The sequence below is a fragment of the Neoarius graeffei genome, chromosome 5, assembly GCF_027579695.1.
Source record: "Neoarius graeffei isolate fNeoGra1 chromosome 5, fNeoGra1.pri, whole genome shotgun sequence".
Taxonomy (NCBI): domain Eukaryota; kingdom Metazoa; phylum Chordata; class Actinopteri; order Siluriformes; family Ariidae; genus Neoarius; species Neoarius graeffei.
In genome coordinates, this window is record NC_083573.1 from 1754828 (window position 1) to 1826916 (window position 72089).

At 43.5% G+C, this 72089-nt stretch overlaps 1 protein-coding gene across 1 annotated transcript; it reads left to right on the plus strand.

Annotated features, from left to right (window-relative positions):
• Window positions 1–10097: 10097 nt before the first annotated feature.
• rbfox1l (RNA binding fox-1 homolog 1, like) lies at window positions 10098–32868 on the plus strand. The gene is made up of 12 exons (XM_060920964.1): window positions 10098–10408; window positions 22989–23225; window positions 25495–25674; window positions 28119–28172; window positions 28454–28546; window positions 29947–30004; window positions 30099–30158; window positions 30289–30430; window positions 30539–30578; window positions 30677–30747; window positions 30859–30934; window positions 31036–32868. Exons 1-12 carry the CDS (start codon window positions 10325–10327, stop codon window positions 31078–31080), a joined length of 1140 nt encoding a protein of 379 aa, XP_060776947.1. The 5' UTR covers window positions 10098–10324; the 3' UTR covers window positions 31081–32868.
• The last annotated feature ends 39221 nt before the right edge of the window (window positions 32869–72089 follow it).

Sequence of the window (72089 nt, forward strand, 5' to 3'; positions counted from 1 at the left end):
CAAGAGGACAAAATTTGCCAGCAAGGGAACTTTGGCTTGAGCACAGACAGAGCATGAAGAGATGTAGTGATTGATGTCTGAGATCATATTCTCCCACCAATACTTGTGTTGGAGGAGCTGGTAAGTGTGATGACCGCTGAGATGTCCACTGGCAGGAGAGGAGTGCACCCAGGTGATCAGTTTGCCTCCAAGTCTGGGTGGAACATACATACAATCATGTGAAAAAGAAAATACACCCTCTTCCAGTTACAGTACATGGTTTTACCAATCAAGACATAACAAAAAAATCATCTGATCCTTACCAGGTCCTAAAATCATGCAAATCTAACCTCCGGTGTAAAACAACACACAACAGATTCCACCATGTTTTATTTATTTAACAAAAACTAAGTGAAAATGCAGACTCCATGTGTGAAAAAGTAAGTACACCCCATGATTTAATAGCTTGTAGAACCAACCACCTTTTGCAGCAATAACTGGAAGCAGTTGTTTTCTGGGCGGCACGGTGGTGTAGTGGTTAGCGCTGTCGCCTCACAGCAAGAAGGTCCTGGGTTCGAGCCCCGGGGCCGGCGAGGGCCTTTCTGTGCGGAGTTTGCATGTTCTCCCCGTGTCCGCGTGGGTTTCCTCCGGGTGCTCCGGTTTCCCCCACAGTCCAAAGACATGCAGGTTAGGTTAACTGGTGACTCTAAATTGACCATAGGTGTGAATGTGAGTGTGAATGGTTGTCTGTGTCTATGTGTCAGCCCTGTGATGACCTGGCGACTTGTCCAGGGTGTACCCCGCCTTTCGCCCGTAGTCAGCTGGGATAGGCTCCAGCTTGCCTGCGACCCTGTAGAAGGATAAAGCGGCTAGAGATAATGAGATGAGATGAGATGAGTTGTTTTCTGTAAGATTTTTTTCAGTCTCTCACATCATGGTGGAGGAACTTTGGCCCACTTTTCTTTACAACATTGCTTCAGTTCATTCATATTTGAGGGCATTTGTTTATGCACAGCTCTCTTAAGGGCCCAGCACAGCATTTCAATTGGGTTGAGGTCTGGACTTTGACTCGGCCATTCCAACACCTTGATTCTTTTCTGTTTCAGCCATTCTGCTGTAGATTTGCTAGTGTGCTTGGGATCATTGGCCTGTTGCATGGCCCAATTGTGGCCAAGCTTTAGCTGTTGGACAGATGGCCTCTAGAATACTTTGGTACACAGAGGAGTTCATGGTTGACTCAATGACTGCAAGTTGCCCAGGCCCTATGGCTGCAAAACAAGCCCAAATCATCACCCCTTCACCACCATGCTTGGTGGTTGTTATGAGGTGTTTGTGCTGATATGCCGTGTTTGGTTTTTGCCAAACATGACACTGTGCATTATGGCCAAACATTTCCACTTTGGTCTCATCTGTCCAAAGGACATTGTTCCAGAAGGCTTGTGGCTTGTTTAGATGCATCTTTGCAAACCTAAGCCATGCTGCCATGTTCTTTTTAGAAAGAAGAGGCTTTCTTCTGGCAACCCGTCCAAACAAGCCATATTTGCGCAGTCTTTTTCTAATTGTATTGTCATGAACTTTAACATGCTAACTGTGGCCTGAAGAGTCCTAGATGTAGTTCTTGTTTTGTTTTGTTTTGTTTTTTGCAATTTCTCTGAGCATTGCACAGTCTGACCTTGGAATAAATTTGCTGGGACATCCACTCCTGGGAAGATTGGCAACTGTCTTGAATGTTTTCCACTTCGAAATAATCTTTCTAGCAGAAGAATGATGGATTTCAAATTGTTTGGAAATGGCCTTATAACCCTTCCCAGACTGATGTGCAGCAATAATTGCTTCTCGAAGATCATTGCTGATGTCTTTCCTCCTTGGCACCGCGTTAACATACACCTGAGTGCTCCAGACCAGCAAACTGGCAAAACTTCTGCTTTTTAAAGGTGCCCTTCCACCAAAAATGTTTAACACTGGCTCTTTCAAATACCATAGTTCACTCCGAGTTGCATATGCATGCTGCATGTGAAAATGTAATTCTACTCCCATTCCCTGTATTAGCTTATGAAAGAAAATAGTCTGAAAAACGAGCGAATCTGAAAAAGCCCTATGAACTTAAGTCACTTCAAAAATTAGTATTCATGGCCTCACCCACCTTGGCTTGCGAACACCCATGGGAAGAAAGTTCGGATTTAAGCACGAGGAGAGATAGCAGAGCCCATCTCATCAGTAGCTAATGAAGAAGACCTAACAGCAAGTTGAAAACATGGCTGAACAAGTTCGTGCCTGTGTTATTTGTGGCAGTAACACATCAACGTTGCATGTTTGGGGAGGCTGGGACCTCCCCTGCCCAAGTTATGAGCGTCCAAAGTTGGGCTGGAGCCGCCGATAGAAACAAAATCTAAGCAGAGCGTCGCGGCTCACCTCGGGGTGAATTACATCCCAAGGTGCAGGGCTAGCCTGCCCTGGCAGCACTGGTTCATTGGGGAGAGGGCAGAGGTCTCTGGCTGCCAAGTTTGGGGAGGCTGAGACCTCCCCTGCCCGAGTTACGAGCGTCCAAAGTCAGGCTGGAGCCGCTGACAGAAACGAAACCTAAGCAGAGCAATGTTGCAAGATAGAAGAGGTGAAGAAGAAATGGTTGGAATTTATCTTTGGAACACCACCAGTGAAGTATAATGTAACATTAGTACTGTGTTCTGATCATTTCAACCACAGTGACTTTTCAAACTTCGGTGCCTTCAGTAGTGGTTTTGCTTCAAGGTTGTTTTTAATACCTGAATCTGTCGACCACCAGCTCACTAGCTGTAAGTAAAACATGAACTTTTTGTTCGAAGGTTTTTGTTACAAAATAGCATGTTCATATTCTCCACGTTAGCATGCATGACATGGTCACAAGCTAGGCAGGGATGAGAGTTTTCCGCTTTTTGGTGGATTTCTGCTTTGTCTGAGGAAAAAATGACCTTTTTATATTATGCCAAATCCATTGAGAATTTTTTTTATTAATTTCGGGAGGTTGGGGTATGTTCCTTCATGCTGTTCAAACTTTATTAACTCCAACAATGTTTACACATTATTTGTAAGTCGCAATCTTTAGTCTCATTTAAATCTCGTTGAATGTGATGTAAAATTCGTGTTATCTACATTGTTATTGGTCAAAACATCGATGTCGAGACCATAATAGCCAATCAAAACACTTTTTACAAAGACACCCACATCCGCTTGTTCTGACCCACTGGAGGTAGCGTCACAGTGCTGTTAGCCAATCAGAGGTAACACGTTTACTGATTGCTGTTAGCCAATCAGAGATAACACATTTACATGTCATGAATATTAATGAGTAAGAGCTGAAATCCTGTCGTTCTCCCATCACCCACTCCTCCACCAAACTAGAACAGCCTGAAGCAGGAGAACCACAGCATTTTTTTCACCAAAACCAGCTCACAGGGCATTCATTCATACTAGAGACCACCGCACAATTAATGAAAAAATGATGCAATGAGACCTTTAAGAGGTGGTCGCACTTGCTGATGACAATTAATCATTCATTTGATCAGCAACACCTGGCTGCTAATTGCCTTCATAATTTCTATGGAAGCAGTAAGGGTGTACTTAATTTTTCACACACTGCTACTGCATTTTTTGCTTACTTTGTGTTCAATAAATAATAACAGGGTGAATACGGCATGTGTTATTGGTCATCTGAGGTTGTATTTGGCTAATTCTAAGATCTGGTAAGGACCAGATGATTTTTTATTATGTCCTGGCACTTAAAACCTAGACTTGAAAGAGGGTGTACTTTCTTTTCCACATGACGAAGTCTGGGAGGGCAGTTTTCCTGTGGGCTGAGCCTGTCTGATCTCTCTGTCGATGTCCCAGGTGATGGCTTGCAGAAAGCATTTGGGTGTAAGGATAGTGGTTGGCTCAGACTGGTGAGGTGAGGCTGTGTAGATTCTGGAGAGAGCGTCAGCCTTGGTATTTCTGGAACCTGGGCAATAGGAAATGGTGAATTGAAACCGGGTGAAAAACAGGGCCCATCTGACCTGACGGAGGTTTTAACTGCTTCACTGCCCTTCAGTACTCTAGTTTTTTGTGATCTGTCAGGATCGTGAATGGGTGTGCTGCGCCCTCCAACCAGTGCCTCCATTCCTCAAGGGCCAGCTTAACAGCCAGCAGCTCTCAGTTACCAATATCATAATTCCTCTCAGTGGGTGTGAGCTTCTTAGGATAGAATGTAGTGGGGTGCAGTTTGGGTCGTTCTCTAAGGTGCTGTGATCGAACCCCTCCTACTCCCATTTCTGGTCCATCCACCTCCACTACAAATGGTTTGGAGGGGTCTGGGTGTTGAAGTATAGGGGCTGTGGTGAATGCGGTTTTCTCACTGGTTAAAAGCCTGATTGGCTTCTGGATTCCAGTGGAGGTGACTAGGTCCATTCTTCAGGAGAAAAAAGTGAGAGGGGATGCGATGGTGCTGAAGCAGTGGTAGAAGTTGATGAACCCCAAAAAGTGTTGCAATTCTTTGACTGAAGTGGGAGTGGGCCATGATGTCACAGCTGTGACCTTGGTTGGGTCCATGCTCACCTCTGAGCTGATAATGTAGCCCAAGAATGAGATCTGGCTGACATGAAACTCACATTTTTCTGCCTTAACATATAAGTGATGCTTGAGCAAGCAAGAGAGCACTGACCTGATGTGTTCATGATGGGTGTTCTCATCTGGGGAGAAGATCAAGGTGTCATCAATCTAGGTGATAATGAACCTCCCCAACATGTCCCTGAGCACGTCATTGATGAGGCACTGGGAGCACAAGAAAGGCCATAAGGCATGACCAAATATTCAAAGTGGCCCACAGTAGTGCTAAAAGCGGTTTTCCACTCATCACCCTTATGGATCTTGAACAGGTTGTAAGCATTGCAAAGATCGAGTTTTGAGAATATCTTAGCAGATCGGCATTGTTCTAAAGCTGAAGGGATCAGTGGACATGGATACTTGACTGTGATCTGGTTTAGGCCTCAATAGTCAATACATGGCCAGAGGACCCTCTCCTTTCTTGTCAATGAAAAAGAACCCTACTGAGAATGGAGACATTGAATGTCTGATATACCCCTGCTGCAGAGCCTCTTTCACATACTCTTCCATTGCTGCTTGTTCCATCAGGGACAATGGGTAGATGCGGGTCTGAGGAGTTGTCATACCTGGAAAGAGGTCAATCGTGCCATCATAGGCACGGTGAGGAGGCAGACCACAGGCTTTCCCCTTGCTGAATATCTCCTTTAAGTCCAGGTAACAAGCTGGGACACTATTGAGGGAGTCAGGCTGAGGGCTCTCGACAGAAGTGGATGAGAGCATGAGCTGGGGAAGTTTCAAGCAGTTCTGAAAACAGGAAGGAGACCACTGAAGAATGTCCTGTTGTTGCCAGGAAATGAAAGGATCGTGGAGTTGGAGCCATGGATATTTTCATATCAGATCGTGATGTGAAGTTGGGGTGACAAGGAAAGTGATGCGTTCAGTGTGAATGGCTCCTACCTGAATCTCTAGGGGAGTTGTGTTGAGACCAATCCCTCAACTATGGGTCCCCCCGTCTCCCACATTCAGTTTGACAGGTCTCATGAGTGCGTGGGTGGTGAGCTGATACTTCTGTGCAGTAGCGCTGTTTATGAAGTTTCCCCCAGCCCCTGAGTCTATGAATGCAGAAAGTACATAGATGGAGTCCGGTAGCTTCAATAACACTGGCACTTGGAAGGATAGTGAATTGCAAGGTGTTTCTGAATTCACTGGGTAAATAGGGCTGGTAGCTTTGCTTGGCTGATGGACCCGTGGGGACCAAGTATGGCACTTTGAGATCTGATGACCAGCCTCCAGCAAAGGCCCTCACATCTTCTCTCCCTCTCTGGCCTTTGCAGTCGTGTATGTGAGACCTCCATAGGACTTACGGGGCTCGTGCTGGGAGAGGGGGCAGAAGGTAGCTGTAATGAGGGCTGCTTATGGATGAGGTGATCCAGACAGATGGCTAGGTCAATGAAAGAGTCCAGAAAGAGATGTTTGTCATGGCAGGCTAGCTCATTGAGAACCTCTGGACATAAGCCTTGGCAAAACGTGGCTTTCAAGGCTGGCTTGTTCCAGCTGCTGCCTGCAGCTAAGGTGCGGAAATCCAGTGCATACTCTGCAACACTCCTCTGCCCCTGTTGGATCATCAGTAGACTGTCTCCTACCTCTATGCCCTCAGGTGGATGGTCAATGACTCTCGTGAACAAGTCCAGAAAACGATCATAGGAAGTAGTGTGTTCTCCCCCATGCATCCAAACCGCACTTGCCCACTGAACAGCCTTACCAGTGAGAAGACTGATGAACTGGGTGATCTTGTGTTCATCAGTTACTCCAGTGAGTGATGAAAAGTACAAAGAACACTGGAGAAGAAATCCTTTGCAGTGGGAAACCTCACTAGAGAAATTTTCAGGCAGAAGAATGTGTCAAGGAACACCTGCGGGTGATGAGGGGCATGTGAGGATGGCCTGCGACATCACAGCAGTGAGCTGCGACATCCTGGTGTTGAGATTGCTGATTATCTACTGCTGCTCTCCTAACAGATGCCCCTGCACATTGATTGCAGTCTGCTTTGCCTCCTCTGCTGTATCCATGATGGCGAAGTATCCTGTCAGAGGGCAGGCACTTGTAGATGCAATTGCAGGGGAGAGCGGGTACAGTGCAAACTACAAATAAAGCCAAATCGAGAATCAGGAATTGTAGTCAGGAATCGAGCAGCGGTCGATCAATCGGCAAACAGATCAGTGCAGGGCAGACGAGACGACGAAGTTGGAAAAAAACAAGAGCAGCGGTCGTAAACAGAAAGTCAGTCAGTGAACAAATGGCTTGGTAAAGTCAGGTATGGGACACAGAACAATACTTCACGAGACGTGTTTGTGACTGCTGAGCTTATATGGAGTTGGTGATTGTGGGGTAATTGGCTGCAGGTGAAGTGATTAGAATTCTGGTGAGGTGGGGCACTGTTATTCTCGGGAAGTGTAGTCCGGAGTGGTCATGTTTGGAGGCTGCTCCGAACTCAGATTTTCAGCGCTGTTACTGACAATATTCTCACACAGTTGAAACACTTTAATCTCTTTTCAAGAACTCTTTAAATATTGTTAGAAATATAAATAATTTCCAATTCATGATCCTGATGTTTGTATGACATTTATTGATCTTAAATTCTTTTGATTTGTCAAAGTAAATGTCCTTATGATGAACTTGGGATGAATTCTGTTGAAAGAGTCCTGCAGTGTACATTGTTATAAGTTAATGTTTCTCTCTGTTTTAGGTGTTGAATTTGTAGATAAATACAGAGACACGCTCATACAGAGAGTTGCATCAGTACTGGAAATAGCAGACACTCTACTCACCAAGAAAATCATCACCAATTAAATGTACAGTGTTATCAACGAGGCAACAACACCACAGGAGAAAATGAGGAAATTGTACAGATTTCTCGACTCAGGAGGAAGAGCTGCCAAAGCAGAATTCTATAAAGTCCTGAAGGAGAAGGAGCTTCTTGTAGTGAATGACCTGGAGTCAGGATTCAAATAATCCAACACTGTCACGATAAAAAGGAGTATTTCATACGTCAAGGGGTTCTTTTTTTTACACTCAATGGGATCGGCCATTGTAATGATGTCATTTTCATGAATAATTTTATTCGCCAATGGCAAACTTCACTCATAAACCGTTAAAATAAATCAGGACCTTACTGTTCATCGACTACAATGCTTTGAAGGCTGCCTATCAGTGACACCTCAGAGTTGTTTGTCATCTCAAAATATCTCTAATGAAATGTGTGTGTGTGTGTGTGTGTGTGTGTGTGTGTGTGTGTAAGTAAATGTGCAGACACAATGTATTTAAAACTAGAGATGTAAAAACAATGCAGCCAGGTGCACCTTTTCAGAACCCACACAAACACAGATTACTTTATAAAATACATCAGAACAGCATCAACCTGAAACTGGACCTTTTGTAATTGCTGTTCAAGAACTGCTGCTTTACTGTGTATTTTAGTATTGTACATTTGTAAAACTTCTTGTAAAAATATTGATAAGCATTTGAGTTGTTTTATGTCCAAACGCGTGCCGCACACACACACACACACACACATACACACACACACACACACATAATCTTTGAGGAATGGATATATTTCACATTTTTAGGTCAAATGTCATGTTTTATTTCTTTTAAAATAGAGATGACATCAGAAAACATTCCACTGAATTTCAAAAAAACAAAAAACAAAATTAAAACCATCCATCCATAACCACTTATCCTGTGCAGGGTTGTGGGCTGGATCCTATCCCTGTTAGGACTGGGACTGTTTGGCCTCTAAAGGCCGCTGTTATGTTTATCTTGTCATGTTTGTTTTGGCCTCTAGAGGCCGCCACTGTGTTTTGTGTTTGTCTTGATTGCTTGTTTCCTGCCCCGCCCTGTTCCTTTATTAGTTTGTGTATAAATACCCCTCTGTTTGTTCCCTTGTCACGGAGTCTTTATGCTATGTTGCCTAGTGCTAGTTTCTTCTGTCCCACGTATCTTGCCTGTGCCCTTGTGTTTTTGATGTTTTTACTTTCTTTGGACTTTGTATTTTTGATTTTCTGAGCGTTTGGATTTTTGCATTTTCTTTTCTTATCTTTGGCTTTTTGTTTTGACTTTGAGCTTTTGGATTTTCTTTTTGTTTTTTCCAACAGATTGTATATATTGGAAATAAACTGTTTTTGATACTCTACCTACGCCTCACGCCTCTGCACTTGAGTCATCCCCCTGGTGGCCTAGTGTGGGTTTGCTGGATTATCACACCAGCGACCCGGGTTCGAATCCCAGCAAAAACTAAAAAAATCCCTAACAATCCCAGCTGACTACGGGCGAAAGGCGGGGTACACCCTGGACAAGTCACTAGATCATCACAGGGTGACACACAGAGACAAGCAACCATTCACACCTACGGTCAATTTAGAGCCACCAGTTAACCTAACCTGCATGTCTTTGGACTGTGGGGGAAACCGGAGGAAACCCACGCGGACACGGGGAGAACATGCAAACTCCACACAGAAAGGCCCTTGCCGGCCACGGGGCTCGAACCCCGACCTTCTTGCTGTGAGGTGACAGTGCTAACCACCATGCAGCCCAAATTAAAACCACAGAGCTGTAATTTCTTTAAAATCTGTGTATGGAATTCTAAACCCAGACAGTGTCATGATGTGAACACTTGTTTGTACTTGATGCGATTAAAATATATATATACTATGATGACTCCTACTACTTATAATAATAATAAATAGTAATAAGACGGGGCGGCACGGTGGTGTAGTGGTTAGCGCTGTCGCCTCACAGCAAGAAGGTCCGGGTTCGAGCCCCGTGGCCGGCGAGGGCCTTTCTGTGTGGAGTTTGCATGTTCTCCCCGTGTTCGCGTGGGTTTCCTCCGGGTGCTCCGGTTTCCCCCACAGTCCAAAGACATGCAGGTTAGGCTAACTGGTGACTCTAAATTGAGCGTAGGTGTGAATGTGAGTGTGAATGGTTGTCTGTGTCTATGTGTCAGCCCTGTGATGACCTGGCGACTTGTCCAGGGTGAACCCCGCCTTTCGCCCGTAGTCAGCTGGGATAGGATCCAGCTCGCCTGCGACCCTGTAGAACAGGATAAAGCGGCTACAGATAATGAGATGAGATGAGTAATAAGAAGAACACATTATGATCTACAAAATAGAACACCACCTCCTGCTGGTGTGTATTAAAGCTCATAGGCAACGGTTTTAATTTTATGCACATTTGAAACTTTATATGTTAAAAACCCTCTGTAATTTTCTTCTGGTCCCAAGAAGTATTGTTAATAAGTAATAGTTAAAATAAGTTAGTGCAGATCGTGGTGATCCGCACATAAACGCACACAAACTCAATATATATTTTTGGCTCTTATTTGCACTGAAACTTTATTTTGTGAAATTTTCACATACGATTAAAATCAGAAACTGTTCTGAGATCAGCTCAGTGTGCAGCAGGAACACAGCAGCTATTTATAACAACAGTGTAATGTGATGCTAGACATGTGTCTCTATCAGTCAGACACACACACACACACACACACACACACACAGAGTATTGAACACATGTTGTCCTCCTCAGAGCCCAGCAAAAGTTTGCTCTCAGCGCACACAGCTTTTCAGTTTCCTTCTTTCTTTCTTTTGAGACTTTTCCTCTGTTCTTTTTTGGGATTTTGTCTTGGTTTCTCTCCTCGAGTGTCTGGACTCAGTTCTCTCTCCAGGGTTCTTCAGAGAACTTCTCCACACTTTTCTATCTGTCTGTCTGTCTCTGCTTCTGGCTATGCACCATGTTGTCCTCTCCGGCGGTCATCCTGCAGCCATACGGTCTCCCTGTGTACCCACAAACTTCCTGCTACCCCAGCCTCATGCAGGTAACCCCAAAACACTCTCTCTCTCAACTTGTCTCTTACTTTACTGTTTACCATGTCTCTCTCCCTCTGTCTCACTCTCCTTTTCCCCCCTCTATGTCTTGTTATATTTCTTAATGTTTCTCTCTTACTCTTCTCTCTGGATCGGTCTTGCTCTTTCTATAGTCTCTCTGCCTTTCTGTCTCTCTCTATTTGGCTTTTTTTGTCTCTCCATATCTCCTGCTCTTTTACTCTATATTTGTCCCTCTCTCTCTCCCTCTCTCACTCTCTGATGTGCTTGAATTTTATTCTCTCGCTCCATGATGTTATTTTAAACCTGTGTGATATCTCGTGTCCACTAGAAGATGTTTCACCTGTGGATTGTGTAAGGAATAAAATGCACTGCGTCATACTGTTACAGAAAAATAATCAACTATTAGGTGGTGTCATGCAGCCAGACGCAAAGCTCGACCGCAGGTGGTTTATTCCTCTTACACCGCAGCAACCTGACAACGAGAACAATTTATTTCACGTTATACTTTTTATCCATTTATGGTTACATTTAATGCTAGTTCCTGTTCTCACTTACATTCTAGCAGCTTTAAACAGGCATGAAGTGAATAAGACAAACAGAATCACAGCTTGTCTTTCATTCTTACTGAGAAACTGCAAAGAAATGTAAATTCCTCTGTCCTGAACATATCTGTTACAAAGCACTGACACTGGAGACTCCTTCCAGAAATCTGTTCATCATCAGTGGGGCATCTGTTGTACACGTCCCTGTGAAAGAGCTGGTGCTATAGAAACCATCACATATAAGAATGACTGCATTAATTATAAATAAACCAGCACTATTGTCAGAGCTGCTGTGATGGAGAATTAATCAACACCTTTGGCGTAAATGTGGTGTGAATACGATCATCAGTATGATGTGGTGATGATGAGATGAGGAGAGGATGGAATGAACTGGAGTGATGGTGTGATGAAGGATTAATCAGACTGAGCTCCAGGAAACGAAAACTGATCGGCCTTTTGTGGTTCCTGCTGTTTCGTAGGATTTTAACTTAATCACTGAATGAATGGAGGACTCTTGACTTTTAAATTCAGTAATCTAACGTCATGCAACAGGTACGGTATTCCAGGTCAATCTGTTCAGCTTTCCTGCTGTACACACACACACGTGAACCTTCACTAACAAGTGTGCAATTGTGTGAAATATTGTATGGAACATTTTATAAAAATTTTCTGCAAAAACATTTTATCATATATATATATATATATATATATATATATATATATATATATATATATATATATATATATACACACACTACTGTTCAAAAGTTTGGGGTCACTTTGAAATGTCCTTATTTTTGAAAGAAAAGCACTGTTCTTTTCAATGAAGATCACTTTAAACTAATCAGAAATCCACTCTATACATTGCTAATGTGGTAAATGACTATTCTAGCTGCAAATGTGTGGTTTTTGGTGCAATATCTCCATAGGTGTATAGAGGCCCATTTCCAGCAACTCTCACTCCAGTGTTCTAATGGTACAATGTGTTTGCTCATTGCCTCAGAAGGCTAATGGATGATTAGAAAACCCTTGTACAATCATGTTAGCACAGCTGAAAACAGTTGAGCTCTTTAGAGAAGCTATAAAACTGACCTTCCTTTGAGCAGATTGAGTTTCTGGAGCATCACATTTGTGGGGTCGATTAAATGCTCAAAATGGCCAGAAAAATGTCTCGACTATATTTTCTATTCATTTTACAACTTATGGTGGTAAATAAAAGTGTGACTTTTCATGGAAAACACAAAATTGTCTGGGTGACCCCAAACTTTTGAACGGTAGTGTACACACATATATATATATATATATATATATATATATATATATATATATATATATATATATATATATATACTGTATACACACACACACACACACACACACACACAGGGTTAAGCAAAATCCTGTGAACACGAACGGATCATTTTTCTCCTGAATGTGTGGTGCGCCGTGACCATGAAATGTGTGTCCAGGCTTTAAATGGTGCTGTTGTTCGAACAGGTTGAGACCGTCCTGTAAATCATCTTGCACATATGATGTATGTTTTGTGACTAAATGGTTTCTACTATTTACCGGTAAGTGTGAACATAATTTTGACTCACCCTGTGTGTGTGTATACACACACACACACACACACACACACACACACACACACACACACACATACACACAGTTGTGGTCAGAAGTTTATATACAGTGATATGAATGTCATGGCAAAATTGGGCTTTCAGTAATTTCTTTGAACTGTTCTTTCTGTGGCAGAATGATTGTCCAGCATACAGCTTTCATTAAAAAAAACACTAGAATTTGGTGCACAAGTTTTAATTTTCTTTGGGTTTTCTGAAATAAACACAGGGTCAAAAATATCCATACAGCACACCTACTATTTGGGTAAAATGTCTCTTCGCAAGATTCACCTTGACCAATCATTTTTGTTGACCATGAACAAGCTTCTGGCAGAATTCTGGTTGAATATTTCACGACTCTTCATGGTTGAATTGGTCGAGTTCAATTACATTTTTTTTTCCTGGCATGGACTTGACTTAGAAGCACGGTCCATATATTTTCAATAGGGTTGAAGTCAGGACTTGTTTGAAGCTTAATGTTCGCCTGCTTTATCCTCCACAACCAGCTCTGATGCGTGTTTGGGTTCATTGTCCTGTTGTAACTCCCAAGTCGTGTTCAAGTTTCTGATGGTTTATGCTGAAGAATTCTGAGGTCGTCCTCCTTCTTCATTATTCCATTCACTTTGTGCAATGAACCAGTTCCACTGGCAGCAAAACAGCCCCAGAGCATGATGATCCTACCACCACCACCACCAGCTGGTACAGCGTCCCTCTGTACATGGTGGTCATTGTGGCCAAACAACTCAATTTTTGTCTCATCTGACCATACAGCTTTCCTCCAGAAGGTTTTTTTCTTTGTCCGTGTGGTCAGCTTCAAACTTTAGTTAAGTTTGAAGATGTCAATTTTGGAGCAGGGGGTTACTTTTTGGATAGCAGCCTCTTCATCCATGGTGATCTGAACTGTAGACAGTGATCCATCAGCTTCCAGTTCATGGCAGGGCTGTGCTATGGTGGTTCCCAGGTTGTTCCTGACCATCCAAACCAATTTCCTTTCAGCTGAGGGTGACAGTTTGGGTTTTCTTGAAGCAAAGTGACTTGGCAAAGTGACTACACGTCACAATAACTTGGATACAATTGTTTGAACTGATCTTGGGGTCTGCAGTTGTTTAAAAATGGCTCCAAGAGACATTCTGGAGTTGTGTACATCTGTGATCCTCTTTATCAGATCTGCACTGAGCTCCTTGGACGTTCCCATTTTACTGTGTGTTGGTCAAGCCAATGTATGCTGTAAACAAACCCTTTTTATGAAGGCACAGAGAAGCTACCAGCTGTAGTCAATCATGATCACTCACAGGAAGTTAAGAGACCTCGGCCTTGGCAAGATAAGAGACATTTTGAAAGTTTCAGCACCTCAGAATTAATAATCTAAGTGAGTTTATGTACATTTTTGATCCTGTAAGTATAATTTTGACTCTGTGTTGAGTTCAGAAAACCCAAAAAAATTAAAACATGTGCACCAAATTCTAGTGGTTTTTTTTTATGAAAGCTGTATGCTGGACAATCATTCTGCCACAGAAAGAACAGTTCAAAGAAATTACTGAAAGCCCAAATATTCCCATGACATTCATATCACTGTATGTAAACTTCTGACCACAACTGTGCGTGTGTGTGTGTGTGTGTGTGTGTGTGTGTATTGTGTATTTTATATAGATAGATAGATAGAGAGAGAGAGAGAGAGAGAGAGAGAGAGAGAGAGAGAGAGAGAAACAGAAATCTCATCACACCGCTGCACACAGCGAAAACCCATTCCTGAGCAGGAGGAAATCTCTCAAATAGGGACAAATTTATTCCATATTTCTGATTATCATGTTATTACAAAGAGAATATCTGATCACTCAGAGGGATTTTCGATGCTTTTAAACATTTCAAACTTTGTATTTTCTGATTCTGTTCACTGATTATTTTGAAATAAATCAAAATAATAAAATCAGTGAACCTTAACATGAGCTGACAGGAGAAGCTTGAAATTAGTCAATAAAATGTCTCTTGGAGATTCATCAATCAAATATGTGCTTCATTATAATTTCATACAAGAAAATAGGAGATAAATCTGACATGAAGACGTCAGTTTTAATTCAGACAGAAATAATAATAAGTTCAATTTCATAAGAAATAACAAAAATAATTAATGAAAGACAAACAGAAACAATGAAAAATGTCCAAGATATGTCGGTGTTTTACTCTGCACAGGAACACACACGGCAACTGGGCTGTTTCTAATTTACAACCCGTGTGTGTGTGTGTGTGTGTGTGTGTGTGTGTGTGTGTGTGTGTGATCCTTCAGCTGTTTTGGTTGCTGAACTTTCACCTCAACAGTAACAGCTGAAAGAGGGGGTGGGGTTTAAAGTGACACTTGTGAAGGTGTGTGTGTGTGTGTGTGTGTGTGTGTGTGTGTGTGTGTGTGTGTGTGTGTGTGTGTGTGTGTGTGAGACAGAGATGGGAGAGACACGATCCCATATCTAACACCTCACTCGTGCATGTCAAAGATTTCTGTGTGGAGTTTGCATGTTCTCCCCGTGTCCGCGTGGGTTTCCTCCGGGTGCTCCGGTTTCCCCCACAGTCCAAAGACATGCAGGTTAGGTTAACTGGTGACTCTAAATTGAGCGTAGGTGTGAATGTGAGTGTGAATGGTTGTCTGTGTCTATGGCCAAGTTTACATTAGACCGTATCAGTGGATCATCAGATTAATGTTTTTAAAACGATTAGTGTGCACACAGCAACACCAATACACGGATACGCTCGGCTCCGCAGGCATCCTGCGCTCCAAATCACTCCGCCCTGAACAGCGAGTGCCCTCTGGAGGGTGCGCACTCCGGCCCTGCGCAGCTCACAGAGCGCGCGAGTGAAGTGCACAAGCAGTGATTCGGGACTGAGCCGCTGTGTGTGTGATCCCAGCGCATATCACTTACCACTTGCAAGTGGAAGGATGGCAAGCCTAAAGACAATCATAACTACACAATGGGCAGTATTTGCATCAGTATTTGCAGTATTTTCATACTTTTATACTCTTTAATGAAAGGTGATACAAGGCGGAAGTCCGTGCCGTTTTTCAGCAGTCGCGTCACATGACCAACGCCAGCGAATCAGGAAGGTGGATGTCACAGTGACGTTGTCCAATGACGACGCCAGCTAGAGCTCAGCACAGCGTATCCGTGTATTCTCAATGTTTACACAGCACCGGACCAGACACGATTTAGATTGAATACGTGGACCCTGGCGGATTCCCGTTTCCCGGCGTTTCCAGGCGGTTTAATGTAAACGGACAGTGCATCCACGAAGAAAACGAGACAGATACGGTCTAATGTAAACTTGGCCTATGTGTCAGCCCTGTGATGACCTGGCGACTTGTCCAGGGTGTACCCCGCCTTTCGCCCGTAGTCAGCTGAGATAGGATCCAGCTCGCCTGCAACCCTGTAGAGCAGGATAAAGCGGCTACAGATAATGAGATGAGATGAGATGAGATAATAGACTGTAAGTGTGATTAGTGCAGTGATTTGACAACATGTGCTCAGTCCGTCTCCTTTTCTAAATAATTATAAGATGAGAGAGGAAATATTCTACAGAGTCTCTGCGACGCTTCATAAAAACACCACAATGTCATGATTTATACACTGAGGGAATGAGTTCACTTCAGACAGGTGTGTATGAGTAAAGCGTGATCGTTGTGCTGTTTCCCAAAACTGCAGTGTGTGTTTACAGGATTTTACAGTTAAAAAAAAAAAAAGCTGCAACTCGACATCTGTTTTAGTTCTGATGAAAAAAGAGGTGCGCTTTATTCTTCATTACTGTCCAGAACATCTTTTTGGTACAACAGAATGTTTCCTACCCATTCATCCAGTGTCTATGCCGCTTATCCAACCAAGGCCTGCCTCGACTTATCCTGCACCCACCGTGACCATTGAAGGGACACCCCTGAGAGTGGTTGATAAGTTTTGCTACTTAGGTGGCACACTGTCACAGAATGCTACGACTGATGAAGAGATTTCAGCTAGATTGGGAAGGGCGAGTGTTGCTTTTGGCAAGCTGATGCAATGTCTGTGGAGTGAACGTGGCATCAGATTCTCAACAAAGAACAACGTTTATCACGCTGTTGTGCTTTGCACCCTGCTCTATGGCAGTGAGTCCTGGACTCCCTACAGGCGTCACATCAAGAAATTGGACCAGTTCCACCTGAGGTGCCTCAGAAAGATATCAGGGATCAACTGGAAGGACAAAGTCCCTGACACAGAAGTGCTTGAACGGTGTAAAATACAAAGCATAGAATACTACCTTATCCAGTCACAGCTCAGGTGGGCAGGGCACACAGTCCGTATGGAAGACACAAGAATCCCAACAGCTCTCCTTTATGGTGAACTGAAGGAAGGCTATATAGAAATAGAGGTGGACAGAGGAAAAGGTACAAAGATGTCTTAAAAGCAAACCTCAAATCCTGCAGTATAAACCCCAATACATGGGAGGCCACAGCTGGTAATAGAACGGCATGGCAGGGACTCTGCTCCAAGGGTCTGAGCTCCTTTGAGGAAAATCGCATCCAACAGAGGAAGGACAAACGATGGCGCCAAAAGAATCGCATGCAGACTCAACCAACAGGAGATCAATGGAAGTGCAGCGACTGTGGTCGTATTTGCATGTCTCGCATCGGCTTGGTCAGTCACCAAAAGACACATCAAAAGTAGTCAAGCCAAGTCAAGTTTATTTGTATAGCGCTTTTAACAAGAAACATTGTCGCAAAGCAGCTTTACAGAATTTGAATGACTTAATATATGAACTAATTTTATCCCTAATCTATCTCCAATGAGAAGCCTGTGGCGACGGTGGCAAGGAAAAACTCTCTCAGATGACATGAGGAAGAAACCTCGAGAGGAACCAGACTCAAAAGGGAACCCATCCTCATTTGGGCAACAACAGACAACATGACTATAACATTAACAGTCCTAACATAAAGTCAGCTTCGTTGATGCTATAAGCCCCCAACCGACGGAAACCCGAGCGCAAAACCGTTCACAACAACCGCAGTCCCAAAGTCAGCAAGTCAGCTGCAGTCCCCAGCCACAAAAGCACCACTGCAAGAGTCCAGAGCATCCTCCAGGCGTGACCCCCAACTGTCCACATGGGGCCACCTTCCACAGGAGCGATATGATGAGACTCCAACCAGACACAGGGCACCAGGATGGATCAGGCAGGTCCGAGGAGCAGAAGAGGTTCAGCATCTCGATCCCAGGACCGACATGTAACTCAGAGGGACACATTAGGGGGGAAGAGAGAGAAAACACAGGTTGTTAGGTATGCCCAATGTCACCTGAATAAGTAGGAACAGTACACATATTGCACTGAGTACAAGCAGGGATTCCGGCAACTAACTATGACAGCATAACTAAAAGGAGAGAGCCAGAAGGTAACACAGGCATGAGGGGCCCCGGGACATAAAGCAGCAGCCACTACACCGTCAACAAACTCGAGTGAGCAAGCGAGTGGGGACTGACAGCATCCATACATCCCAGTTTACCAAAACACTCTGTCTGACGACCCTCCAGATCTACACCTTTACCTCATAAACACCATTAACACAAGGCTTGACTAAACAGATATGTTTTCAGCCGAGACTTAAACACTGAGACTGTGTCTGATTCCCGAACACTACTTGGAAGGCTGTTCCATAACTGTGGGGCTTTGTAAGAAAAGGCTCTGCCCCCTGTTGTAGCCTTCACTATATGAGGTACCAGCAGATAGCCTGCACCTTTTGATCTAAGTAGGCGTGGCGGGTCATAGAGGAGCAGAAGTTCACTCAGGTACTGTGGTGCGAGACCATTCAGTGCTTTAAAGGTCAATAGTAGTATTTTATAATCAATACGAAATTTGATTGGGAGCCAATGCAGTGTGGATAAGACAGGCGTGATGTGGTCATATTTTCTAGTCCTAGTAAGGACTCTTGCTGCTGCATTTTGAACTAACTGGAGCTTGTTTATGCACTTATTGGAACATCCAGACAGTAAGGCATTACAATAATCCAACCTGGAGGGAACAAAAGCATGAACTAGTTTTTCTGCCTCATGTAGTGACATTAAATTTCTTATCTTTGCAATATTTCTGAGATGAAAGAAAGCTATCCGGGTGATGTTATCAATGTGAGTTTCGAATGAAAGACTGGGGTCAATAATCACTCCGAGGTCTTTTACTGCTGCACGTGAAGAAACAGAAAGGCCATCAAGAGTTACTGTGGAATCAGAAAACTTACTTCTAGCTGCATGGGGTCCGAGTACAAGTACTTCTGTCTTGTCAGAGTTAAGCAGAAGGAAGTTAATAAGCATCCAGTGTCTAATGTCCTTCACACATTCCTCAATTCTATTAAGCTGGTGTCTCTCATCAGGTTTTGCAGAAACATACAACTGTGTGTCATCAGCATAACAGTGGAAACTAATACAACCCCGATTCCAAAAAAGTTGGGACAAAGTACAAATTGTAAATAAAAATGGAATGCAATAATTTACAAATCTCAAAAACTGATATTGTATTCACAGTAGAACATAGACAACATATCAAATGTCGAAAGTGAGACATTTTGAAATTTCATGCCAAATATTGGCTCATTTGAAATTTCATGACAGCAACACATCTCAAAAAAGTTGGGACAGGGGCAATAAGAGGCTGGAAAAGTTAAAGGTACAAAAAAGGAACAGCTGGAGGACCAAATTGCAACTCATTAGGTCAATTGGCAATAGGTCATTAACATGACTGGGTATAAAAAGAGCATCTTGGAGTGGCAGCGGCTCTCAGAAGTAAAGATGGGAAGAGGATCACCAATCCCCCTAATTCTGCGCCGACAAATAGTGGAGCAATATCAGAAAGGAGTTCGACAGTGTAAAATTGCAAAGAGTTTGAACATATCGTCATCTACAGTGCATAATATCATCAAAAGATTCAGAGAATCTGGAAGAATCTCTGTGCGTAAGGGTCAAGGCCGGAAAACCATACTGGGTGCCCGTGATCTTTGGGCCCTTAGACGGCACTGCATCACATACAGGCATGCTTCTGTATTGGAAATCACAAAATGGGCTCAGGAATATTTCCAGAGAACATTATCTGTGAACACAATTCACCGTGCCATCCGCCGTTGCCAGCTAAAACTCCATAGTTCAAAGAAGAAGCCGTATCTAAACATGATCCAGAAGCGCAGACGTCTTCTCTGGGCCAAGGCTCATTTAAAATGGACTGTGGCAAAGTGGAAAACTGTTCTGTGGTCAGACGAATCAAAATTTGAAGTTCTTTATGGAAATCAGGGACGCCGTGTCATTCGGACTAAAGAGGAGAAGGACGACCCGAGTTGTTATCGGCGCTCAGTTCAGAAGCCTGCATCTCTGATGGTATGGGGTTGCATTAGTGCGTGTGGCATGGGCAGCTTACACATCTGGAAAGACACGATCGATGCTGAAAGGTATATCCAGGTTCTAGAGCAACATATGCTCCCATCCAGACGACGTCTCTTTCAGGGAAGACCTTGCATTTTCCAACATGACAATGCCAAACCACATACTGCATCAATTACAGCATCATGGCTGCGTAGAAGAAGGGTCCGGGTACTGAACTGGCCAGCCTGCAGTCCAGATCTTTCACCCATAGAAAACATTTGGCGCATCATAAAACGGAAGATACGACAAAAAAAGACCTAAGACAGTTGAGCAACTAGAATCCTACATTAGACAAGAATGGGTTAACATTCCTATCCCTAAACTTGAGCAACTTGTCTCCTCAGTCCCCAGACGTTTACAGACTGTTGTAAAGAGAAAAGGGGATGTCTCACAGTGGGAAACATGGCCTTGTCCCAACTTTTTTGAGATGTGTTGTTGTCATGAAATTTTAAATCACCTAATTTTTCTCTTTAAATGATACATTTTCTCAGTTTAAACATTTGATATGTCATCTATGTTCTATTCTGAATAAAATATGGAATTTTGAAACTTCCACATCATTGCATTCCGTTTTTATTTACAATTTGTACTTTGTCCCAACTTTTTTGGAATCGGGGTTGTATGAGGAGAACACGCAAACTCCACACAGAAAGACCCGAGTCAGACATGAGGTTCGAACCTGGAACCTTCTTGCTGTGAGGTGACTGTGATACCCACTGCACCACCGTTAATGCACCACTGTTAAATCTTATATCAACATAACTCAGGAATATCACACAACACAGATACCCCACCCCGGGGTAATGTGATATGGGATGGCATGAAGTGGACCACACCTTCTGACCAATCAGATTGGAGTATTCCACTGCTTTGTGGTGTATCGTACAAAATAATGAGCATCTCAGTCGTATCAGTAATAATAATAATGAGATTATAATGAAGTGTTTGAAGTGTTGATGGTCACATTGAGTCTTTAATGTCTTACTGAAATTTTTTATCAGCTTCAAAACTAAACACTTTTTAAATTTAATTGTTGTATCATTTTCAGAACTGCTACAGTGAACTGATTTTATGTTGAAGTTCAGCAGAGTCGAGCTCTCACCACACACACACACACACACACACGAACGAGATCCAGGGGGCGTGTCCCTCTGTTTAATCATCTGAATCTTTAGCCTGAGTGAGGAGTCAAGACAGCGGAAATCATTCAGCCAAATGGCAGGGGGTGTGTGTGTGTGTGTGTGTGTGTGTGTGAGAGAGAGAGTGATCACTAACATCACTTCCCTGCTTTACATTTACACCAGATCACTCAAACACTTTTACAACCCTCTGACTTCCTGTTCTACAATTTATTATAAAGTTACTGAAGAGTATAAAAACATCATTATGAGACAGCGCTGGACTCTGACTGGTCAGAAGGTGTTGATTAATTCTCTATGGCAGCAGTGCAGGTTTATATTCATGTTTCTATAGTAACGGCTCATTCACAGGGACCTGTAGAGCAGACAGAAACATGTGTGATCTTTGGCATGTTGAAGTTTTGTGGAAGGAGTCTCCAGTGTCAGTGCTCTAACAGTCAGAGGTGAAGCTGGAACTTTCACACGATGAGCTGCCAGTTATTTTTTGTCTCATTAACTGGAAGAGAGAGAATAAAGAGGCTGGTGAGGGAACGACTGTTTATAGCTGCGATAACATAAGTGAGAACATTACGTGTAACTATAAACGGATAAAAAGCACAAAGTGTCATTCTTTCTTCAATAAGAAAACTAATTGTTGGGAAATTGCTGAGGTGGAAGAGGAACAAAACACCTGGGAGCATGATGGGGAAATAATCACCAGGGAGCAGGGAGACTCTGTATATCCCCCTACACACACACACACACACACACACACACACACACACACACACACACACACACACACACACACACACACACAATCCATTTGTGACACAGTGAGATTGTAGTTGTATTTTGGGTTTTATTATCTTATCAACACACACACACACACACACACACACACGCACACACACACACATACACACACACACACTTCTGTTCAGTGTCAGGACAGGACAGGTGGGAGGGGCAGGAGGATGACTGACAGGGGCAGATGAGGTGCGCTGTGCTGTGATTGGTGAGTGTGTTTGAATGATGTAACAGTGGGCGGGGTTAATGCAGGATCATTAAAGCGTGCCAGTGTGTCCAGAGAGAAGAGAAGATGCACTGAGATGGTAAGGGGTCACTTTCTTCATTCATTTATTGACATTTTTGGGACTTTTTGTAGTCTGAAGTCACGTTTATCATCATTTAAGCTCAGCTTTATTTGGAGATCTGACTATTTGGTAATAAATTATTTTTAAATGTGACAATTCACTTTTCTTTTTCTTTTTGTTTTTTTAAAATGAGAGCCATGTCTCACTTTTTATGATTTTTGTTGAGTCACAATTCATATTTTTTGGAAAACAGAGAGAGAGAGAGAGAGAGAGAGAGAGAGATCTGGGGTTTTGTATTGGTCATTTCTGTTTATTTAAAACACTAGAAAGCATCATTTTGTTTATTTTGACTTTTAATACACTTTTGGGATGATGTCACATTTTGGGGGGATTAATGGTTTTGAAGATTACGTGACGTTTTCATTGTTTTGGTGAACAGGGTCTGGTTCCTCATTGCTTGTATTCCATCACTGAGCTTCGTTCACACTTCAGTTTTCTGTGTTTTTGTGGAATTTGGGATTCGGAGTAAATTTGAACAGAATAAATATCATCTGATGGGAAAGTGAAATCTGAGCGTGTGTGAAGATGCAGAGGTCTGTTTAAAGAACACTCATGATTCATTACTGTTCATGGAATATTTATAATCTAAATAAAATAATTCCTACGATCAACAACATGTCATGATTATGAAAAAGAGCTTCATTAATATGTAATAAAGTATCATTTTTGATGATTCTTTAATTACACACATTCTCTCTCTCTCTCTCTCTCTCTCTTTCTCATAGGGTGCTCCTGCTCAGGAGGCAGGCCCAGGCAGCAGTGACCCCACCCTTCCACAGGTATACGCCGCACCCCCTGCGTATCCTCCACCGGGTCAAGCCCCGCCCACACCCACAGCCAGACTCCCATCTCTTGACTTTAGCTCCGCCCACTCCAGCTCTGATTACCCAGACCATCATCAGCTCCGAGTGTATCAGAGCGCTCAGCATGAAGGGGCGGAGCCTATACCTGCCAATAGCACGGTAAGAGAAAGATGATTGGCTGGTGGACTGGAGGTAAATATTCATGAATATGACATGATGTTTATTGTGTGAGAAATGTGATGGTGAAGTAATGAACAAAATGAACTTCCTGTTTTTACAGATGTTCCAGATGTTCAGGGTGTTTCAGTGTGAAACAGTTTCTCTTTCCGACAGTAGAACAGTAACGCGTTAAACCTGAGCCTTTTAGGCAGGACGATATGTTTTATAAATAATAACTGTGACCCAGAGATTATTCGCCGCCTGCTCGCTGTTCTAACACACACACACACACACACACACACACACACGGTCAAGAAAGAATAAAAGTTCATGATGAAACATGATGCTAGTTTCATATGTTAGCATGTTTACTGTTACGCTAATTCACTGTTTGTTTTTAATCCGTTACTTAACCCAAACACGATCATGTTCTGTCTGTATATTGTATATTATTACACATTTATTAAATATGTAGAATTTCATATCTTTAATCTGATGGAGAGAAACTGCAGTGACAGTGAGGAGTGGATGAGTGGAGTGAGATATTCGTGGTGTTTCACTATTAATTATTTTAATTTACGCAGGTGCAATAAGTCATCAGTTCACTTTAGATACGTGTGTGTGTGTGTGTGTGTGTGTGTAGGTGGGTGGGGTGTGAGTGTGTGAGGGTCAGCTGCATTACCATACATGGTCAGAGTTGAGAGCTGGATGGGTGATATGTATAGACACACACACACACACACACACACACACCTGTCTCTCTGTCAGTGTCTCAGTTTAATGTGGTTCATATTGTCATGACTGTAAAGTTGAGGAGTTTCCTCAGATTTCCTCACTCCAGGGGAAGTGGACGAGGGTGCACTGATCAGGAGGGTGGATAGGGACGCGACCCCTCTCTAATCTACAGTGTATATATCCACTAGGGAGCGCCAGGGTCACACACCGGACGTTTCCGAGCGGATGAGTTCCTCCTCCCTCCTCTTTCAGCCAGGTTCACACCTCTGCATCGTGACATCATAGCACCTAAACCCCGCCCCCCTGCACACACACACTTATTACACCCCCACACACACACCCTGCTCTGTCTGTGTGCTATGACTGAGGATGAGGATGATGATGATGATACACTTCTTTATCCCCTCCTAATTAATATTTGCCCTTTTACATGGAATGGTGGGTCATGACCTTTAACCTCATTCGCCATGTTGCAGCACCGTGACGTCTTACACTTCCTGCATCTCTCTATCCTTCTCTCCAGCTTTCTTTCTTTCTTTCTCCACAGCTGCAGCTAATCTGTTATTCCCTGCTTTTCTGGGTCCCTGTGCTTTTTTCAGTCTTTATCCCTTCATTTTTTTCCTTTTTTTTGTCTTTAATCTGCTGTCTGTAACACAAACTTCTTGATGATGATGATGATGATGATGATGATGATGATGATAACAGCGTAACAGTGTAATGGCATTTTGATGAGTCGGGCTCACACACACGCACACACACGCATCGTGGTGCATTGTGGGTAATGGATGTGGGTGTGATGCACTGTTCAGCTGTAGTGCTGAACTGCATGGGGTCTTTTCTCCACACTGATGATGTCATCAGCTTTGTGATGATGCAATACAATGTGATGATGTAATATGATGTAAGTGCATCAGAAATGTCTGATTATTGATTATTTTTTTAATGTACAGTCACTTTCTCAATCTTTCGCTCTGTCTCACTCTGTCTATCTGTGTGTGTCTCTCTCTCAGTCTGTCTATCTGTGTGTGTCTCTCTCTCAGTCTGTCTGTCTCTCTCTCTCTCTCTCTCCCCCCCTCTCTGGTGAATAGTTCAGTCCTGAAGCTGTGTCTAACAGGCATGTGTGATCATGTGATCATAGAGCTGTGACTAGGTGGCGCTCATGTGCTTCTGTGCTCACTTTATTTCTTCTTTATGTTGACGTTCATGTTGCTTTGTTTTGATCCCCCATGAAAAAGACACCATGCTGTAAAAGATTTATGAAATGAAATGAAATTGTAAAAGTGCTATACTGCATATGAATGGCTTATTACTGGTCACATGACTTGTTATATTTAGGCTCCACCTCAAATGCTCGCATTTAGTGTAACAATGATCATTTTGGCTCTGGCATTAATGACTAGTTAGTATTGCACTTGCTTAGTGACTGTTTGGGACTTGGCTTTTTTCAAAGAAGGTTCTGCCTCATGTCCCTTCACACCGCTCCTCAGTCCGAACTTTAATCTTCTCTTTCTCTGTTGCGTTGGCGGTCACTCAGGACGAAGGTCTGGCCCCTGTGACTTCTGACCCCCAGCCTCTGAACATCCCTGTGGCGACAGGGGGAGGAGCAGGAAGCAGCAATGAGGAGGAGGGGTCTGGGAAAGCCCAACCCAAACGCCTTCATGTCTCCAATATTCCCTTCAGATTCCGGGATCCTGACTTGAGACAGATGTTTGGGGTAAAATAAATAAATCAATCAATAAAAACAAGGATAAAACTACACACACACACACATTATTATTATTATTATTATTATGAAAATCATAATTATGTGCTATATGTGGCCAAAGACCCCATAGAACAAGTGGAAAAGGTGAAATTGCTGGGCATGGTCATTGACAGCCATCTGTCATGGTCAGAACATATAGATAGAATCATTCAAAAAATGGGCAGTGGTATTCACTTTATAAGACAATGTGCACCATATGTGCAATTTAAAATCCTGGAGCAAGTCTGCAAATCTTTAATTTTATCTCATCTGGATTACTGCTCAGTGGTCTGGGCCTCGGCCTCAAAAAAAGATCTGGCAAAACTACAAGTTGTTCAGAACAGAGCTGCTAGGCTTGTCCTGGGATGTTCATCTAGAACTAGCATCCATAAGATGTAGACTACGCTGTCATGGCTCAGCGTTGAGAAGAGGCTGGCCCTAAGCACAGTGACATTTCTTAGTGAAACAATGAAAACGGCGGCACGGTGGTGTAGTGGTTAGCGCTGTCGCCTCACAGCAAGAAGGTCCTGGGTTCGAGCCCCGGGACCGGTGAGGGCCTTTCTGTGTGGAGTTTGCATGTTCTCCTCGTGTCCGCGTGGGTTTCCTCCGGGTGCTCCGGTTTCCCCCACAGTCCAAAGACATGCAGGTTAGGTTAACTGGTGACTCTAAATTGAGCGTAGGTGTGAATGTGAGTGTGAATGGTTGTCTGTGTCTATGTGTCAGCCCTGTGATGACCTGGCGACTTGTCCAGGGTGAACCCCGCCTTTCACCCGTAGTCAGCTGGGATAGGATCCAGCTTGCCTGCGACCCTGTAGAAGGATAAAGCGGCTACAGATAATGAGATGAGATGAGACAATGAAAACGCATAGACCTGAGTGTATGATACATCAAGTAGTGTTTTGTAATACAGTTCACAAACAAGACACCAGGAAAGCGGGCAAGGGTGACATTGTACAACCAAATGCAATAACTAATTCACTGAAAAGAACTGTGCTTTATAGAGGAATTAAGACATGGAATGATTTGCCACTTGATATTCGTCAAGACAAATGCAAAAGATCCTTTAAAAAGAGACTAAAAGTGTATCTCTTGAATGGTTAATATAGGTGTCGGCAGGGCCGTGCAAAGACCTTTGGAGGGGCAGGGGCTCAACATTCAAAAAAGGGCACTTGGAACAAATTTTTCACACAAGTTAACTTTATTCAAAACTAAATTTCAACTGCAACTGAACATTCTGTGTGTCTTGATAGAATATGTTGTGGACGTCGTCATTCAGCCTTAAGTTTTCGAAGCTGCTAGAATATGTTATTAACGCCGTTGTTCAAACTAAAGTTTCCGAATCTGCCACGTTAATGAAATGGATGGAGCAAACGGTTTAAATATAGCCTAGGCGGCTTCATTAAATGATAAACAACCCTACGCATTTACTGTTGTGTTCTAAGCTGCACAATATTGCATGTTCAGATAAGAAATGAAAGGAGACTTTCAGTGTGACCTCACCATGCCGTTCCTCGCACTGTCTCCCACTGTCAACCGCCTGCATGCGCTTTCTGCACGGAGGCGCACTGAATGCGTGACGTCACGGATTGATGCCCGCATTTACATAGAAAAACGTTATTTTATAAATCTATAATTTCATATATTATTGTCAAATTGTAGAGAATATTGATGTTGGAGCTAACTTATCTTTTACAAATATTAAAAAAAAAACCAAAACAACAAAACAGTCCCTATGAAAAGGGCACTTTGAACAGCAAACAGAAAAGGGGCAGGGGCGAGAGCACCTGTGGCACCGGTTCATTGCACGTGGGTGGGTGTCGGCTTAAGCTGTATAGTTTGTATTTTTTATTGTTTTATTAGGTGTTCAAAGGAGTACTTTAGCAATGTACAGGTGGTAGCACCGCATTTTACTTTTTGAAAAATTGAGGTGGCAGCACTGCATTTTATAACTGTTTGCTACAATTGTTCCTGAACTTTTTAGTATAAGTATTTTTGTCATGCATTTTGCTATATTAGAACTTTTGAACTTTTAAATTGCATTTAGCATTTTGTAATGCATGTATATCTGTATGTTTCTTAACCGTTGAAATGATGTGATATGTTTTGAATTGGGGACCCCAGGAAGACTAGCGAACTGCTATGGCACAAGCTAATGGGGATCCTTTAATAAAATAAATAAATAAATAAATAAATATCAAGTGTTAATAAAATTTATAGTTTCATTTGTCTGAATCTGAATCATAACCTCATGAGTTGAATTCAAGCTTTAGCTCATTTCCTCCTCGATAATCTTTCTTTAAAATGCACACAGAGCAACACTGTTAGCTTATTGCTCGCTTTATTAGCATATGCTCGTAAACAAATCATGCTTGATCCGAGTGTCAATAATAAACAAGCAGTCTTTTGTCTTTCAGCAATTTGGCAAAATCCTGGATGTAGAAATTATCTTCAACGAGCGAGGGTCAAAGGTCAGTCATTAGCTGTAACTCACAGTATCTTACATCACTTCCTGTCATCCAAATTAAGCTGTTTATCCATGACACACCTTAAGTAGCCTTTCCTGAGTTTGAGCGAGCTCACAATGAAACTGGGTGAAACTAACTTCCCTGTTCACTCTGCTAGCTAGCTAACTAGCAAGCTAAGACATTAGCATGGCTGATACACACGCTCCATGTGCACTTAAAGGATGGAACTAACTATCTTCACTGTCAGTTAGAGGGTGTGACTCTCTGCTCTTCTGGTTCTTCAGGGTTTTGGGTTTGTGACATTTGAGAATGCGTCAGAAGCCGATCAAGCCCGAGAGAAGCTCAATGGGACGATCGTGGAGGGGAGAAAGATCGAGGTAGGAATGCTAACGTGTTTATCCTCACCTGTTTTTAAACGAGTGTTGTGTTTGTGTGTGAGGAACACGGTGTGTGTGTGTGTATATGTTTATATGTTATGTATGGTTTATATTGTAACCATAATTAGTGATGCCATATTAGCAGCAGGCGGCACGGTGGTGTAGTGGTTAGCGCTGTCGCCTCACAGCAAGAAGGTCCGGGTTCGAGCCCCGTGGCCGGCGAGGGCCTTTCTGTGTGGAGTTTGCATGTTCTCCCCGTGTCCGCGTGGGTTTCCTCCGGGTGCTCCGGTTTCCCCCACAGTCCAAAGACATGCAGGTTAGGTTAACTGGTGACTCTAAATTGAGCGTAGGTGTGAATGTGAGTGTGAATGGTTGTCTGTGTCTATGTGTCAGCCCTGTGATGACCTGGCGACTTGTCCAGGGTGAACCCCGCCTTTCACCCGTAGTCAGCTGGGATAGGCTCCAGCTCGCCTGCGACCCTGTAGAACAGGATAAAGCGGCTACAGATAATTACATGAGATGAGATATTAGCAGCACTGTCTTCTCCCAAGGCCACCACGAGTTGGCCTCATGGTTAGCATGTCCACCTCTCAACCAGGAGAGCACGAGTTCTACTTGCGGTCAGGTCGTACCAAAGACTATCATAAAAATGGTACCGACTACCGTCGCGCAAGGCACACTGCAATACAGATGAGAGTGGGGAGTCAATGCTTGCGGTTACCAGAGGACCCCCCCCACACACACACACACTGTAACCCTAGCTGTATAGGCGAGAGGCCCAAGGTTATCGAAGCGGAGATCGGCGCTGCACCCATACGCCTTAAAGAGCTGGTTAGTACTGGGATAGGGGACTGCCTGGGAAGAACCAGATCCTGGCGTGAGAGGGACTTTGACTTGACTTCTCCCATGATCCTCTTTTTCAGAAGACCTACAGTACATTCTGGCAAATTAGCGCTGTGTGTGTGTGTGTGTGTGTGTGTGTGTGTGTGTGTGTGTGTGTGTGTAATCTTGCAAACTTGCTTTACTTACTCATAAATTACTAAATTAGTGTTCCAGCTTTACCTACAACATAAACATCTCACTATGACACTAAAATCATGTTTTAGTTCCAAGTTTGCATTGCATTATGTCTGGAGTCGACTGGCATTAGTTTTCCACAGCGCACGAGTCCAGTGGCCTGGCGATGACCTCACATGACATCACTGCATACACGATGACATCATTGGCGATCTCGGACTGTCATATCCGTGTGTAACTGATCTGGTTTTGGATGTAGTTCTGAGCAGTGAATCAAATGAATCTGTTTGATTCAGATCCATGGTGAATGAATTGAATCAGTTGAGTCAGGAAGAGTTTAATGTAAAGAGTCAAATGGTGAGTGATGTGTATTTATTATGAAGGTGAACAACGCCACGGCCAGAGTGGTGACCAAGAAACCACAGACTCCACTCGTTAACGGTGAGCTCGTTATCTCAGTCACTCTCTCTCTCTCTCTCACACACACACACACCACTGTAATCTGACAGGAGGAATGATTTGTGTTTGTGTGCAGCTACAGGATGGAAGATTAACCCCGTGATGGGCGCGATGTACGCTCCGGAACTCTACACCGGTACTCCATCTCACTCTCACACACCGTACATACGTCACCACCAAGACATGTGGTAGTGTTTGGGGGTGGAGCCGAAATGAATCCTGAGTGAGTCCTCTCTGAGATTGACTCTTTCCTTGCTCTTATATAGTGGCCAGCTTTCCTTATCCCGTTCCCACGGCAACGCTGGCTTACAGAGGCTCGGCTCTGAGGGGGCGTGGCCGCGCTGTGTATAATACCATTCGCTCAGCAGCTGCAGCAGCCACGCCCACTGCTGTTCCAGCCTATCCAGGGTCAGTCTCACGCTCTCAGACAGACAGACAGACAGACAGACAGACGAGCCAGGATCTGTCTCACTGATAGTGTGTCGTGAAAATGAATAGTGTGTGTGTGTGTTACAGGGTGGTGTATCAGGATGGACTATATGGAACTGAAGTCTATGTGAGTTTGAAAAGTTATATTGAATAAAAAAGTGAAATAAACTTTATGCTAAAATATTCCACATGCATTATTAATGTGTGTGTGTGTGTGTGTGTCAGGGAGGATATCCTGCTGCATACAGAGTGGCTCAGTCTCCTTCAGCTACAGCTACTGCTGCGTACAGCGATGGGTAAAAATAATCTAAATTCATCATTTCATCAGCTTTTATGCAAATGTACACATTTCACCTTTTATACAATTCACCTGTCAACTGTATTGACTTACACAAGTGTGTGTGTAGGTACGGGAGGGTGTACGCCACAGACCCCTATCATCACTCTGTTGGTCCGACCACCACATACGGAGTTGGCACGATGGTGAGATTCTCACACACACACACACTTCAAACCACACTGAGGTTAGCACTGTGGTGTGTGTGTGGGCGTAAAATGCTAAACAGGTTTGTGTTTTCCCCCAGGCGAGTCTGTATCGAGGAGGCTACAACCGCTTCACCCCATACTGACCCCACACTGATCTTTTGCCCCTCCCCCACCTCCCCCTGGATCACAAACTGGGCGGAGCTTCAATCAAATAATGAACTGAGGAGCCTGGGAGAAGCCACACCCACACTGACCTCATACATGGTGCTCACAGTGCCGTAGTTAGCATTATGCTAAGAATAAACTACTGAAGGAGAGAAGTTCAACACTGCTAGCTGTTTCCTCTCACCATTTATTATTATTATTATTTTTTTTCCTTACGATTAGCAACACCAGCGGTAAAGCGAACACACTAGTTATCCCGCTCACCTCTGTCAAGCCGAGCGGCTGTAGCCTGAGCGTGATGATGAAGTGTGTGTGATGACGATGTGCTGTGAGCAGGTTCGTGCTGATACGCTTCGAAACTAAGCGATGATGTTATTACGATAAAATTACACACAACATGGAACGCTTTTAGCTCGTGGAGCAGAATTACAATGTTGCCTTTTACACGCTGCTTGGTTTCTTACCTAGCATCAAGCAAATTCAGGAATCGATATTTTTCAGCAGTGACAGACAAACCTCCTTAGATCAGTGGGCGGAGCTTCAGCAAAATTTGAGTCAATCAAACTTGTCAGAATGACATCAGCACAACAGTGTGCAATGCGAGCTCTCTTTACTAGCGAAAATGTCAACACTATACCTCACGTGAACATGCGCCATGATTGAGTAATGTGATTGGCTGTTTAAGTCACATTTAAGTTAAGCTCCGCCCTCAGCAATATCGTGTGTTAAATTATCAGCACGTCCTTGTACCGAGTGAAAATGAATTATTTTTGTAGATGATTGTCATATTGATGTGCAGTGCAGTGTGTGTGAGATGTATGATGGACTGTGAGCTGCATGGTCAGGTGTACAGGTGACTCAGGATTTCACCCTCCTCCTCCTCCTCCTCCCTGTGCCATCTACCTCTGTGCTGATGTTCCTCAGGGGTGTGGCGATATAAATCAGTCTCACCACACCGATATGTTACACACATCATTCACATGATGACGCACTGAACACACCAGGCTGAGCGGGATGTGATTTTGTGAGACTGATATCGCACGTTGGATGTTTATTGTGATGTGAAAGTATCGTATCGTATCGCCACGCCCCTCAACTCGAAGAATCACAGTTCATGTTTTCAAGAAACTTTATTTTCTGGCTCAATCTCCTGAGCACAAACTGAGACCCTTCATTTCAGCTTTTACACACACACACACACACACACACACACACACACACACTGAATAACTGGACGTTGAACTGGGGCTCCGTCTCAAATCATTCATTATATTCTTACACGATACAGCCATCAATCCCATGATGCACTGCAGCGTTGTCTTTTAAACTATGTATTATTATATTGTTGTTATTATTTACAGTGTAGATTAGTTTAAAAATCCTGAGCCCCAAAACAGCATCGAGAGAGAAGTGTGTGACCTTTGACCTCTATGATTCATCCTCCTGTTCTTTCATTCCTATTGTCTTTCTTTTGACCTTTGACCCCACGCTCTTGTATCTGTTTAAGCCACGGTCTAATTTAATTATTTACTTTTCACGCTTCCTGCTTTCTTGTCGTTTGTGCTGAATCTCTCTCTCTCTCTCTCTCTCTCTCTGTTCTTCCCATCATTTATTTGCTCTTTAATTCTCTCTTGCTGAATAAACTGATCACCACTTCACTACTGACCACTATCTATCATTCTATACTACTTTTGCAATCACTCCATTCGTTTTTCTTTGCATGATCTGATCTGTACATCTCTTTGCTCTCTGTCTTCCTTTACTTTGTCGTTCTTTTCCTTCTTTCAATCTTTTTTCTTCTTCTTTGTCTGCAGAATTGTTTTAGAAATCACTTTCTTTTTTGCATGATTTGTTCTGTACATCTCTCTCGTCTTTTTTTCTAATCCTTTTCCTTTATTCCCTTCTTTCCTCTCGGGTGCATTAGTAAGTGTTCTGTGTTTTTTTTCCCCCAGTATGCACTGCTTCCTGTATTCTCTTCTCCTTTATGATCTGATGCATCTTTTCTTTTTCTCGTCTGTTCTTTATTTGTTTCTTCTGATTCAGTTTTCGCATCTTTTTTCTTCCACTTTCAAATCTGACAAATAATCTCTTCCTTTTTTCCTTCTAAAAATGTCTTCTTTTTTCCACCTCTCTTCCTCTTTCCATCCAACTGCTTGACGTTCAGAGCTTTTACTCTCTGATCATCGACAGTTTTTTATTCTTCTTTCGTTCTGTAGTTGCTGTATGTTTTCTCTCTGTACCACGCCATCCCTCTCTTTCTGCTCTTCTTCCGATTCTGTTTTATTCCCCTCTGTCTGTTCTTTTGATTTTCCCTCTCCTCTCCAGCCCATCCTCTCTCTGCATCTCTCCCTTCTTTCTTTCGACTGCTTTTGGTTTTTTTTTTTAATTCTCTCTCTCTCTCTTCTCAGGCTGCTCTGTTTCTCACATTCTTATTTTTCTTCTGTAAAAACTGAAATTCTTTCCTCTTTTATTGTTTCATTTTGTTCTTTCACAGGTTTTCTTTTTCTTTCAAATCCGTCTATCTCTCCATCTCTTCTCCTCCTCCTTCTGTGTAATCTTTTCTCTCTGTCGAGAATCTGTTTTTCTTTCTTTTTACTCTTCTGTGTGCTGTTGTTGTACCTGAGTCACCTGTGTCCCGTGCGCTGTGTGTGTGTGTGTGTGTGTGTGTGTGTGTGTGTGTGTGTGTGTGATTTGAATAAAGAGATGTATTCCTGTCCATGTGCAGTCAGTGTGATGAATGAAGCTGATGTTGTTCCTGTTTAATGATGACACCGGGGTGGTGATGATGATGATCTCAGAAATGAAACGTGGTGTTTGATGGAAAGCAGCAGAAGCAGAAACCCTGCTGAAGGTTCCCAGGGAGATGGTTGTTAAGAGACAGGTTGTGAGGATCAGGAGAAGGAGGACAAGAAATAAGTCTCTCTCTCTCTCACACACACATGCGCAAAGGCAGAGAAACCCTAAAGAAACCCCGCAGTGATCAGTATGGACTCATCGCGGCTGTAGTGGTTCCATGCCCAAATCCGAACAAAGCCCCTTTCATCATCATTCACAGGAACAGTGACACGAAGCATTACACAGGGCACATGAACTTGTTCATTGTTTTTGTTTTGAAGTCGTGTGACCGTGAATCTTCTCGCTCTCTGTGCAGCAGAACCTCCACCGATTCACCGTTAGTGAGCCTTTCAAAATCCATCTCAAACTTTTTCTTCATGTATGCGTCACGTGTGGAAGTTTTGAACAGAATATTCCTGATGTTTTCTTTCCTTCATCGCTGCTGGTGGCACGGCCGTCCATTAAACCCATATAACCATCCTAAAACGCTGGGATAGATGGGTGAAAGAATTTCAAATATAACTACTTTTACAAATATCTTCCATTTCACGTGGCAGTTTATGATCTCAGGCTCGGGATGTTGCCACATTGTTGTGGATCATTTTTTGGATGTGAAAATGGCGACTCGTGACCTGGCGCACAGGATTCTGGGAAGAGCGAGTCGGGCGCTTTAACAGGGATGTGGTTTTACATCGGGATTTCACAGAGAGACAGAGGAGGGAGGAAACGGACCTAGAACCCAGTTCAGTGGAGTCGACCGTGGGCTTTTTCAGGAGGAGAACAGCAGCGGCGGTTTTTACACTGCCAAGATGATGAATGGTTTAAAATGATGATGCTGTAAGATGAGGATTCCTGAAGGCTGACAGGATTTGTTCTGAAGCAGCTGCAACAAACACCTTTGCTGTTAGAAAGCTTTCTGGGATGATTGTGGGATGAGTAACCAGACAGAGTGAGATTAAATAAACCGGAGACGGACGTGGGTGTGAGTTTATTTTGAAAAGTGAAAAGGGTGCGATGGTTCAGCTTATCTGCTGTGAGATAAAATGAAAACAGCATTCTTTTAAGGATCATTTTTAAAAGCTGCTTGCACTTTGTTTGCACATGTGCATGAGCTTTGTGTGTGTGTGTGTGTGTGTGTGTGTGTGTGTGTGTGTGTGTGTGTGATGAGGCCATAACGTTAACCTTCTTACAGGGATGAAATAATCAGTTGACTTCATGGTAACCTTGATGCACTGCGTCTTTTATTCCAGTGATTTTACTCAAGTCAGAGATGGAAAACAATAAAGCGTCTGTCTCCTGTCTGTCACACACATCACCTGCACACCTTTCACGAAATACTGAGACGGTGTTAGATCTATGGATATCACTCTTCCAAGCATATTCGATACAAGTCACGATGACACCACTAGTGGAACCAACATCCCTAAAACACGCTGACGTTAGACACTGATAAAGAGTCCATCCCGAGAACACATGAAGGAAATCCCAGAGATGATGCAAGCAAAGGACGGAATAAAGGTTCGGGCTTCCAACATGACCACGATACACTCATGAGAAAGTCGTCTGGCCTTGAGACACACATTACTCTGTGAATGGACACAAAACAGCCCAGTATTGATCCGTTTTCTGGGACACACAACCCGTTAGCTCTCGAGCTCCAGACACTTCCTGTTTATTGGGTAGAACCCAGGCAGTTGTGGGGAAATGCACACCGAACTTCTCTCACAGTAAAGTTTATTAATAAACAGGTGTTGCCAGGCAAAATAAACCTCGCTCAGCAGCACGCATTTTATACCTATATGTTGATAACAGTAATATTTCTCAATCATCAGCTGTCAGGTTTTTGTCCTATGAAAATCCATGGCCTCGCATTTGACATTTCAAAGGTCACTCAAAGTCAAAGATCATGGTGCCAAATGGAAGCCCATATGTCACTTCCTACAAGTTGATAATGGTAAATATCTGTCTACCATCAACCGTTTTCAAGTTACAGCCCTCTGAAAGTCCATGACCTTGAGTTTGACCTTTCAAAGGCCACTCAAGGTCAAAGATCATGGTGCCAAATGAAAGGCCATATGGGAGTTCCTATATGCTCATAACAGTAAACATCTGTCTATCGGCAACCGTTTTTGAGTTACAATGGAAAATGTTATTTTGACCAAAAGCTTGGTGACCTTGACCTTCACCTTGACCTGATTACCCCCAAAATTTACTCAGGTAATCTATGGACCATTGCCCACCTACGCTGAAAATTTGAAGTCAATCGGTGCAACCGTCTACTCTAGACGCTAGATTGCTAACAGACAGACACACAAACAAACTGCACTGATTTCAACACCTCGCCCTGTTTACTCCGCTGTGGGCGGGGCAACCAGTCTGAGCTTCATCGGGTCAGTACAGTAAAAATTCTCCATGAAGGACGACAGTGTTCTTGTGTGTCCAGAGTTACAGCTGATTGATCCCGTTCCAAAAGCAGAGACAGACTCGGGAAATGGCTGGTGAGTGTGTGAGAGTGAGAGAGAGTGTGAGAGTGAGCGAGTGTGTGAGAGTGAGAGAGAGTGAGTGTGTGAGAGAGCGAGTGTGTGAGAGTGAGAGAGAGCGAGTGTGTGAGAGTGAGAGAGAGCGAGTGTGTGAGAGTGAGAGAGAGCGAGTGTGTGAGAGTGAGAGAGAGCGAGTGAGAGTGAGAGAGAGCGAGTGTGTGAGAGTGAGAGAGAGCGAGTGTGTGAGAGTGACAGAGAGCGAGTGTGTGAGAGTGAGAGAGTGTGTGAGTGTGTGAGAGTGAGAGAGAGCGAGTGTGTGAGAGTGAGAGAGAGCGAGTGTGTGAGAGTGAGAGAGAGCATGTGAGAGTGAGAGAGCGAGTGTGTGAGAGTGAGAGAGAGCGAGTGTGTGAGAGTGAGTGTGTGAGTGTGTGAGAGTGAGAGAGAGCGAGTGTGTGAGAGTGAGAGAGAGCGAGTGTGTGAGAGTGAGAGAGAGAGCGTGTGAGAGTGAGAGAGAGAGCGAGTGTGAGAGAGAGCGAGTGTGAGAGAGAGCGAGTGTGTGAGAGAGCGAGTGTGTGAGAGTGAGCGAGTGTGTGAGAGTGAGTGAGTGTGTGAGAGTGAGAGAGAGCGAGTGTGTGAGAGTGAGAGAGAGCGAGTGTGTGAGAGTGAGAGAGAGTGTGTGTGAGTGGGAGTGTGTGAGAGTGAGAGAGAGCGAGTGTGTGAGAGTGAGAGAGAGCGAGTGTGTGAGAGTGAGAGAGAGCGAGTGTGAAAGAGAGAGTGGATCATCATCATCTCATCAAATATGTCGAGCCAAGGTCATGAGCACAGTTCCACCAAATCACGACCTTTGTGTACAATAAATGTGAATTAATTCAAGAATGGTGAAATTCATTCCGACTCCCGACCTTTATTTAATCACACTCATCAACCAGTGACCGCTTTCATTTCTAATTTTTCTGCTGAAAAAAAAGGACAATCTACACTCAGCTGTTCAGAGAAGCTCCGCCCCCGAATATCACATGAATAACAGTGTGGCTGATCAGAAAACGTTAGCCGTCTTTCTTAATGAGATCTGATACGATATGACTTCTGTACCAGCGTAATTTTATTCAGTTCAACTCACTATAGGGTTTAAAAAGATGGCGAGGACGAAATAGACCAAGACAGAAAGTGTGGGACATGTCCCCAGTGTCCCCAGTGTCCATGACGACCCTGTAGAGTGATGTTTGGTTGTTGGTAAGTTTCTCAAAGAAATAAAAAAATTGACGTTTTTCTTTGTAAATAGTTTAATTTCATAATGCAGCTTTCTTTATAAGCGATCGACAGTGGAGAGAAAAAACCCACAATGTTCACTGGATCACTTTGTTTGAGTTTGTTTTTGGTATTGAGTCTCTCTCTCTCTCTCTCTCTCTCTCGGGGCCTGATGTTGGATTATTCCTTCATCAGACCGGACTGAAGCGACAGATCCACACTCATGAGCTTTCCTCATGTTTACAGTGAGAGCGCTCGTGGATACGGCGAGGTTGAGGAGCTCGTCCCAGAGCCGTCCCACCTCAGAGGGGCTCTGGGAGGACGGGTGAAGACACGATGTGGAATGGACAAGACTGAGCAGGTCCAAACAGGGACAACACAGTAGTGAAGCACAAACTTTGTTGAAACATCCTGCCTTCAGTGTTTGGACACCCAGCCAAGTGAAACACACCGTGTCAATAAGCTGAACATGCTGCTGAAAAAACTCTCACACTGAACGTTTCCTCACCGTCTGCCAGCATGGAAGCGCGTGGAAGAGCTAAACGAGGGCTCATGTCTGACTGATGTGGTCACAGCATCCAGAGACGAATCTGAAGGAGGAAAGGTTCGCGTAATCCACAGTTTAGTGGTTGTTTAATTTGTCATAGAAGAAAAACCCTGAAATATCAACAGACGGATGAAAGTTGATCAGCAGCGAGTAGGGAGACAGACAGACAGACAGACAGACAGACAGACAGACAGACACCTGTAGCATGCCTGGAACCAGGATGCGCAAATCATTTCAATCACAACAGCATTTTTATCTTAGAAAAAAAAGAGAGAGAGAGACCAGAGCTTAAGAACAATTTAAGAAGAAAAATCAAACCAGAAAAATCACAAAGAAAAGAAAAATCAAACCAAGAGAAAGTCGAGTGAGGGGCGGCGGATGGGGAGAGAATTCAAGGGGTTTTTTTTGTTTGTTTTTGAGAGAGTTAGTCAAAAGGCTTTCGGATAGGACAGGGAAACGGAAAACTCCTTTTCACCGTCTCTTCCAGCACTGTTTGTCTCAATCGGCTTCTCAGAAAGAGTTGGTATTCCATTACTCCAGAAATAATGCTGTCAGTGTCCATGAGTTTCTCGATTCCTCTCAGGGTAATCCTTCAGGGAGGCCACGGCAGAAATGAACAAAACTACACTGCACTTGTTTCGTGAGTTGTTCCGACACTCCCACAGACTCTTCCACCATCAGCCTGATCCTCTGTGCTCATTCATTTAAAAAAACACACAAAAAAACAAAAACCCTAGCCCACCTCTTGACAAAACGCCATCACACCAATCGACGTCAAGCACTGAAATGCCAAAAAACACCCCAACAGCAAAAAGCAGGGAGTGAATGAGGACAGAAATGAATGCGATGGTATTATGATAATTAATGTTTTTTTTTATGAATAAAAATAGGTTCTTGCTCCACACCCCAACATTCACTCAACCCTGAAACGTACAGATAATTATTAAAAACAAACTCAACACAAACAGCGTGTCAACTGCAGCGAGGTGCCATGGGACAGTGCACTCTGGGAAAGTGTTGCATACCTGCAAACTAGTCACCTTTCGGCGAAATTCGCCGTTTTGATCCCAGAATAGGTCACTTGTGTGAATCGTGTAGATCCGAAGAGTTTTTTTTGGGGGGGGGGGGGTGCGCGAGGCTACGCTGCCTAACATTTGGTTTGAATGTACTACTACTTCAAAGTACTACTACTACTTTTCTCCTCACACCCACATTCAGACCATTTCCGCCTTCTTCATACTTCAAACGTCTCTCTGATTGGATGACATTCCAACGAGCCAATAGTCTTACAGAACGCTGGACAGTATCCGCGAATTGTAAATGAATAGAGGCGGGGTTTTCTTGAATACGGGTGTGTATAGGAGGATGGCAGAGATCATCCAAACGCAATGCAGAACGGGACACTGAGTCTTGAAAACACTATATATTACATCTGGAGACGGAAAAACATTTTTAGTATGCGGAGAAAGCTGTGTTACGATGAGTGCGATTTAAAGAGGCTTTAGGGTGGTTTTTTTGGTACCTGTGATTTGGTGGTCTGTGAGTCGCGTTTTTATGACGTAAGACGCAAGGGGCGGGGCTGTTACGTTTGAACCGAACGCGCGACACGGAAGATGTTTCTGTGGGCTGAAACAAAACAGAAAAAAATGTCAAATCAGTTTGAATAAAGTCATTTTTTGTTGAACATAAGGATCTATAAACGCGTGTTTTGGGTAAGAGAAATCATTTTTATGTGAAACTATTGGTGGGATTGTCAAAATTATAACGTGATGTGTTGATCTCGGTTGTATTCAGAGAACCAGTTAGTTGTGCGTGTGAGTGAGAGAGAGAGAGTGAGAGAGAGAGAGAGAGAGAGAGAAAAAGAGTGAGTGAGAGAGAGTGTGAGAGAGAGATTCTCTCTCTCACTCACACACTCTTACTCTCACACCGTGAATTAGGCAGCAGTGAAGGAAAGGAGGGCTGGATTTGGTGTGCTGCTGGTAACGGGGCAGAGGTGGTGAAGAAGGATAGCATGGCGTGAAAGAGGCACATGGCAGAGCAGCATAAACGTGCCCTTGAACGGCTTGTTCGGGCCAAAAGGTCTAAAAAATGATAAACTGGTCTGCTGAAGAAAGTTTCCAGTGTCACACTTCAAAAATTACTTTTTTAAATTCAGATTTTACTTTTTATACTTTTCCTTCCTTAATGGTAATGTAATGAGGTGTCAGATGCAAAACTGAAAATTGCAAAGCTAAAAATGAATAAATCTTGTTTTTGTTTTAAATGTTGTCTTTTCCCTTTATTTTCCTTGATCGCGCGCTGTTTAAGGGGGCCGGGGGGTTACCGGTAGTTTGTCACCTTTTTCAACCCTCATGAGTTTGCAGGTATGGTGTTGAATGAAGAAACTAAAGTCTCGACACAGAACCTTATTCCTTTTTCTGGAAGCTAAAAAAATACAAGCTGTGATCTTTTTGTCTTATTAATTTCAAGAGGGATAAAATGAGAGACTGGTGAGAGAACGTCTGTTTATAGCTGCTATAACCACAAGAGTAAATGTAACTAGAAACAGATAAAAAGTACGACATTCTGTTCTTATCGCAATAAATAGGAAAGTGGAGCTGTTGGTAAACTGTCAACTTCATCAAACTTCATCATTCAGGATTTTACTGTAACACACACACACACACACCCCAGCATGGAGAAGCACTGAGGAAATAAAGAACCGTTCCTTGAGCAGACAGTGTGACTATGATATGCTGAGTGAATAAACTGTACAGATGTGGGCAAAACGTCTGCATTCCATCAGAGTGTAACGAGTCCTAGACAAGTGACACGATTAAACCTGCCCAGCTCCAAGGCTTCATTCCCTCCAGGTCTCAACGTTTACTGCATAAGCTATTTTCTTTCTTTCTTTCTTTCTTTCTTTCTTTCTTTCTTTCTTTCTTTCTTTTTATTTGCTGAAGCAGCACATGTCATGTGACACAAGTTTAATGAGTAGAGAAACGCATGCTCACTTTCACTTACAAACAGGAAGCGTAATCTGGTCAGGCGTCATTTACAGTATCTGTGATTATTCTTCAACTTCACCATTTTATCGGGAACCATATCTAAATTCTTCTGCTTTGTCATCATTTATTTGCGATGAATTTCATCATGCATGTGACTCGAACTCTTCTTGTACTTGGTAAGTCATTATTTCCTGTAAAATTTGCCACCGCCATGTTGTAGGTGGTCAAGAGCAGCCATTTTAGCAGCTCGAATTTTATTTATTTATTCTCCTGCCATTTGAACCACTTCAGCAGGAACAATGTGCTTTTAATGCCTGATGGTTGATTCCAGGGTGAAAGTTTAATTGTTGAAGCTCAAGTTTATCATGATGTGACCCTGAACATACCGTATACAGAGACACAGTTATGGTCAGAAGTTTACAGACAGTGATAAGAATCTCATGGCAATATGTGGGCTTTCAGTGGTTTCTCTGAACTGTTCTTTCTGTGTCAGAATGATTATACAGCACACATCTTTAACAAAACAAAAGTCAAGTCAACTTTATTGTCAAATATGCTCTACATGCTCGACAGACAGCACAGATGAAATATCAGTCCTCTCTGACCCACGGTGCAAACAGGCGATGCAATAAATAAAAATAGAATAATTGAAAAAAAAACAATATAAACAGTATAAACACTCTAGATAGGAACTAGACAGACTAAACACTCAAACAATATAAACAGAGTAAACACTAGATAAGAACTACACAGACTACACACTCAAACAGACAATATAAACAGTATAAACACTCTAGATATGAACTAGACATAGACTAAACACTCATAAATATACACACACACACACACACACACTAGAAAACTAGAATTCGGTGCACAATTTTCTTTGGGTTTTCTGAAATCAACACAGGGTCAAAAAATATCCATGCAGCACACCTAATAGTTGGGTAAAATGTCTCTTCGCAAGATTTACCTTGACCAAACATTTTTGTTGACCATGAACAAGCTTCTGGCAAAATTCTGGTTGGATATTTCACGTCTCTTCATGGTAGAATTGGTAGAGTTCAATTAATTTTTTTTTTTCTTGGTATGGACTTCAGGCACAGCCCGAAGCGGTGACGTGGGCCCGACCTCCTGTGGGTTCACCACCCACAGAGGTAGCAGTAGGGGATTGGTGCAGTGTGGATTGGGCGGCAGTCGAAGGCAGGGGCCTCGACGACCTGATCCCCAAACACAGCGGCTAGCTGTTGGGACATGGAATGTCACTTCACTGGGGGGGGGGAAGAGCCTGAGCTTGTGCGGGAGGTTGAGAGGTACCGGCTAGAGATAGTCGAGCTCACCTCCACGCACAGCTTGGGCTCTGGAACCCAGCTCCTCGAAAGGGGCTGGACTCTCCACTTCTCTGGAGTCGCCCATGGTGAGCGGCAGCGGGCTGGTGTGGGCTTGCTTATAGCTCCCCAGCTCAGCCACCATGTGTTGGAGTTTACCCCAGTGAACGAGAGGGTTGCCTCTCTGCAACTTCAGATTGGGGAGAGGGCTCTTGCTGTTGTTTGTGCATACGGGCCGAATAGCAGTGTAGAGTATCCGGCCTTCTTGGAGTCCCTGGGAGAGGTACTGAGAGGTGCTCAGACTGGGGACTCCATTGTTCTACTGGGGGACTTCAATGCTCATGTGGGCGACAACAGTGACACCTGGAGGGGCGTGGTTGGGAGGAACGGCCTCCCCGATCTGAACCCGAGTGGTGTTTTGTTATTGGACTTCTGTGCTAGTCACAGTTTGTCCATAACGAACACCATGTTTGAGCATAGGGGTGTCCATAAGTGCACGTGGCACCAGGACACCTTACAGTAGCAGTCATTGAATTTTTCCTGTTCCAGCCGCACGCCATGCGACTGCCATGCGACTGCCGTGCAGTTCCCAGCTGAACGCCAGGGGGCTGCCATGCAGGGCTCAGACCCCCTCCCTCTCCTATTTTAATTCTAAACACTCCAACACTTATTTGGACAAGTAATGCATTTGTCATAATTTCTGGGAATTTTTAATGGGAATATTAATCAATAACTTCACTATGATACAGTGTAGTGTCACCAAACTCACTACACACTTCATTGGTCTCCTACAGATTACACTACAACACTTGTATCATAGTGAAGTTATTGATTTAATATTCCTAATAAAAATTCCCAGAAATTATGAAAAATGCCTTTCTTTCAAACCAAGTGTTGTAGTGTAATCTGTAGGAGACCAATGAAGTGTGTAGTGAGTTTGGTGACACTACACTGTATCATAGTGAAGTTATTGATTAATATTCCCATTAAAAAATCCCAGAAATTATGACAAATGCATTACTTGTCCAAATAAGTGTTGGAGTGTAATCTGTAGGAGACCAATGAAGTGTGTAGTGAGTTTGGTGACACTACACTGTATCATAGTGAAGTTATTGAATATGTTTTGTAATGTCTCTTTTCGGTGTTGCACTTTGTAGACGGTCCCTGCGCGCTGCTCGTAAACACTAATGTTGTTGCTGTGGCTCCGAGGATGGCTCGTTTTGATGGAAGTTAGGTTGTAGCTCGTTGTCTATCTTACTACGGTTGAAAATATGCGTGTTTTGTGTTTTAACAACGTTTCACTTAAGAGTTATTGATCCCAGAAGTTTGAATCTGCCAATGTCTTTCCAACTTTACTGAACTCTGTATACTATAATATTATGTACATGTGAATAAAACCTCAGACTTCATTCAACCTGTAATTTGTGATGATATAACAGGATTACTGCAGATAATAATTTGGGAGTATCTTTCATTATATTTTCGTGACCAAAGGCTCGGTATACTACATGTAAATAAAACCTCATACTTCATTCAATCTGGTCATGTTCATGAAATTCCTACTTTACGCTAATATCGTCAGTGATTGGAAATTTTAGACGATAGACTGATTTTATACACAAAGCTATCCTGACATCATTTCCTCCCAAGGTACGGTCTGTTTTCAAATGAAAATATCATTTTGTTGTTATAAATATTGATACTTACACAAACAGTTCCGGTGTCCGGCGCACTTGTTTTGCCCACTCTTCGCGTCTGATGGGATCCTTGGGAAAGGTGTACAGTCTGTACCCGGCTTCCCTGGGGTTGGAGCAAAACCCAGCCACACAACGAGCAGGCATATTCACCAAAATAAACGACTCAGACGCAAAAATATTCACTTGCAAAGCACTGGTGAACAACGAGAAGTTGAGAAAATGTCTGTCAGCAGTTCTGCATGTGACATCATATCCGCCTTCTTCCTCGGCCGTGGGTTGGCTCGCCGTGATCTCGATTTATCTGCGTGGCGGGCCATTCAAAACCATGTTTCTTACTATTCTGTCGTGTGATGTGTGAAGTAAATCTGTCATTTTATTCAACTCAATATGGCGGAAATTAACAAAGTAGCATGTTTTTTCATTCATTTTTGATGGTTTATGCTGAAGAATTCTGAGGTCGTCCTCCTTCTTCATTATTCCATCCACTTTGTGCAATGAACCAGTTCCACTGGCAGCAAAACAGCCCCAGAGCATGATGATCCTACCACCACCACCACCAGCTGGTACAGTGTCCCTCTGTACATGGTGGTCATTGTGGCCAAACAACTCAATCTTTGTCTCATCTGACCATACAGCTTTCCTCCAGAAGGCTTTTTCTTTGTCCGTGTGGTCAGCTTCAAACTTTAGTTAAGCTTGAAGGTGTCAATTTTGGAGCAGGGGGTTATTTCTTGGATAGCAGCCTCTTAGTCCATGGTGATCTGAACTGTAGACAGTGATCCATCAGCTTCCAGTTCATGGCAGGGCTGTGCCATGGTGGTTCCCAGGTTGTTCCTGACCATCCAAACCAATTTCCTTTCAGCTGAGGGTGACAGTTTGGATTTTCTTGAAGCAAAGTGGCTTGGCAAAGTGACTACACGTCACAATAACGTGGATATAATTGTTTGAACTGATCTTGGAATTTGCAGTTGTTTAGAAATGGCTCCAAGAGACATTCCAGAGTCGTGTACATCTGCAATCCTCTTTCTCAGATCTGCACTGAGCTCCTTGGACTTTCCCTTTTTACTGTGTGTTGGTCAAGCCAATGTATGCTGTAAACAAACCCTTTTTATGAAGGCACAGAGAAGCTACCAGCTGTAGTCAATCATGATCACTAACAGGAAGTTAAGAGACCTTGGCCTTGGCAACATAAGAGACATTTTGAAAGTTTCAGCACCTCGGAATTCATAATCTAAGTGAGTGTATGTAAATTTTTGAAGCTGTATGTATAATTTTGACACTGTGTCAATTTCAGAAAACCCACAGAAAATTAAAACTTGTGCATCAAATTTGTGGGTTTTTTTTTATTAAAGCTGTACACTGTACAATCATTCTGCCACTGAAAAAGAATAGTTCAAAGAAATTACTGAAAGCCCAAATATTGCCATGACATTCATATCACTGTATGCAAACTTCTGACCACAACTGTAATACACACACACACACACACACACACCTGAGCAAAATGTGTTTATTTTTGCTTCGCTGATGGAAATACTTCGCCACAGCTGGATACAGTGCTGCATTGTGTGTTGCCATAGTAACAGTGAGGCGTGAGTGGGCGTGTTGGTGAGTGCTGTGAGCGTCGTGCCCTTCTGTGGCTTTCTAACTTTCTTTCTTGCTGATCTTTTTCTTTTTGTTCGGTATTTTTTTATGTACATTTCACTGTTGTATAAGAAAGACCACAAGCGGATTGCATGCACCACAGTAAGGAGGACATTCGCACGCGCATTGGAAGATAAAACTGCGCGAACAATGACATTCAACAGGAAAGTGTGTATTTTTCTCTTCATGTGGCTTTCATTCCAAAGCATCAGTAGACCAAGTCTAAAGTCTCCAGCAATATTGTTTTCTACGGAAAACGTAATTAAGATTCAGGCTCAAGTACCTTCATTCGGTCGGCATTTTAAGCACACCCGTTCTTCGTGTCTGTCATCAAACATCCTTGCGCGCGCAGGGTTGGTTCTCCTGAGACGATCATTTATGACACTTCTGACGAACACACAGACTGACTGACAGCTGGCACGAGTGGCACGCCCCAGTACCGTTATATTTAATATCAGTGCTCTCAGAACAACACTTGTCCAATCAGATTACTGGACTGGAACCCAATGCTGTACAAAACGGTTTCGTATTACTGTAATAATCTGGTTCTGGAAACATGATATACATAATGTGTGTGTAATTACACACCATAACCGCATCCCATCCCACAGAGGCCACCAGTACAGTCAGACAGTAAAATCGAGTGTGTGTGTGTGTGTGTGTGTGTGTGTGTGTTATGGTTTGTCTGCATCTGAAATCCTGAGCTGATGTGTGAAGAAAATGGTTATTTTGCAGTGTGGCATTTATTTCTTTATTTCAGGGGTTTCTGATGATCTTTGTGAATGATTTAGCTGAGAGATAAGAGCCAACACAAGTGAGAATCAAGCCAACTGCTGTTTGTTTACACTACAGTGAAGCGCTGCGTGTTGAAAAGCCATGAATGAAAAGCTTTAAAAAAAAATACTTTCACGGGCAAAAACAATCCAGGATTCATTGGTCAGCGACTTGATCCCGAGGTCCTTTACCCAGCCACATTCAAAACAGTTGTAAGCCTCCGTACTCTTCCACGCTTTCATCTGTTCTGCGGTGTAGAAGGACGTCTGCAACACCAGATAGTTGGAGATGTCGGGGAACTCGACTGAAGGGTAGTTTTCGAGATCGTATGACAAATCCTTCTTTCCCAGACTGTTGGGGTCGATTCCATTGCACGCAGCAATCTTCTGAATAGATCTAAAGCCAGCAGTGGCTTCTAGATTACGAGCGTACTCTGATAAGTTATCGGTAGTTGTTTGCACTACGGCAGCCGTTTAGACCACCAGCTATTTCACTTCCGGTAAAACTTTCCGCGAAGAAAAGTCACGTGACTGAATCCCAAGATTCAGTGGTCAAGAGCTTCAGTTAACATTCACATCAAACATCAGAACGGAGAAACTTCTCCGCGATCTGTGTGACTTTGGTTGTTGGGACCAGACAGGCTGGTTCACTGAGGGCGTGGTGCTCTCTCAGCTCACTTTATCGGGCACGATTCCTGAATATATTTAATACGCAGGAGTAAGTTTTCTCTAAACATGACGGTTGGTTGAATGAAACCGTTGCGTGCTCTTTATCCAGAAGAGCTTCATATTTGAGTGACTCCGCCTCAGGCCTCGAAATTAACGGTGTCCCGATGGCCACTGGCCACTAAAATTTACGCCGGGACAACGAAAAAATCACTTTGGGACATTTTTGGGACAGTAGAAAAATAATCAACATCAGAATGTCAGCCCTTCATACGTTTGTCAGGCGCGCGACCCAGCTTTCGGCTCCCAAAAAGCCCCCTGAATTTGATCTGTGCTCTGCAATTACAGCGCGCGTGGGAGCCAGAGATGCGCTGATTCGTGACCCCGCCCATCGCCTTTGATCTGTATTCAGCACTATTACAGCGTGCGTGCGAATCACTTTCCCGCCAGTTCGCCGACATTCTATCCATGTAAACAACATTCAGTCAAACACAGCTTCCAGCCAATCAAGGCATCCACCAAATATGGCAAACTGCAACTGTTTAATGTTCGGATATTTCTGGAATACATTCAGTAAAACTCCCTACCACGAATCATCCCGAATCATGCTTTCTGGACGATCTTCGTAAAGAATCGTGAGCTTGGTGATGTTCGGGAGATCAGCTGACAATGCCAAATATGGTAAACCGGCAAAGCTCGGGAATGTGCGGTGTAGTTCGAGCTACCTCGTGAGTTTCGGTAAACTTCGCCAAGTTTCCCGCGAAATGACGAGTGGAATTGCTGAAAACAGAAATATCAGTATGTTGTGATGTTGGGTCATGGCACAGAGGACAATTCTCACGTTTTTTTACAGGGACCGCTTGCTGTATCCTGTGTAACAAGTGGAAAGTCTAGGCCAGAGTTTCTAGACTAGCGTTTCTTTACAAATGTTTACCAAAGACAAGTTGAAGTATATTGTATGAATAGTACTGCAGAGTCCACATAGATTACAGGGACCACTTGCTGTATCCTGTGTAACAAGTGGAAGGTGGGAAGAAAGAAAATGTATTTTTTTTTATTTAAACAATTTGTCTTTGGTAAACATTTGTATATTGTATTAATAGTACTGCAGAGTCCACATATGCCCCTTTTCCACCAAATCAGTTCCAGGGCTGGTTCGGGCCCAGTGTTTAGATTGGAACTGGGTTTTCTGTTTCCACTGACAAAGAACTGGCTCTGGGGCCAGAAAAACCGGTACCAGGCTAGCACCAACTCTCTGCTGGGCCAGAGGAAAGAACCGCTTATGTCAGGGGGGGAGTTGTTAAGACCAACAACAATAACAAGACCGTGAAAGGTCGCCATTTTTAAGTGACAAGAAGCAGCAGCTGTACAAACGCGAAGTCATCCACTATTATTATTGTTGTTGTTGCTGCTTCTTAGATTACAGGGACCACTTGCTGTATCCTGTGTAACAAGTGGAAAGTCTGGGCCAGAGTTTCTAGACTAGTGTAATGTATGTTTCTTTACCTAAGACAAGTAGTAGACTCAGCATATATCCTATGTAACAAGTGGGAAGAAAGTTTGAAAAGAAAGTATGTTTTGGTTTGTCTTTGGTAAATTTGTAGACACAAGTCTAATAATAAACCGGACAAGACAAGTTTGAATTTGAGTTGATTTTGAGTTTATTTCAATTGGCAATTAGCTTACACAGCAATACTGTACTCTGACTCAGCTTTATTGTAATACATACTTTGATATGGCAGTGTCAAAGGCAGACGAGGAATCATGGTTACAGTTAATAAATGAACCAGAGGGTAACAAACTTCGTACTTACCGTCTTTTTAAGGATACATTTGAGACAGAGCCCTATGTACAAAATATATTATCAAGACCGCGTCGAAGTGCCTTTGCTAAATTCAGATGTGGAGTTGCTCCTTTAGCAATAGAAACTGGTAGATATACAAACACCCCAGTGGACAGACGTTATTGTACAGTATGTAATAATGGCTCCATTGAATCAGAAGCCCATGTTCTTTTACACTGTGACATCTATGTGGATATTTGTGATGAATTATTTCATACATTATCTAAGCATATTGTTAATTTTAATGATTTTGATGATACAAATAAATTGTGTGTAATTTTATCTGGTAAATATTGCATCAACGAATGTGCCAAAGCCTGCTACCTCATTCTAAATAGAAGACTGATTTTTACGAGTTCCAATTTATAAAACAACTGTTTGTGCTTTGTCTCCTTGGTACCATATTGTACGTTTTTATATAATTTTTTTTAATGACTTTTTTAGTTGGTGTCTCACAACTCTTTTTGAGTGGTCCCCAACACTTTTTATTTTTGTCAAAGCAGGGTCTCCGCGGATCCTTAAAAAGTCTTATTTTTAATATGTGTTTTTTAAGGTCTTAAAAAGCATTATATTTTGCTATTTTTTGAGCTATGGTATTAAATTTCACATGGGAGGTATTAAATTTCATCCGGGTAGCCTACGGTAAATGAAAAAAAAAAACATATGGCTGGATTTTTTTTCCGCGCTAACGTTATTTATTCAACCAGCGTCGTTTGTTATCAAGATGCTGAACAAGTAGCACAAGAGTCGTTGTGTGTCTAGCACTAGTTCTAATAGCGCAGGAACCACGCCACAGGGGGCAGTGTGTTCTTTTATCCATGTAGTAGAACCATTGAGAGTAGAGCAGACGAGGAAGAAGTGGTTGAACTTGAACATGAGCGGAGATGGGGAAGTGTAAGTTTAGTAACAAGTGGCTTGAGGAGCCAAAATACAAAAGTTGGCTACCAACAGCAACTTCAGAATATGAAGCGAGATGTAAGGTATGTCGGAAAGACATCAAGTTAACAACAATGGGCTGTAAAGCCCTTGACGCTCACTCGAAAGGGGAAAAGCATATGCGCTATGCTGCTAGTCGGGCAACAACAGTCCCCATGCCAATGTTCGCCTCTACGGTCACAAAACATGCAACGCCAGCTTTAGCGTCTCCGGGTCCCAGCACAAGTGCTTTCGCGGCATTCGCCCCAACCGCTACGCTGAAGGCAGAAATACTGTGGGTTCTGCAGAAGATGCACTTATTTATTAAAAAAAATGCTTTGAACTTAACCTAGAGTGTGCTTTTTTTTTTTTTTTTTACTGTACGTATTTGTTCCGCGGTAGTGGTCTTATTTTTTATACTCAGTGGTCTTAAAATGGTCTTAAAAAGTATTATTTTTGCTGGTCAGAAATGTGCAGAGACCCTGCAAAGGGAGGGGGTAATTTGACTGAATTTTGTACTGTATTTTTATTGTGTGTTGTGGAGTGACACCAAAATAAAGTATATCTGTCTATCTATCTATCTACTTCCTGAAAACCAGGTTGGGACAGTCCATCCTCACTTTGGGACAGTTGGAATTTAGTTTTGGGACAGTTCTGGGACAATAGAGAAAAAAGTTAATTTCGAGGCCTGCGCCTGATCGAGCTGTTGGTGACATTTTTAGTATTGTGATGTCTGGGAACGTCCCAGCTCATCTCTGTAGGCGTACAACTTTGAGCTCGAAACTGTTTGATAGGGTTTTTATGTCAAACAGAAGAACACACACACACACACACACAGTCATTTGATATCGCTGGATGAACAATTCTGCATGAATGAATCCAGGGTAACTTTAAATCCAGCATGACTTTGATGGAAAAAAAAAGTCAGAGAAATGAACACTGCTGCTCAGCTGGAGAGTGATGTAGAAATAATTCGCTCCACTCAGGGGCCGAGTGTGATGATACACACGATTGGGTCCTATATTTCCATGAAGACTCGGGATCAGCTCTGTGGAGCTGTGCAAGAACAGCTTTTACACTTCAGATGACGTGTGACGCTTCTCCTTTTTCTGATGCAACATGAGCATGATGGCCAGCCTTAAAACGGGGAGGGGCCACCTCGAAAAAGCACTGTCATTCCTGCACGGTTGCTGGGATGAAACATCTCTGGGCGTGTTCACATATTTATGGACCAGAGTGTAACTTGGTTTATTAAGGTGGAGATGGATGAGGAGGAGGAGAAGAAGTCCATGAAACTATAGTTCCAAGAAATTATTGGGAGGTGTTTGATGTTGAACAACAGATTACACAGCTGCAGAGTCTGAATGAGAAAGGGGAATTCGGAGTGTGTGTGTGTGGAGTGTTGCTTGGGAACGGCGTGCTTTGTTTTGATCTAAAGGTGAAGTCACATATACAGTTATATGAGAAAACAAGGACAGAAAATAAAACCTAATTGACAGGAACAGGCTGCACGTGCCGTCGATACTCATCACTCGTGTCTGTAATCTAGCACACAAATATTCCAAATAGCAGCATATTTATTTTTAATTTATTTCAAAACCACTCGAAAGGTTCTTGTTCTGGCAGTGAGATCAGCGTATCTGAGAAACACTGCTGTTTAAATGCACTCATGAAGCGAAAAGTAAAACAACATGGCTGTAACATGTGGGCCGGAGAAGGAGGACAGACGAGTGGAAAGTCAGCGTGGTGTTATTAGGGGTCAGGGCAAGGGACAAAAACACACCAGGATCATGCGTAGTGAAAAGAGGAATGACAGAAAGTGAGTCATATTCAGAAAATGGAAGGAGGAAATGAATGCAAACCAAGCAACGTGAAATAGTAAACAATGACTGGGAGAAAAAGAGATGAGGCAAGACAAGAATCTTCCTCACTGCAACAAGAAGCTTTAAAACTAATACCATGAAGAGATGAGATCAGATCAGAAGGATACATAAAAATACCTCATCTCATCTCATTATCTGTAGCCGCTTTATCCTTCTACAGGGTCGCAGGCGAGCTGGAGCCTATCCCAGCTGACTACGGGCGAAAGGCGGGGTTCACCCTGGACAAGTCGCCAGGTCATCACAGGGCTGACACATAGACACAGACAACCATTCACACTCACATTCACACCTACGCTCAATTTAGAGTCACCAGTTAACCTAACCTGCATGTCTTTGGACTGTGGGGGAAACCGGAGCACCCGGAGGAAACCCACGCGGACACGGGGAGAACATGCAAACTCCGCACAGAAAGGCCCTCGCCGGCCACGGGGCTCGAACCCGGAACTTCTTGCTGTGAGGCGACAGCGCTAACCACTACACCACCGTGCCGCCCACATAAAAATATATCTACTTTAATTATTGTTCTGTGGAATAATTTACAGAATGAACAGAGTGTTCCAGAGCTCGAGTTATACAGTTGTGGTCAGAAGTTTACAGACAGTGATATGAATGTCATGGCAATATTTGGGCTTTCAGTAATTTCTTTGAACTATTCTTGTTCTGTGGCAGAATGATTGTCCAGCATACAGTTTTCATAAAAAAAAAAACACGAGAATTTGATGCACAAGTTTTAATTTTCTTAGGTTTTCTGAAATCAACACAGGGTCAAAATTATACATACAGGGTTAAAAATGTCCATACGTTCACTTAGATTATTAATTGCGAGGTGCTGAAACTTCCAAAATGTCTCTTATCTTGCCAAGGCCTCTTAACTTCCTGTGAGTGATCATGATTGACTACAGCTGGTAGCTTCTCTGTGCCTTCATAAAAAGTGTTTGTTTACAGCACTCATTGGATTGACCAACACACAGTAAAAAGGGAAAGGAGCTCAGTGCAGATCTGAGAAAGAGGATCGCAGATGTACACGACTCCGGAATGTCTCTTGGAGCCATTTCTAAACAACTGCAAATTCCAAGATCAGTTCAAACAATTGTATGCAAGTTATTGTGATGTGTAGTCACTTTGCCAAACCACTTTGCTTCAAGAAAACCCAAACTGTCACCCTCAGCTGAAAGGAAACTGGTTTGGATGGTCAGGAATAATCTGGGAACCACCATGGCACAGCCCTGCCATGAACTAGAAGCTGATGCATCACTGTCTCCAGTTCAGATCACCATGGACGAAGAGGCTGCTATCTAATGCCATGTACACACGTAGCCGGGTATTTTTAAAACCGAACATTTTCCCCCCCTCCGTTTATAAAAATGTTTTATCCACACCACCTCGTCTTCGAAAAAAATCCCTTCCACACATAACCGAACATCTGCGTTTTCAATCACATTCATACGCATTCCAAACCTGTAGATGGTTATTTCCCCAAATCCTCCCCCCTAATCACATCGCCTGTGCTCTGTAAACCCGAATAAGTTGAGTTTACTTAAAAAAATTGAGGAAAGTGGTTGCCTTAAAAAAAATAAGTAATTATTAATGATTGAATTGAGTACCTTAAACTTACCAGAAGATTGTAAGTTTAAGGTACTCAATTCAATCATTAATAATTACTTTTTTTTTTAAGGCAACCACTTTCCTCAATTTTTTTAAGTAAACTCAACTTATTCGGGTTTACAGTGGAGCAGTAGTTGGGCTTCTAAAATTAAAGATGTAAATAGCACCTGCACAATAATTAACGCTTTCAAGGCACTACTCCGATCCATTACTCTTTAGCTAGCCGCACACTACGCCGATTTTCAGCGTACCGAGCCAACTGAAGTCGCGAGTCAGGCGTAAAGACTAGTTTTCGATGGTACCGACTCATCTCACAGCCGATTCGAAAAACTAATCGGGAGCCAGACTGATCGGCGAGAGTCGCTAGCAATAGCCAATCATATATTTTGCATACAACACGTGACATCATTAAACACAATTTCTAGCGCGAGAAATACGTGTTGGTAGCACCTAATGCAGGTATATACTGTAATTCCATAGACTGAAGCTTTATCCATAGACACAGTGGGCTGGATCAGTTTTCGCCGATCAGTCTGGCTCCCGATTAGTTTTTCGAATCGGCTGTGAGATGAGTCGGTACCATCGAAAACTAGTCTTTATGCCTGACTCGCGACTTCAGTTGGCTCGGTACGCTGAAAATCGGCGTAGTGTGCGGCTAGCTAAAGAGTAATGGATCGGAGTAGTGCCTTGAAAGCGTTAATTATTGTGCAGGTGCTATTTACATGTTTAATTTTAGAAGCTGGGCGGCACGGTGGTGTAGTGGTTAGCGCTGTCGCCTCACAGCAAGAAGGTCCTGGGTTCGAGCCCCGTGGCCGGCGAGGGCCTTTCTGTGTGGAGTTTGCATGTTCTCCCCGTGTCCGCGTGGGTTTCCTCCGGGTGCTCCGGTTTCCCCCACAGTCCAAAGACATGCAGGTTAGGTTAACTGGTGACTCTAAATTGAGCGTAGGTGTGAATGTGAGTGTGAATGGTTGTCTGTGTCTATGTGTCAGCCCTGTGATGACCTGGCGACTTGTCCAGGGTGAACCCCGCCTTTCGCCCGTAGTCAGCTGGGATAGGATCCAGCTCGCCTGCGACCCTGTAGAAGGATAAAGCGGCTAGAGATAATGAGATGAGATTTTAGAAGCCCAACTACTGCTCCAAGAGCACAGGCGATGTGATTAGGGGGAAATAATGCCATCTACAGGTTGGGAATGCTTATGAATTTGATTGAAAACGCAGATGTTCGGTTATGTGTGGAAGGGATTTTTTTTGAAGACGAGGTGGTGTGGATAAAACATTTTTATAAACGGAGGGGGGCAGTGGTGTAGTCTACGTGATACGCAGGTATACGCCGTATGCCCACTGGAAAAGCTCAGCAATTTCCGTATACTCACTGAAGAGCTCAGTGATTTGCGTATGCGCATACGCCTACCGAAAAATATATTCGTTATTTGAACTGGCCAAACCAACGTCAACATTGTCAGATGAATGTTCCACAGTTCCATTCCTAGATGCCTGTGTCCACCAAACGCGCTTTAGCGCTACAAGCGCCTATTCAATTCAAATCCTATGGGCTTCATTAAGAAGACACTGACAGAGCCCGACTCAGCACTCAAGGCGTTGCGAGTTGATCCAAGAGCAGAGAATTGACCCTTCCAACTGTTGTACTTGTCATGTATGTAGCCAGTCAAATGAGGTCAGAATAGAGGGGAAAGCATACAGGTCGTACGAAGCTACGTAGTTTGATGCCTGTTTTTTTTTTAATATTTTTTTGGGCTTTTTTTCACCTTTATTGGATAGGACAGTGTAGAGACAGGAAATGAGCGGGAGAGACACAGGGAGGGATCGGGAAATGACCTCGGGTCGGAATTGAACCCAGGTCCCCGGATTTATGGTATGGCGCTTTAGTCAACTGAGCCACGGCGCCCCGATGCCTTGATACGAAATCATGAAACGAAAACAAACGACACTATTTAAGTGTTTTCATGAGTGTCCTCATACTTCGACTAGGCCTACTGCAGAACAGGAGAAAGGTGAGGCGGCTGCCACTGCCCTAAATAAGGTGGCAGAGGACATGCCCAGTGCTCCCGCAGTGCTCCCGCCACAAAGTAAGTGAAATTAGATTTTTTTTAAAAAAATATATGTGTTTTTAATGACAATTTTGATTAGAAATGAGAAATGATGAAAAAAAAAAAAAACAATGATGGAAAAGCCCACTTATCTTAAGTTGAACGGTGAATCATCCCCATTCTCATTCTCATTATCTGTAGCCGCTTTATCCTGTTCTACAGGGTCGCAGGCGAGCTGGATCCTATCCCAGCTGACTACGGGTGAAAGGCGGGGTTCACCCTGGACAAGTCGCCAGGTCATCACAGGGCTGACACATAGACACAGACAACCATTCACACTCACATTCACACCTACGCTCAATTTAGAGTCACCAGTTAACCTAACCTGCATGTCTTTGGACTGTGGGGGAAACCGGAGCACCCGGAGGAAACCCACGCGGACACGGGGAGAACATGCAAACTCCGCACAGAAAGGCCCTTGCTGGCCCTGGGGCTCGAACCCGGACCTTCTTGCTGTGAGGCGACAGCGCTAACCACTACACCACCGTGCCGCCCCCAACGGTGAATCAAAATTGTATAAATTTTGTACATTTAAACCACATTTGTTTTGCATACAGTAGATCTGTACACAAAACCAGTTTCAAGATGCATATTACTATGCATTAGGCAGTGATGGTGCTCATGAGGTGTTGCTTTCAGGTTATCGGACAGTTACAAGATGGATGAGTACAAGTATAACAGTATAGCCACAACACGTGTGTGTGTGTGTGTGTGTGTGTATATATATATATATATATATGTGTGTGTGTGTGTGAGTATAATTTTTTTCCGGGGGGGGGCGTTGCATGGCAAGCACTGAGTATACCCACTGCAAAAAAGTAGACTACACCACTGGAGGGGGGAAATGTTCGGTTTTAAAAATAGCCGGCTGTGTGTGTACATGGCAGCAGATGCTGATGCAATTCTCCGACGACTCATAAATTCTGCCCCCGCTCGCCCCGCTCCGCTCGCCCCGCCCCGCCCCGCTCGCCCCGCCCCGCCCCGCTCGCCCCGCCCCGCTCGATAAAAGTAGCTCGGCCTCAGTGTGTTCCTGATTTAGTGTGAGGCGGTTTGAGTGTGAGGACCCGAGTGCGCTCTCCGACAGAAACCTTTAAACTCTTCCTCCTCCTTCTCGGTGAGTGTTTATGCCTTTAGTGTAACTTTATAAAGCTCCTGATCCGCTGCGGGTTTCTGGTGTTTAGTGTAACTTTATAAAGCTCCTGATCCGCTGCGGGTTTCTGGTGTTTAGTGTAACTTTATAAAGCTCCTGATGTTCAGGCTGCAGAGTGATGGTGCAGCAGAAGCGGACTGTCAGCGCTGCTGCTCGGTGATTCTTTACTCTTTTGATATTAATGAGGGTTTATTAATTGTGATAAATCTATCAGAGAGAGAGAGACAGGTGTTTCTACACAGCGGGGCTGCTGCGCGCGCGCTCTCCCCCTCACCGACTCCCCAAACCGGAAGTGCTGCGGAAAGTTAAACTGCGTCCCGCTCCGACACCCACAGCCGGAGATTTACAGAGAACTCAACGCCTCGTCCCCGTTAACGAAGCGCACATGGCGGCCAGCTTCCCTCAGACAGCTGGCTCACCCACTACACTGTGCTGATAGCGAGATGTACTTCTCAGATGACCGTAACTTCCTCAAATTTCAATCGATATTCAAACGGTTTGGTTTGTTATATAAAAAAAACAAACAGAAGTATGTATTTATGATATTAATGATGAATAATCATTTTATGTTTTAAAAAAATACGCATAGCTTGGCGAAAATATTTCAGTCTACTACAGACTGTAAGACAGGACGCATGCTGAAATTCCTGTGCTGTGAGAAGCCCAACACTGCATACTTATAGATAACTGCAGCCTTAGGACAAATAACCATACGATTTATTTCCAATTTTTAGTGAAAATATTTTACATGTGATAGGGCCGTACAGTGACAGCGACTCACGGTAGTTTGTGACAAAAAAAAAGGCATTTAATTAATCACATGTGGTTATACTTCCAAGGATAAAAATATATCTTTTTACATTTACAAAAAGAACATTCAAAGCTGATTATCATGTCAAAGTCAATATATGTTCGCACAGAAGACTTAAGTTTCATTTGACTAGGCTCCAATGTGCAGTTAAAATAAAACTAAACATACTGATATAAACACCTACAATTAAAACACACAGACAGACACACACATCATCTTGTCATCAAAGTCAGTTCTTTGATTTCCTGTAAGTCATAATGTGAGTGCTGGGCTGGGCTGGGCTGGGCTGAGCTGAGCTGTGATAAGATGGCCGCCCTGTGCAGATGTGCTGGAATAGGCGGTGAGAAATCTGGTCTTCTCTGTAAATCTCTGCACACAGCTGCTCCTGGTGATTCCTCTCACTCTCACAACTCTGAAGTACAAAAATAACTCTTCAGAACAGAGCTGCGGTTTGTTTTGATCCACACTGCTGAAGTTCAGTCTGCGCGGGCGGCGCTACTCCAGCACGCTGCTGACTCGCCGGCGGGCTCGCGCTCCGGTTCCTCCCTGTGTGAGTGTGATTTCCGGCCGCGGTGCGGATTTAAACAACCGTCACTGCGGAATAAAGCGAGCGGCCGCGCACTGACCGAGCGGGAACTCCCCTCCCTCCCGCTTTACTCCCCTCCCTCCCTCCCTCCCTCCCGCTTTACCCCCCTCCCTCCCTCCCTCCCTCCCTCCCGCTTTACCCCCCTCCCTCCCTCCCTCCCTCCCGCTTTACCCGCTCTCAGCGCACTGCAGTCTACTGCACATCACCACACCTGTATTCCGCCGCACCTGTATTCTGCAGGTGGAGACTCCACTGCTGAAATTGACCTGTTGCTGTGTGTAAAGTATTGGCACCCCTCAGCAGACCGCCCCAACTGCCTTCAAGGGGGAAAAACCTTCATTTGTAGATTTACGTTCACACTGCAGGCTGAAGTGACTCAAATCCGATCTTTTCGCCCATATGTGACCTGTATCCGATCTTTTATTGACAACATGAACGACACAGATCCGATTTTTTTCAAATCCGACCCAGGCCGTTTGGATATGTGGTCCTAATTCCGATTCCTATCCGCTCTTTTCATATGCGACTTCAGTCTGAACCGCCAGGTCGCATTCATCCGACTTACACGGCATCAACAAGCCACAAACGTCACTATTCTGCGCTGAAGTAGGCGGCGGGTCTCTCAAAAAAGTTACAACAACATGACGCATAATCACGGGCGCAGATAGAGGGTGGGACTCGTCCCACCCAGATTTAAATTCACCTCGCTCGGTCCCCCCCACTTATAGGGAGGAAAAAACGTCTATGCTGTCTTTCTTTGCATAAGGCAAACCTCACGGAAAAATCAAAAGACTAATTACCATTCGGTTTATTGAGGTGCACAGCAGTGTATACATAGTTGCAACAACTCACATAAAACAAAACGAAGACTGATATTCGGTTGGTTGAGCTGCGCAGACTGCACAGGTTGCGAGCTCGAGCTTGGTTGCTATGGTTACTAACAACAAGTTTGACAGGCATATCGGGGTTGGGGTTGGTTTGCTGGCAGCTTTGTCCCCCCCAGTTCAAAAAACGTATCTGTGCCCCTGCGCATGACATCAATGCGAGGGACGCTTCGGGCTGTGAAGGTTCTGAATCTTCTCAATGGAAGGACGCAGAGGTTAGGGAGCTGATTTCCATTTGGGGGGATGCAGCTATTCAAGCTAGATTGGATGGGTCATACCGCAACCGGGCGGTTTTACTTCTGTAAACACTGGCCATGCTCACTGCGTGTGACGTCATCGTATCCTGCAGTGCGCATGCGGAACACTTTTTTTTTTTTTTTTTTTTTTAGGTCGCTTTTCGTTCATACTGAGGATCACATACAAGTCGCATATATTTGTTAATGTGAACGACCTCACAAAAAAATCGGATTTCACAAAAAAATCGGAATTGAGCATTAAGCCTTGCAGTGTGAACGTAGCGTTACTGATCGTCTTAATGACTTGCGCACCAAGATCCCTGAACAAGGAAGAGTTCCGAACACACTCACCGGACACTCCGCCAAACTCCAGCGTGATGTAATATTGCGCATGCGCATAAAATTGGTTGGCAAGAACCATTCACAGCAGCCGGATTAGATTAGATTAGATTGACTTTATTGACCCCACATCAGGGAAATTCACATGTTACAGTAGCAAGAAAATGTCATACAGATAACAAATAAAAATTAGACAAATGACGGATAAAATACAGAGGGCTATTTGCATTATCTACTGTGAAAAAGTATAGAAATATTGCCTTATTGTGAGGCTATATATAAATAAGTATAAAAATAAAGACCTATATTATTGCACATAATAACTGCATCGATGAGAGATGGCGGAGGTAGTAGTGCTGAAGTAGTGCAAATATAACGACAAACAGGTTATTGGTGCGACGTTACAAGTTGTGGGTGTTATGGACCCTTTTCACGTGACATCACGACAAACGCGGCCGCCGTTTTGGACATGTACTGCCAGTAGTTTACCACAGCCAACATTGAGGAACGGCAGCAAAGAAAGTTTTTACTTTCAGCAAGACTTCCATCATGCCACTATATTGTTGTGCACCTGGATGTAGTAACCATCAACAAACAGGGCAAGGGTTATCATTTTATCAGATCCCGACGGAGAAGATGGATAGCGGCCATTAACAGATTGGCAGCCCTTGGCATACCAACGCTTGTGTAGTGACCACTTTGTTGGAGGTAAGACGAATAAAATTAGCCAGAAAAGGCATTACATTGCTGTTAACATTCCATTCTAGTTTACTGTAATTATGATCTGGCAGCTGTTTACACCGGATCCAGTGTAAATAGCTGCCGGAGCCAACGTCTGAGGTTCCGGAGCGCGCTAGCTCGCGGCCGGCAAGCTCGGACGTTGGCTCCGGCAGCTATTTACACTGGATCCGGTGTAAATAGCTGCCGGATCATAATTACAGTAAACTAGTAAATACAGTTTTCTGCATCTCGCTCCTTTTTCTTTTGTTTGTCGCCTTCCTCACATTCAAACCGATTCGAGCCGAAGTCCACTACATGTCCAAAATGGCGGTCATGTTTACGAAGGTCACGTGACTGAAAAGGGTCTATACAGTCTGACAGCAGCAGGTATGAATGACCTGCGGTATCTCTCCTTACACCGTGGGTGTAGCAGTCTACTACTAAAAGAGCTGCTTAAAGCCCCCACAGCCTCATGTAGGGGGTGAGAGGGGTTCTCCATGATTGAGGTCAGCTTGGCTAACATCCTCCTCTTACCCACCACTTCAATGGAGTCCAGAGGACAGTCCAAGACTGAGCCAGCCCTTCTGACCAGTTTATTAAGTTTCTTCCTGTCCCTCTCTGAACTTCCACAGCCCCAGCAGACCACAGCGTAGAAAATCACTGATGCCACCACAGAGTCATAAAAAGTCCTAAGCAGTGTCCTGTACACACCAAAAGACCTCAGTCTTCAACAGGTGGAGACAACTTTGGCCCTTCTTGTACAGGACATGTGTGTTGTTAGTCCAGTCCAGTTTATTGTTGAGGTGAACACCCAGGTATTTGTACCCCTCCACGATCTCAATGTCCAAACCCTGGATGTTCACTGGTGCAATTTGAGGAGCCGTCCTTCTGAAATCGATCACCACCTCCTTTGATGCGCAGGTGGTTCAGTTCGCACCAGGTGACAAAGTTGGTGATGACCTCTCTGTACTCCAGATCGTCCCCCTCTGACACGCGTCCAACGATGGCTGTATCATCTGAGAACTTCTGGAGGTGGCAGCTGTCCGTGTTGTAGCTGAAGTCCGATGTGTAAAGTGCAAAGAGGAAGTGTTGCATCATCACCTAGTTTTCGTGGCAATTTATCGCAGTCTACAAGTTTGTTACGTACTGATGCTAAGCAAAGATGTGCAGCAAAGCTTCTGTACAGCAGATACCATGATCCTTACGCAGTTACGGACAAATGGAACCCAAATCCAAGCCCCTGACCCGACCTGACCTTCAGCGATCTCCACCTGTCTGTGACTGACACGCCTTCAATATCCACAACAGAATCAATGAAAGCCTACAAGTCTCTTAATGCGTACAAGTCTTAATTATTCAGTTGTTTTATTGGAATGCTCATTTATATTTGCTTTTTGTGCCTAATAATAAAGACAAAGATTAAATCGGCACAATATAATCTTTGAAACACAAGTTAATGTTGCTTCACACGCGCACGCCAAAGATCTGCAGTACAGCGCTAAACTTTAGCAAGTTCTACATTTAGAACGCACAAGCAGTGTTTTAAATCCAGGCTGTGCTATTTATCTTCAAATGCAGATCATGAAAAGTTTGACCAATCTTCTAATGTCATATTTATACTGCAAAAAGTACATAAACTTGCCGTGAGTGCGTTTGCGGACATCGTACTCATATGCACTGCATACAAATCAGCTGCTCGTGCGTTTTTACTCCTCTTTTGGTTGATATCGAAGCAATGTCGGCGCACAACAAATTATTTCTGATGAGGAAATTTTATCTAATCATAATATTAAACTGCAAAACAAAAATAATTTAAATCATGCATCTTACCAGATATAAAGTGTCGAAAGCAAATGCGGTCGTTGTCGGTAGGTTCCCACTTGTCACGCTTAATCGCTGCGATCCAAAGCTTTCGGCGAGCTTCAGGTTTCTTTGGTCTGTGGTAAAAGCTCTTGGGATCATTCTTATCAAATCTGTATGTTCAGCCAATAACACGACACTACCATAATCAATTAATGACCCAATAACTCAGATCAGCCACTTATAAATGGCCTCTTGCCAACCAAAACATCACGTGACCATTTGGTGACGTCATGCCGAACTCTCCTGTCCTAGAATAGAACCTAGCTTTGATCACAGTACCACAAATTTACACGTTGACTAAATTCTATCAAGAACACGGGCCAAATGAAGCAGTGATGGTGAGGAGTCAGGAAAACAACATGAAGGAAGCGGTTACAGGTGGAATAACTCACTTATTAATGTAAAAATCACCACAAAGCATTTAAAACTAAGAGCAAAGAAATGCATGTATGGGATTGGCAACGCTGACCAGTGGTTGGGGCGTCAGGAACCGCGCTGACCAGTGGCTGGGGCGTCAGGAACCGCGCTGACCAGTGGTTGGGGCGTCAGGAACCATGGTGTTCGGAGGCTTGGGCCTTGGTCTTGCACACCGCGGGAGTCGAGTGAACCTGCATTGAGCCCAGGATTGTCTCCAACATCTGCTCAAAGTCACGAGCTTTGTCAAGACTGTTTTTGAAATAAAGTCGATAATGGCATCTTAAGTCACCAAATCATCTAGTGAGAAAATGGTTTCGATGGAAACACTGCTCAGATGTTCCATGCTGAGTTCATGTCCACATGTGAAATTCTGTAATGGTGTGTGTCCAAGTTTGAAGAATAGAAGACAGCATTAATAACCTGTGCGTCTGCCACTCAGCGACTGGTTCCCCTTCACGGTCCTGGGAGTGACATCACTGACACCGAGACCACGTTCAGAGATGTTTCTGGGTTTATTCTAAATCAAACATGAGTACGTGTTCACACACAAGGGTGTGGTGAGGTGAACATAACTGGTCAGTTTGAATGAAGAAATGCACGTTCTTCTCCAGTTGGTTCAGACAGAGCGGCAGGTTCATGACTGAGGCTGAGCTTCAGAGTGAATTATTTATCTATTTTTAATGCTTTAGTCACCGCCCATCTGTCTGGTTTCTCCTGATAAGGTCCTTAAATGCATGTTACACGAGATATCTCTCGATTCTGGTCTGTAATATTGACACCTCAAACTCTTGAGGAAATAAAACACTCAGATTTATTGACGTTATCAGTTATGTGATTGTATTAACCACGGAACCCACATGTTTCTCTGTGCAGTTGCAGTTCCAGTGATGACTCACGGCGAGTTCAAATGCTGTCTGAAGAATTTGGAGAATGGCTCCGTGTCTTGTATGTTGGATCGTGCTGTTCCTGAGACATGGAGCAGCAGCTGGACCGCAAACATCAATGACACCCAGGTTCGTTCAGCTCTGTTCAGTGAGAATATTTGTGTTCATTTAGCCACACAGCCAGGGGAAGTGATTTGCATCCTTCGTTTGTCATACCTCAGTTATAACCATGACTCATACTAAATGACTCAACCCATGCACATTTCATTTGCTACACACACCTTTTTTTTTTTTGTTTGTTTGTTTTTTTTCCACCTCTGCATTAAAGCCCATCATGACCAGAGTAATTGGAGAACGTTAGCTCAAGGAGGAGCTGGATTTTTATTCCAAATCAGCAGTTTAGCTCATGTGGATTATAAACACATGTTTAAGGTTTCAAACCCAAACAAGTGTGTGTGTGTGTGTGTGTAGGATATGTGCATCGTGAGTGAGGATGGAGACGTCTATCAAGATGTTGTCGTGGGTCAGACGGAGAGGGGCTATATCCTGAAGCAGTCGTACCACAACATCACCTGCAGGTTGGAGAGTCCGGAGGACGGGGTGTGTCCATCAGCTTACATCCACTAATCACAGCATCACTTGTCAGCATGGACTGATTAAAGTTTTATCTGATCTCATTAACACTTTTTTTTTTTTTTTTAAATAACCAGGTGTCCTGTGTAATTCCCTGCAGAGGTAAGCCACCACTGTCATGAAAAATGTTTGAAACACCCGGTGTCGTATCGTATACTGTTTATCTTCCTGAAAGGTGGCTGAGTCAAACCCAGACTCATGACAAACTCATGCACGTGTGCTTCAACAGAAGCGGTTAAACGAGTCAGAACTGTATGAATGACTCATTTGCAACACTACTACACAGATGAGTGCAAAAGTTTGTACACCCTAAGGGAAGATATATATATATATATATAAGTAAAATCTGTCACTTTCATATGTGGTTCTAGATCAGAACTTTCAGATCGGGATTCATAAACCTGTTCCACAACACCTTAAAGGTGGGGTACAAGATGTTTTTCAGGAGTATTTTTTTCCATATTGCTTGAAAAGCTCCTCACACCCATGTTGCAAGCAGTACAATAGAAGGTTTGACCCAAAAAGGAAATATTTTAATCCAGTCTACAGTGTAAAATAAAGGAAAAACGCCATCCAATCATATCGAGGTACCAGCTCAAAATGATTGGATGCTGACACGTCAATCAGACTGAAGCCCGAGCAGCCCGGCCCTTCTGTGTGTGTGAGAGAGCGAGTAGCCCCTCCCCCACCCGCTGCGCTTCGAGACAGAAATGCATACAAAAAGAGCAGTCTTCCCTCAGTGCGCTCCCTCCAAACAACGGGGATTTACACGAAAACGGAAGGAGATATTCACAAAATTATTTCAGTGAGCGCCACAAGGATCTCCTGAACACACTGATGTAATTTTTTTTTTGTCTGTCATGTAAAAAAATGAGGTCACTAGAGCGAGTTAAAAACGAGTGACTTTTCTGCTAAGTTTATAATGGCAGTCTATGGGGCTGGGCGGCTGCGCTCTCCTCACTTTCAGGCTTCTCATTCAAAAACTGCAAGTCCTGTCGTGTAGGGAGACACATTGTGTGAATCAGGACAAGTGTGGCTACTACTTTTGAGAATTGTGTGTGTGGAGTGAAAATTGGGGCTGAAAACAGTTTAAAGGTGGGGTACGAGATTTTGGAATAACGGTTCCCGCAAGCCATATTTTGAAAAGGAACACGCCCGCCCTCGCCATGCTCCCCCCCGCGTCTCCACCCCTCCTCCCCCTTATAAAGCCTGAGAAAATCAGCCTTATAATGGGTGTCTGTTGCGTTACACACCAGTGGAGAGAGTAGAGAGCTTGGAAAAATAGCTCAAACTTTCTCATTTAAACTGTGTTTTCAGCCCCAATTTTCACTCCACACACAATTTTCTCAAAAGTAGTAGCCACACTTGTCCTGATTCACACAGTGTGTCTCCCTACACGACAGGACTTGCAGTTTTTGAATGAGAAGCCTGAAAGTGAAGAGCGCAGCCGCCCAGTCACATAGACTGCCATTATAAACTTGGCAGAAAAGTCACTCATTTTTTATTCTCTCTAGTGACCCCAGTTTTTACACGACAGACAAAAAACGTACATCAGTGTGTTCAGGAGATCCTTGTGGTGCTCACTGTGAAAGAATTTTGTGAATATCTCCTTCTGTTTTCGTGTAAATCCCCGTTGTTTGGAGGGAGCGCACTGACAAAATCCTGCGCTCTGTGTGACACTCTGCGCTCTCTCTCACACACAGAAGGGGCGGGCTGCTCGGGCTTCAGTCTGATTGACGTGTCAGTATCCAATCATTTTGAGCTGGTACCTCGACATGATTGGATGGTGTTTTTCCTTTATTTTACACTGTAGACTTGATTAAAATATTTCGTTTTTGGGTCAAACCTTCTATTGTACTGCTTGCAACATGGGTGTGAGGAGCTTTTCAAGCAATATGGTAAAAAATACTCCTGAAAAACATCTCATGCCCCACCTTTAAATGAGAAAGTTTGAGCTATTTTTCCAATTTCTCAGGCTTTATAAGGGGGAGGAGGGGTGGAGATGCAAGGGGGGTGGGAGCATGGCGAGGGCGGGCGTGTTTCTTTTCAAATTATGGCTTGCAGGAACTGTTATTCCAAAATCTTGTACCCCACCTTTAATACGTGCATCAGCGTCATCATCTGGTATTGACAGCTGGCATGGATTTAAGCGGGGGCACACCTGGCGTACGCTCCCCCCACGGCCAAAAAGTTTTAGTATTGCAGAGATCAAGATATGCTCACTTTATTTTATTTATTTATTTTATTAATAAGGTTTAAAAAAATTGTGGGATTGAGCTGAGGAGTTTATGGTATAAATTTGTTTAATAGTCGGTCCTAGCTTAGGTTTTTTTCGCTCGTGACCCAAATGCAGTGAAAAGTGAGCTGTGCAAGTCCAATAATAATAATTTCCTACAATAACAGTGTAGGAAATAAATCCGGACTGGCGGACACTGACCGGTAACTTTCACTGGTCTGTATTTCAAAAACATCAAACCGGATGGCCCGTGAACACTGGTAAAGATATGGATCTAATCTACTTCTGATTTTCTTCCAAATGTTACACTGGGCGAATACATTGTCGTAACACGGGCTGTGATTGGCTGATCGTGGACCTTCTCGATGAAGGACAAGTGGCCTCTCCTCAGTGAGTAAGAGAGCACTGCGTCCTGACACCACGCCACGCTGTTATCAGCTGGGGAGGTTTACCACTAACGGGGGAAGAAAACGGACTACTACAGGTTTTAGACCCTGACGAGGTGTTTTTTCATCGTATTTTAACCCTCTGGGGTCGAGAACTTCTCCGGTGAAGCTCGACAGGTTCAGAATGAGTAGGTCATGGATTTAGATAGAATGCTTGTATGATAAACTCATGAAGATAAACATAGACCAACTTTTATATTTTACACTTTCCTCTGTGCCCACTGACAAATCATAATATACGTTTTAAATTCCCTAAATGAGATGAAACAAACTCGTCCCCTTCCTCAGTCCCACCGGAGTCGGAGCGCTGCGCTCACGCTTAGACATTCAGAGAAGACTGTTCCCATGGTAACGATATGACAATCACTTTCACTCTTTCGGTTTCAATTGGTTTCTCTTTCGTGGTGTTTTCTCTTTTCTCAGTTCTAGTCCTGCAGATTTTAGTCTGAATGCCAAATATGTTGTGACCATAACATAAGCTTAGAGTCTTTTTGTTACTTGGAATCTCGTCAAAATTTTAACTCTTATGTAAGAGTAGTTGTTAATTACGAAATTTCTTAGATTTATTATAAACAGAGTAGAAGAGTCATTGTTGACAATGTTTCATGAGCGTTAGTATCGTACCTGTATACAGTGGTGCTTGAAAGTTTGTGAACCCTTTAGAATTTTCTATATTTCTGCATAAATATGACCTAAAACATCATCAGATTTTCACACAAGTCCTAAAAGTAGATAAAGAGAACCCAGTTAAACAAATGAGACAAAAATATTATACTTGGTCATTTATTTATTGAGGCAAATGATCCAATATTACAGATCTGTGAGTGGCAAAAGTATGTGAACCTCTAGGATTAGCAGTCAATTTGAAGGTGAAATTAGAGTCAGGTGTTTTCAATCAATGGGACGACAATCAGGTGTGAGTGGGCACCCTGTTTTATTTAAAGAACAGGGATCTATCAAAGTCTGATCTTCACAACACATGTTTGTGGAAGTGTATCATGGCACGAACAAAGGAGATTTCTGAGGACCTCAGTAAAAGCGTTGTTGAGGCTCATCAGGCTGCAAAAGGTTACTAAAGAGTTTGGACTCCACCAATCCACAGTCAGACAGATTGTGTACAAATGGAGGAAATTCAAGACCATTGTTCCCCTCCCCAGGAGTGGTCGACCAACAAAGATCACTCCAAGAGCAAGGCGTGTAATAGTCGGCGAGGTCACAAAGGACCCCGGGGTAACTTCTAAGCAACTGAAGGCCTCTCTCACATTGACTAATGTTAATGTTCATGAGTCCACCACCAGGAGAACACTGAACAACAATGGTGTGCATGACAGAGTTGCAAGGAGAAAGCCACTGCTCTCCAAAAAGAACATTGCTGCTCATCTGCAGTTTGCTAAAGATCACATGGACAAGCCAGAAGGCTATTGGAACAATGTTTTGTGGACGGAGGAGACCAAAATAGAACTTTTGGTTTAAATGAGAAGCGTTATGTTTGGAGAAAGGAAAACACTGCATTCCAGCATAAGAACCTTATCCCATCTGTGAAACATGGTGGTGGTAGTATCATGGTTTGGGCCTGTTTTGCTGCATCTGGGCCAGGGCGGCTTGCCATCATTGATGGAACAATGAATTCTGAATTATACCAGTGAATTCTAAAGGAAAATGTCAGGACATCTGTCCATGAACTGAATCTCAAGAGAAGGTGGGTCATGCAGCAAGACAACGACCCTAAGCACACAAGTCGTTCTACCAAAGAATGGTTAAAGAGAATAAAGTTAATGTTTTGGAATGACTAAGCCAAAGTCCTGACCTTAATCCAATGGAAATGTTGTGGAAGGACCTGAAGCGAGCAGTTCATGTGAGGAAACCCACCAACATCCCAGAGTTGAAGCTGTTCTGTACGGAGGAACGGGCTAAAATTCCTCCAAGCCGGTGTGCAGGACTGATCGACGGTTACCGCAAACGTTTAGTTGCAGTTATTGCTGCACAAGGGGGTCACACCAGATACTGAAAGCAAAGGGTCACATACTTTTGCCACTCACAGATATGTAGTCTCGGATCATTTTCCTCAATAAATAAATGACCAAATATAATATTTTTGTCTCATTTGTTTAACTGGGTTCTCTTTATCTACTTTTAGGACTTGTGTGAAAATCTGATGATGTTTTAGGTCATATTTATGCAGAAATATAGAAAATTCTAAAGGGTTCACAAACTTTCAAGCACCACTGTAAGTAAGTTGGAACCAGCTGGAACATCCTTGGTCCCCCAGACTTTTTTCTAGACATGGAACTGACGTGTGTGTGTGTATGACTGTTTTCTTGAGTAGAATTTTAATCTTTTTTTTTTTTCTTGAATCTTCTGACATTTTCTTGTAAGTTATATTCAGTTTGTAGTGTAATTTGCAGCTAATGTCGAGTGTAATTTGGCCTTTGAAGGTCACAAAAATGTGCCTGGAAATAGCTGAGAAGTATCTCCAGGCATCTCGAGCCCTTCGGCTTCTGGGGCCCGAAGGTGGGCCCCAGGCCCCCGGCCATTCAGACAGACTGAAATTTGGGCAGACAGACAACATTTCAGACTTTTCTGTCCTGTGACAGTCTGATTAAAAGCCCTTATTTCCCACACTGTAATAACGCCGTGTATTCCCGGACTGCACCGTAGACTCCATGGAAAGGGCGTGGCACCATCCTTTTATGTTTATGGTATCATACAGGTTCACAGGCCACAGTGATGAGACGCTGCAGCAGACTTACCACGTACACACGTCGGCTGTCCAGCTACTGCTCGTATTCATTAATAGTACACGCGGTACAATGGGACACGTGCTGTTTTGGGGCGGAGCCTCACTTTAATTTTTCCGACAGCGGCTGGATCGGTCTGGGAGAGATGTTAATTTTTGCAACGGCTCTAAAAAAGATCTGTTTGAAATCCCCTGAGTGTTGGGAACTGAACCTCTGGTGACCCCCCAGACCCCCGCCCTTACTGGGCTGACACCCCCACTTCCGATTTTCCTGGATCCGCCCCTGGACAGTGTGCCCAAAAAAAACCCCACACACAGTGTGGGACGGTGTAGAGATGCAGAAACGGCAAACGCACCCCGACAACACCAAGGAACAAAAAGTACTTTCCAGTTAAAGGTCACAGATTTCTGGTTTTACACAGAGCTCTGTCGGACAGCTGTTGGCGTGGCTATGATCATAACTGTACAGGAGTGTTTTAGTGTGAAATACACCACTGGTGGTATTAATCCGAGAACCGAAACCAGGACCTAAATCTGTCACTCGTGAGGGGAATTGATCATCAATTTTGTTTTGATAAATTTGGGGACTTTTTGTTTGTAAATGTGTCGATTATTTAAAAAAAAAAAAAAACACGTCGGCTTGACGATATGAAGTTTATCTTCTCGTGTTGAAAAACTCACATTTTTCATACGAAATGCATCACTGATCTGAGGGACGTATTTAAGTAATATTGTCTGGTGTTGAAACGGCACAGGAATCAGTAAACCAGGAAATCGAAGGCTCAGGAATCCACACTGACGTGGTGTAATACTTGGCACTGAGCATGCATCTGCTCCATCTTTATACAGGCGTGCTGATGCGCCTTCGTCCTGTGCAGGAGTGCAGAATGAACAGCGTGCGTGTGAGAGCTCGCTCAGCACGCGGACAGTCTGGAGCACGCCTGAGAATCCCACTGACGCACGCACCAAAGCGCAGAACTGGTGTTAGCGCAGCACTCCACTTACCTTCTAGGTGTAGTGTTGGCGCGGGCCAACTCTAACACAGTCAAGCCTATTATCTCATCTCATTATCTGTAGCCGCTTTATCCTATTCTGCAGGTGAGCTGGATCCTATCCCAGCTGACTACGGGCGAAAGGCGGGGTTCACCCTGGACAAGTCGCCAGGTCATCACAGGGCTGACACATAGACACAGACAACCATTCACACTCACATTCACACCTACGCTCAATTTAGTCACCAGTTAACCTAACCTGCATGTCTTTGGACTGTGGGGGAAACTGGAGCACCCGGAGGAAACCCACGCGGACACGGGGAGAACATGCAAACTCCGCACAGAAAGGCCCTCGCCGGCCACGGGGCTCGAACCCAGGACCTTCTTGCTGTGAGGCGACAGCGGTAACCACTACACCACCGTGCCGCTGAAGCCTATTATTATTCCTGTGTAATTTACTGAGTTACTTTTAAAATCAACAGTGACCCACAACAGAGCGACCTGGCAGCCAAAATTTCTCTCCATCTTCCACTTTTAATGACGCAAACCTGTCCGCCATGTTTGTTGACAAACTGTCACAGTCGCTCATGAGCGTGGAAGTTTTACATCTGTGTCTCTTTTTTTCCAGTTTTTTTGATGTTTGTTGGTATTTTTATTTATTTTTTTCTTGTAAACGTGTGTGAAGAGTATATAGTGAAGTTTTGGGAGCCTTTCAGGTGTTCAGTGCGTCTTTAGTTTCAGTTTATTTATTTCGTGCTCAGTTATAGCAGCAGCGCTGGATTAACCTCGTCTTCTCTTCTCCCCCTCCTGGCTGACGGAGACGATGGTGTGCATGTGCAGCAGAAAAAAAGTTGTCATTGGATCTTCGTATGAGCTCCGATGTGTGATGTCATGTTTTCTTGACAACATGCAATATCATAACAGTATTGCACGCTCATTCTCCATCGAGGAGAGTGGCGTAATACATGGAGGATAAGCGATGTGATCGCAATATTGCACGCTATCAATAAACCCACGAGAAGGGAATAGAACACGTGGTTTTATCGCGTGGGAAAAGTGTCCTGTATGGATAATAATTCCTGACTTTTCACTCTGACGTCGCTGCCAGTGTTTTCCGGCTGATTAGACGCGCGTTGTCAATGGCGAACCGGTTCAAAATGAATTTTGATTTACTTGCGCATTTTTTATTTATTTTATACATTTTTCTGTGGATATATCCATATAAATATAAAGAACATTACATGGTGGGGTGAAGATTATGAAGTTGATCTTGTGTTGAAAATATTCGCTCCATTCCCCACTCTGAGAGAGTTCAGATGTTTGTGCCGCTGAGTAATATCCTCTCTCTCTGGGGAACGTGGATATCGAGTGGTGTGGTCAGGACCTCGCGGCTTTCCTAGATTTATCCTGATGATTCCTGAATGTTTTGCAATAAAATAAAACATTTGTGTATTTGCTGAGAGAATTAAAACAAATCCATAGTTGGAGGTTGAATTA

Bases quoted from the DNA above. Each gene is read 5' to 3' on its own strand.
- rbfox1l (XM_060920964.1), top strand. From the start codon at position 10,325: ATGTTGTCCTCTCCGGCGGTCATCCTGCAGCCATACGGTCTCCCTGTG. The intron at 23,226-25,494 runs GTAAGAGAAAGA...GCGGTCACTCAG, and splicing joins CTATACCTGCCAATAGCACG to GACGAAGGTCTGGCCCCTGT. The intron at 30,005-30,098 runs GTGAGCTCGTTA...GTTTGTGTGCAG, and splicing joins ACAGACTCCACTCGTTAACG to CTACAGGATGGAAGATTAAC.